Source organism: Mastigoproctus giganteus, chromosome 11 (assembly GCF_048544385.1).
Source record: "Mastigoproctus giganteus isolate SK-2022 chromosome 11, ASM4854438v1, whole genome shotgun sequence".
NCBI lineage: Eukaryota > Metazoa > Arthropoda > Arachnida > Uropygi > Thelyphonidae > Mastigoproctus > Mastigoproctus giganteus.
In genome coordinates this window covers 14,914,016-14,986,104 of record NC_143585.1, presented here as the reverse complement: position 1 = coordinate 14,986,104, position 72,089 = coordinate 14,914,016, and the positions used below count along the sequence as shown (strand labels likewise).

The window sequence follows — 72,089 nt, the reverse complement described above, 5'->3', positions numbered from 1 at the left end:
ATGTTAAGGAGTTCGCGCGGTAATCCAGTGGGTAAAATCATCGTCCTCCCAGCACCGGCTGGAAAAGACCCAAGTTCGAATTCCGTCAATGACGCGAGGCATTTTATGGGCTTTATTCATTCATTGGAAGAGTTACTTGGTTTCAGATGTGGACAGAAAATATTTACCCCTGAAAATTGGGGGTTTATTCCAGCAAAACAGGCAAATCGACAAGAGCACACATTAAATTTATAGACATAATACACATATGTGGATAAATTAGTTCTCAGGCGTCCCTAATATGCCACTCTTTTAATTCACATTTCCGCATTTTTTTTAATTTATTAAACTAGGCAGTTCCAGCTAGCTCTTCCAGCAACCTGCTTTCATTTTCTGCCAGCACCAAAGCTCTCAACAATTGTAAAGTAGTCATTAATCAGTCGAAACTAGATTTTAAACAGGATAAGAGTAGAAAACTTGCTTCTTGCCCTAGTAGCCGAGCATTCTGGACTCTTTCCAAAGCTATTTGCCGCAACTTTTGCCCATCTCAGCTCTTATCTCTGTCAAAACCAGATGGTTCTGTTGTCACTTCAGCCAATGCTGAATTGGTCAAGAAATACGTCCTTCGCTTTCTCCATCCCATTCCTCTTTATGCAGAAACTATTTGGTCATCGTCCCCTACAACACACTTCAACAAGTTTCTCAGCTTGGAATAATGGCTCCTGAAATGGTTCAACTGGTGGACTGGCAACCAGTACATTATTTCTAAGGCCCAACTCTACATCAATATGGAAGTTACACCACAGAAACAACGAATTGTGTTAGCTAACCTTCTTACACTAGCCAGCTAATCACAAGACGACTTGATGCCCCTGATATGAGTGACCTAATAAAAACTCCCCAAAATTGCTGGAAGAAGTCAACTGGACACCCCGCTCCCGCTGAATACCAGTTTCAACAACCTCAAAGGCCTGAGGCGCATGTTCCCAGGAAACACGGTTGATTTGATAAACAGTCTAACCATCGACTCGATAAATTCTGCCAGAAGCATAACTATAGACGCCAGAAGCTAATGGACACATACTTAAATCTATCGTTATGACTCACAAGGGACACCACCAGAAGGAAAATATGGACTGCCTCAACCAAGGAAATACCGTTTTTGTGCATATACTCCAGCATTTTTGGTCAAATTTTATGTTGCTTAGTTTGGCATACTACGATATTCCACAGTTTTCAAAAATGTAATTAAAGAATTCTGTAAATACTGTTCCTTTCAAGTTAAGCACACATCTGGCTCCATGTAACCCTGGACACGTGTCTCTACCTTAACCTATGAATGTAATAATCACTTCCCTAACTTACTGCTGTCCAGGCGGTGGCTCTAGAGCAGAGCAGAGCAGTAACAGAAAAATTAATAATAATAATAATACAATACAATTTTTTCATCAATAATAATATTAATAATAATAATATAAGAATTCAAAGTATATATTAAAGTTTAATATATTAAAATGTGTACATGGTTTAGTATATTAAAATAAAATAAAAAATTTCAAAATTATTTCAAAAACCAATCTGCAATGAAGAACTTCGGAAATATGCAGCCACACGCTGTTGCCTCCACCTCAGAATCTAAATTTGTTGTACTGAATACCAAATATCCTCACTGAGATGTTGGGTATTTAGTCATGCCCGGAAGGTGGAGCGGACCCCGATCGCCAGTAATTTGCAGTTGAGAGGTGGAGAATATATGATGAGCTTATAAGAATATGGCAAACAAGACGTGAAAGCTCTGATAAAGAAAGAGACATTTTCCTTCCTGCCCTCTGTCTCAGCTGTGAATTACAAATTGACAGCTGCAGTTGGGTCTGTGTGCTTAAATTCTGCTAACGGGCCATGGCTTAATGTTTGGGTTAAGTCAGTTTAACTTCGTACGATCAGACGTGTGTTTTTGCGGGACGATGGAGATTGCTCGTGCTTTGTTGTCCCATTTATGAGGACTTGCGTTCTGAACCAAAGAGGAAAACACTTGCTTTGGTTTTGGACACATCAAAAATGCTTTTTCTAAACCATGCTAATTTTAACGCATTTTCTATTTATGTTGATAAAGTATTTAAAAAACGAGGATGCTTCCACGTGGTGAGGATGGAAGACCTAGGCAATGAATAGCACTAGTGATATTTATTGCCGAAGGCTAAATGGGCAGGTCTCTTAATTTGAGTCGTTTTGTTTTTATTCACTTGAGTTAAATTGATTCATTTGAGTTTTGCTTTGTGTTGAGTTCATGTTGAACTCACTATAATAATCCATTATTTATTAAAACATTTGCCCCATAATATTTAAATGTCAAAATTTCAGATTTTGGAAATAGTGTAAATGGACTCCGGCACAGGTGATATACTAAAGATGCGATTTCTAACGTGATCCCCATCATTTCACTTTTAGGCTTATCTGAAGTCCTGGTAACATAATCTTACCACATCCTCATACTATGAAAAATATGTGCTCAGATATAAATGATAATATTGAGAATTCTGGCCAACTTTTATCTTACTGGATATCGGGAAGGTAAAAATTTTAATTTTGACGATTGCCGAGATCCAACCATTCTTTTATTAATAAAAAGAACCAAAAAGCATACAAAATGATGGCATTGCGTAGAACAATTATCATATTTCAAGGCCTCTAAAAGTAAAACTGTTACAGTAACAGCTATTAGGTACCAACGATATGAAGCAAAGACAATCGATGCTTTACTTTATAGATTTGAGGTGGTGAGAAAAGCTGCTAGTTAGGGTTGAATGTGAACATACAAGTATCTGAAATTTTTTATCGCAGATAACAGGGAATTCATGGTGGGAGCCATATCGATCCATCCCCCATGACTGAGATGGCTGTCATCGTGAGTCATTAATCATTGTCTCCGCGAGTAGCAGAGTCAGTAGAATCACGGTCCTCTCTACCCGGGTCTTTCCCGAGTGGGAAAGACCCGAGCATTGATGAGATGACTCTCCTGGTGACGCGAAAATAAGCTGGTTTTAGTTTTTTCATTATGATATCCTAATTTACAATGTTAGTTACGCATTGGTTCAAACATATCAAGTACTTATTTTCGTATTTAAAAATTAACTAATTAAACTGTGGTTAATATCATAAACTCAGTTCCAGGCTGAGCCATGTAAAATAATATATTATTTATTAAAGTAGATGCAACATTTCAGGCCTGTATCCTGAATCATACACCACCCAACCGCCGACCGGGCTAGCCGGGTGGGTAAAGTGCCTGCCTGGCAACCCAAAGGTCGCGGGTTCGCTTCCCGCCTCGGGCTTGGATCAAAATACTGCAAAAACCTCGGGAGGTGCATTATGGCCACAGAAGCCTATGCGCCAACAACTACCAAAAAAAAAAAAAAAAAAAAACCACCCAACCCTTAATATCCGGTTGGGTAGTGTATGATTTCCACCTACAAATACCCATATTTACAAAAAAAAACTAGTAAAGTGTGATGAAACCTACAGCCTCTATAGGAAGGCACCTGGGGTGGACGGGATCTATCCAGTTATATTAAAGGAGGCAGCAAAGGAAGTAAGTAAACCCTTAGACATAATTATGAGAGCTTCCTTGGACTCATGGAGGTCCCCATGGACTGAAGATTTGCAAATGTATCCCCAATTCACAAAGGGGGGGGGGATTCAAAGGGTGACACGAGTAATTACAGACCCGTTAGTTTAACTTCTGTTCTGGGTAAAATAATGGAGTCGCTGGTTAAAGATGCATTGCAGAATCATCTAGACAAGACTGCAGTAATAATTAAGAGACAGCATGGGTTTGTTAAAGGGAGGTCTTGTCTGACCAATTTTATTGGATACTATGATGTGGTCACAAAGGAACTGAATGCCAAAAATAATTTTGATATCATATACTTGGATTTCAGGAAAGCTTTTGACACTGTTGCACGTGGAAGACTGCTGTACAAATTGGAGAGGTATGGCATTACGGGTAAGTTGCTACAATGGATGGTTGACTGGGAGACGACAGAGAGTGGTAGTAGTAGTAGTAGTAGTAGTGGCATGTGATGCAAGAAAGCAACTGTATGAGCTTATGCAGCATCAGCCAAAAAAAAAAAAAAATAATAATAATAAATAAATAAATAAAATAAAAAATAATAATAAAAATAAATAAATAAAATAAAAAAATCACACCATTCCCTCCAAATGCCTGTCCAGTTCCTCATTAAATTTATTCAACTTTTCAACTTCCACAACGACAGATGGAAGTTTGTTCCAGCAATTAACCACCCTCTGGCTAAAGGCAAATTTCCGCACATCTATTCTACATCTGTCTTTTCTTAATTTGAATTTATGCCCCCTTAGGTTCGTAATCTGAACAAGTGGAAGGATCCCATCAGAATTCAGCGTGCTCAACCCATTCAAGGATATTTGAGTATTGATTATCAGTGCCACATCTCCATGTGTCTGATTGTTAGGGTTGTGTACAACACGATCTTACCGATGAATTATATAGTTCTGGAGAGAAACAGTTATATGTGGGGTCAGGTTGGTTTCCTGAAGGCAGAAAGTGATAGGATCATATTGTGTGAGATATGGTAATCAATAGACACTGCTGTTCGTGGACAAATGTTATTAGTGAAGTTCCCCAGGGATTGGTGTTGGGCCCATTGTTGTTTTGTATATTTATCAATGATATTGATGAAGGTATATCAGGTTTAATGTTCCAGTTAGCAGATGATACAAAGGTTGACAGTCTTGTTAATGACGGTAAAGACAGTATGCTACTCCAACTAGATCTAGATTAGTTGGGCAAATGGGCTGAGAAGTGGCAACTGAAGATTAACATTATTAATATTAATTATTATTAATATCTGTTTATTTCTCTTACGAGACACCCATAGACAGCACGTGGCTAGAGGGTGTGGTTACATTATAGTATTTACAAGCATGTTTACATGAACTTATTTACAAAATTTGGATATGCAAAAACACAGAATATGTGGTTAATGAATTAATTGTTAAGTTGGTTTAATTAATTGCAAATGGTTGTTAAATGCTAAATATTATTATATAAATGATTAAATTAGTCTTCTTATTATATTTATACTTGCCGATACACATTACCAAAGATTTCTGTCCTATACATTTTGTCTGTACATAGTTTCTCTGCATCTATATTTAAATTATTAAAATAATTCACAGTATTTGCTGGGAAAAATCTCCCCAGAGAGTCCAGTTGAGTCAGTTGGCACTTGAGACTTGGTTCTTCCCTCTTTATTCTCGGTCGTATCATCCGGGGGCGAGTGATCACGTTTCCCACTTTCGGCGAATCTATTCTCTCCGTTAGTAGCTTTGCCAGAGTTAAGATGTTTCTGGTTGTGATGATATACTTCCAGGGTGTGATGTCCAGATTGGCAGACAAGACCGCTCTTGAGATGGTAAACGGTTTCCCGGCAATCTTGTTTAGCCATCTCAGGAGCCAGTATTCTACTCCTAAGAAGGCCTTGATGTTGCTCTCAGGGGCTGATGACCAGATAGTCGATGCGTACAACGGAATCGGTGTAACGCATTTAAGGATGTATTGAATTATAAGATGAGGGCTTCGGAGACCGGTGAGTTCTTGTCTAGTGCTCCACAGTGCTGCGTATGTCTTTTTCCTAATGTGTTCGAAGTGAGGTATGAAGTTTAATCCTTCATCCCACTTAAGGCCAAGGTCAACATGTGCGGGGGAATTTTGGATTCTGGTATTGTTCACAAAAATCGTAATTTCATTTTTCTTCTTTTTGTTGGTGAAGGTCATTTGAGCAGTTTTCTTTTCATTAAGTTTCAGGCCAATGTAGTGCAGATATTCTTCTAGCTTCTTGATTGCCTTGTTTGCTTCCACTGATAGATGGGGTGCAGTTTCTTGTTCTTTAGATGTTACAAAAAATTTCAAATCGTCAGCATACGTAATAAATTGTTCCCAGTTTTGAGCTAAAAATGGGGCTAGTGCTATTGCAAAGAAAGTGGCGGACAATACGGCCCCTTGAGGTACACCCCTGGAGATACAGTAAGATGCTGTTTGTTTCCCGTTTATTGCGATAATTTGTCTTTCTTGAAGGGTGTTAGTCAGAATGCTTAAAGTGCTTCCTGAAATGAGGAAATACTCCTTGAGGATTACTGTTATAGCTGGGATTGAGACGTTGTCGAAGGCTGCTGCAACATCCAGAAAAACGATGTCCAACTGTTGTTTATTGTTTAAAGCTAGCTGTATTCGGAGTAGAGTCTCCATTAAATTAGTAATAGTCGACCTTCGAGGAAGCACAGAATGTAAGTATTCTGGCCTGTCCCCAAAGCAGTGCTGATTGATGGTGCTCAGGATTGCTTTTTCAAATATTTTTTGCAGAGAGCATCCGATTGCGATGGGCCTGAAATCTTTACTGGTTTTAGGATTGCTTATTTTTGGAACTGGTTTTACGTAATATCTCTTCCATTTTTCCGGGATAACCCCCTCACTTAGTATTCGCTGGAAGAGGTGGTGGAGCGGGTCGATTATGTAAGCGCTACATATTTTTATCATGAATAGCGGGAACTGGTCCGGCCCGATCGTTGCTTTATTGGGGAGCGAATTAATAGCTTCCTTTAAGTTTTCCCTGCTGATATTAATTTCACGTAATACGTTTCTAGCTCTAGTTTGGTTTGTGCCAGTGGGATCCGTCAGTTTTTCAATCATTTTCTGCATCTCGCGGATGTTTTCCTCACAATTTTTCTGCTTCTCATTCAAAGGCTTTCCGAATGTGACTTCTGTCCACTCTCTAAACAGCTGTTCCGTCATTTCTTTTTTGTTGTTTTTCTCGCTAACTATTCTCTTTCACTTTTTTAATTTTTCCTTCATAACCTCAAAGTACGCTTGTCTTTTCAGTCGAATGAACTGTGCCCTTTCGCGTTTGTACATAGTCCGATCAGTCGGGTGCCCAGTTCTTTTCCACTTTCGGTAGAGCTTTTGCTTCTTTTTAAACATAACTTTTACTTGTGGAGTGAACCAAGAGTTCGCTCTGTCGGAGATCTTTAATACTTTTGCTGCTCCTAGACGGGCGAGCTGCAAGAGTAACCTCGAAATCTCCTCTATGGCTTCGTCAGTGGACATCTTATGTAGACTTTGAAAGTTGTATCGCGCTAAGCATTGCAATATGACCTCGCATTTGATATATTTTGTGGAAAATATCAAATTTGATTCATTACTCTGATGTGTGTCGCAGTTCTGATCGGCAGTCTGTCTTCGAAGAGCAACCTCCATTGAAAGCGCAGAGTGGTCGGAGGAAAACTGTAAGGAGTTGTCTATTAAGTTAACATCTTGCGCGTTGTAATAAATTAAATCCAGGCGCTGTAATCCTCTTGTCGCAGGTGTTGTTAATTGTTTCATTCCGAGTGCTTCTACTGTGGCGTCTAGCTCTGCTTTTGCATCTTTATTCCTCGGTAATGGCATATTCAGATCTCCTAAGATGATTGTCTCAATATTTACGTCTAAGTTTGATACCAGCCAGGTAAAGAACTCATTTCTGATCTCTCTCGTATGTTCTGGTGGCATGTAGATAAGACAAAGCTGTACCTTGCTGTTCTCACCAGAGAATGTGGCGATAACAGCTTCGAAGTTATCTGAATTAGAGCTTTGTTCTTTCACAATCTGGAAGTCGGTTTTATATAGCATCATTACTCCTCCGCCCCTTTTGATTTCTCTCCCTCTACCGATGCACTTGTAGCCTAAATTGTCTGTCAGAGCGTTCAGCTGCTTATTATTTTGGAGCCACGTTTCTGTCAGACAGATAAATGAGTGTTCTGAATTGATTAGAAGGCTCTGCAAGGTGTGGAGTTTATTGGATATGCTGCGAACATTTTGTAGGAAAATGGAGACTTTTGTATCTTCTTTGAAGACTGGCGAGGTGTTCGTTAATTGCTATTGTTTTGCCAGGGTGTTCACTGCACTAGTTGTGGGCCTTGTCGATTGCTCTCTGTATCTTTTAACGAGGGTGCCACTGGGCCATATGTTTCTGTTCAGTAGTTGGGCTTCACAATTAATGGGGCAAGAGATGGTGAAGGAGGAGTAGGCAGGGTGTCTGGTTCGTACTTGACGTACCTCAACATCGATACCAATTCCCTCAACACACATTTCTCTGATGACACCAGGAGTAATATTGGGGTTGATTCGCGACACAAATATTTTCCCTCTCGTTTGAACCGAAGTGATGTTGTACTTTTCGGCAAGGCAAGGACGATATCCTGTGGGAAACCTCGGCGAGGAAACAGGGATTTTATCCATAGGATCTCCGTTTGGTCGCGTTGCATCATGTTGCTGATTGGTAGGTAGCAGGTGGCTTTCTCTTTTAGTAGAACTTTGGTCAGCCGATTTTGATGGGAAAGTAACCCTCTGTGCGTAGGTACGTTGTTTCGGTGCATATGGCTCTAAGTTGGAACAGCGATTCATATCTATGCAGGGTTGGCTTGCGGGTAACGCAGTGCTAGCGACTGTTGTCACTGCTCTGTTTTCCGTTCTGCGGTCTGGATTTCTTCTGTTCGGGAAGTAGTTTTCAGTACTTTCTACAATTTCAGAGCGTATCTGTTCTCTGCGGGGAACAGCTTCGTGCAATACTGTTTTTATTTCGCCTGGGAGGGTAGTCCTGAGACGAGTATCATGCTCTTTATTTGATTCTTTAGGATGGGTAGCAGGGCCAGCTCGTAAGTTTTCAGCTGTCTGATTATGTCGTCTGTTAATATGTTGTAGCTGTGTTAGGACGGTGTCTAGTTTCTTATCCATTACTTTTTGACTGGCAATTAGTTTAATGTTTTGCTCTCTTAGTTCGTGATTTGCATTGACAAATGCAAAGTACTGCGTACGGGTAGCAATAACCCAAGAGAAACGTATCAACTGTGTGGTATTACGCTCAGGGAAGTGGAAAGTGATAAAGACCTGGGGGTAATTGTGCAGTCAAATAAAAAGTTCACTGAGCAGTGCAGAGGGGCTGTCTTGTCAATGGAATTTTGCTAGCAGGGACAGGGAGGTGATTCTCCCATTGTACAAGGCAATGGTCAGGCCACACCTTGAGTACTGTGTACAGGTCTGGAGGCCTCATTTAAGCAGGATGTAGAGTTGCTAGAACGAATACAAAGAAGGGCAACAAGATTGGTGAGGGGGAACAAGGGGGTGCTCTTAACAAGAAAGGCTCAAGTACTGCAAATTTCAGCGCCTGAAAATTAGGTAACTGCCAGGCGATCTGATTGAGATGTATAAGTTTTCTCATGGGTTGAGCAAGCTGAATGCTGATGGGATTCTTCATATTGCTCAGACTGAGAACCTGAGGGGGCACAGATTTAAATTGAGGAAAGATAGTTGTAGAATAGATGTGCGGAAGTTTGCCTTTGTCCAGCGGGTAATTGATTGGTGAAATAGGCTTGCATCTTTTGTTGTGGAAGCTAATAGCCTAAATAAATTTAAGGCTGAGCTGGACAGGCATTTGCAACGAAAGGTGGGGTGATTTTTATTTTATTTTTATTTTTTTTTTTTTTGGCTGATGCTGCATAAGCTTGCTTTCTTGCATCGTATGCTTCTACTAATGCTAATGCTAATAACCGCTAGTCTCCATAGAACATTTGTCACAAGTTTTCTATGGACAAATTCAATGGAAAATTTCGGTGAAACTCAAGCAGTTGCTCTTCACATTACAAAGTCTTTTGATCGTGTTTGGCATAAAGTCCGTTTTAATAAGCTTCCATCTTATGGTTGGCCTGTTTTTTTTTGTAATTTCAACTTCTCGAATATCCACTACCAATTCCTTAAATACTGATCTCCGGGTAATTTTCACGTGGGGCAGGGGTAGGGTTTTTTTTTTTAGGCGCATCAGAGACTAAGGTCATGTTGCTCCGTATATACTGTCTTTAAATTCCATGTGCTCTGTGGTCGGCTTTCTGTTTGCATGACGAAAAACCCGAGTTTCTGTGAGAACAACCATGCCACGCTCGCCTGAGACGGGCTAACTGAACCACGTTGTGAAAAAGGCCCATAAAAATTGCTCACCTGATCGATGAGACTCGAACTCGGTTCTTTTCCACGCAGTGTGGGGTGGACGGTGATTTTATCAATTTTGCTATCCGTCAGGCTCAAGCTGAGCAAAGACAACTTGGTTGAATTCGATCCATCCACAACTCAGTGCTGTCTTATATCTCACAAAATTTCTGCTCCTATGCTTATCTTCGATGACACTCTGAGTTATAGGCAAGGTCATATATTTCTATTGGGAATTATCCTAGCTTTTAATCTGTCTCGGCAAACGAACATTACAAATATTATTTCCTCTGCGTCTAAAAACCATGATTTTCTATTTCGCTCTCGGCGTTACTTTTTCTTCCAAACAGCTGTTCACCCTGTACAAATCGCAAATCCGGCCTACTATGGAATATTGTTCCCACATCTCCGGCGGTATCCCCAAAACCTCTTTCTCTCAGGCTTCTTGATTCCATTCAGAAGAGAGCAGTTAGGTTAATTAATGACTCCTCTCTAACAGTCACTCTCTAGTCTCTGTCTCATAGAAGTACTGTTTCTGCTGCATGCCTTTTCTACAGATACTTCTACGGGCATTGTTCTTCTGAACTGGCTTCCATAATTCCCGCTCTCTTTTCCGAACCAGTCCGAACACATGCCGCAACTAGAGAACACTTTTATTGTCCAACTTCAAACTCACATAACGAAATTTTCTTCTTACTCATTTATTCCTTCAACTTCCGTTTTTTGGAGCAACCTCCCTTCATACGTATTTCCTGAAAATTACAATCTATAGAAATTCAAGTCTGACATCAACAAAGATTTTCTTTCATCTTCTCGACCTTCAACCACGCACTGTACTGAATATTAAGGTTCTGATATTCTTATGTTTCTCTTGCTCGAGATTCTCATTAAAAGAAAAAGTAAGAACGCGAGAAGTATGGCAAGGCGCGTTGTCATTTTGATAAAGGCCTTTCCCGATATGCTGCTACAACTAAAGAAATGCATTATTGTCCAGGATGTCTAGATATTCTAGATATTCCTCAGTATTCATGGACATTGTTTGTTTTGTCCAAAACAAACAATGATCTCAGGACAAACTATAAAAAAGAGCCCCAAACCATCACACTGGCTATGCCAAACTTCATTGTCGGGATGATACAGTTGGCCAAGTAGTTTTCTCCGAGCATCCCCACGCCTAGGCACGATCGTCAGACTGGTAGACCACGTACACAAAAGGTATACATAGTGTACTAGTACCTGCTGCTCATCATTCTGGAGCACAGCTTCCACTGGTCTATGCGCCCAGAACGAAGGTCTTACGCCAAGTTAACTGGCGTTTGGAATTAGTCGGAGTGATCAGCAGCTTTTGAACAGCTGCATGACTATGTAACCGATAACATGCAGCATCCTGCTCACTCTATTTGTGTGTCCCAGTCTTCTTACTGTTCCACACGTGTCCCAGTCTTCTTACTGTTTGTGTGCTGCGACAATTTCCATCTAAGTTCCAAGCGGATGATTTTGCAGAGCTCTCTTGTCACATTTCATCAACTTCCAAGGTTTTCATGTCGTTTTGTCACAATTTCAGCGCTACTTTTCTTCTATTTGCAGATAACTTCACCAATCGTTGACCTACCGATCCTAAGTGCCATTGAAATGGCATGTACAGACCGATTGCTTATATGGCACCCAGTTAGCATTCCGTTAACTCTGTTAACTTCGTTGATCGCTGCATCTTACATTCACAGTCGTACTATTTTTTTTTTCCTCGAAGGCCTACCCGAATATTTAAAGTTGTGTCTTGGGCAGTGCGGTGTCCTGATATTAATGGTAGCGAATGTATATTCAATAACGGTTCCGATAATGTATAATAGATTACCGGGTTTACAAACTTATCCAATTATTAGACACGAAATTTTGAATCTCTATGCGTTCTGGTATGTTGGCACGAGTTCTGTAAATAAATCAGACCCTGTTCTACTATAACGTTCACTTATTAAAAGTACACTAATGCCTAAAGTACATTAGTTCCTAATAAATGGGACTAAGACTGGAAGTTCAGTTGTCAGAAATTTAATAGTTCAGGAAACCAATCTCTTTACAAATAACAATAGATCAGGATCCGACATAGATTTTTAGTTTTTCTTATACACCATGCAGAAGAACAGGCACTTCTGAGAGCTGCATCTCATCAGGTTGTCTGCAATAACAGAAGAAATATTTATTAATTTAAAACAGTTCTAATTGTATTCTAATTGCCTAAACTTAGGTAATAGGTTTTATTAAGAACTCTGTTTTATTAAGAACCACTTTCAATTATTGAATATTTTAAATGGACCTGTTTCGTACGAAACACAAAGTGCAGCATTGTCTACACTGCAGTTAATCAAAAGCAATTATACATTTAAACTGTTAAAATAACTTGTCCTACGGGTTAAAAACGTTTAATAATGAACTTAAGTAGAGTTTACCAAAGTGAATACCAAACTTTAGCACACGATGGTTAGACATCTCAGCAACCGCAAGCATTGTCGGCTGTTCGAGGCCGCTGTAGTGAAGGTGTGATCAGAATGGTTCGAAGAGGGAGAGACAACCACCCAACGTTCTAGGAGGAGGAGGAGAACACCGCTGGTTGACAGTCGACATGAACGGCGTGTGGCACGTGCTGTCTGGGGCAACAGACGGCTCAGATCCCTCAATTAAAGGCAGATTACAACCAGGGCGCACAGAGAAACATTTACCAACACACCATGCAGCTGGGACCTCTTGCGCATAGGCCTACGCAATAGGCGACCTGTTCGGGTTAACTGACTGTCATCGACACTTATGCATGCGGTGGACACGGGACCACCGTCCTGGACAATGAACGACTGGAAAACTGCCGTGTTTTATGAATGAAGGTTCCAGTTCCATCATGCCGATGGATGGCCTTGAATGGATTGATCAAGCTCAATGCTAATGAGATTCTTCCTCTATCTCAGATTACTCACCTGAGGTGGCATAAATTCAAATTGAGGAAAGAAAATTTTAGAACAGATGTGCGGAAATTCGCCTTTAGCCAGCGGGTGGTTGATAGTTGAAACAAATTTCCATCTGTTGTAGTGGAGGTCAGCAACTGAAATAAATTCAAGGTAGAACTAGAGAAACATTTGGAGTAAATGATTGGGTGAAATGGGAAGGGGTTTTATTTTATTTATTTAATTAATTTTTTTGGCTGATGACAGATAAGCTTGCTTTCTTCCATCATATGCTTCTCATCATCATCATTCTACTCTTCCGTTTGGCACGAGTGGAGTCCCTATTTAGATATCGTCCTCCATTGTTGTCGATTTCTTGAATCCTGCATCATCATTTGTTAATAACTCTGAAAGCCTGTGTTTTCCTTTAGGCACTGGAGCCATTCTCTTTTGGGTCTTCCTGGTGGTCTCTTATCTCCAATTCTTACTGTCAGCACTACATTAGGCAGCCTGTGTTGTTTCATCTGGTTCACATGTCCAAACCACTGAAGTTGTTTTTGTAGATCTGCTCTAGTGTTCTGCGTTCAAAAATCTAGATCCCTCCTTACTTGTTCGTTAGTTTAATGTTCTCTCCAATTTGTTTTATTGATTTTCCTTAGACATCCCATTTCAAATGACATTATTTTTTGCCTTTCTTTCTTATTTATTCTCCAATTCTCTGACCCATAAGTTTCTGTGGGTATGATGACAGTTTCATATAGTTTAATTTTTAGACTATTTGAGATTTTATTGCTCTTCCATATGTTTTTGAGTTTGTTCATGTTTGTCCATCTGAAGTTCAGTCTGTGATTAATTTGGTCAATATTACTTAAGTTTCCGGTTATAAGAGAGCCCAGGTATACAAATTTTTGTACTTGTTCTATTTGTTGATTTTGGATGTTTATGTCTTTTATGTTTTTTTTTCCGATTTGCATTACTTTGATTTTATTTATATTAATATTAAATCCATAGTTGTTGCTTACTTTATCGATTTTTTTTTAATATTTCTTTTAGTTGTTCTTTGGTTTTTGTGAAAATCACGCTGCATATTTTATGTGGTTTATATTTTTTTCCATTTATTATTGTGCCTCTTTTTTTCTTCAATTGATTTCATTAGTTCTTCTAGGTAGATATTAAATAGACATGAGGATAAAGGGCATCCCTGCATGACTCCTTTCTCTATTTCAATTTCTCTGTTTTAAGGTTGTTGAATTTTACTATTGATCTTGTATTTTTGTAGAAATTGTTTACAAACATGATTATTTCACGATCAAGTGGGATTTTTTGTAGTTGCTTCATTAAATTTTCTTTGTTTTCAGAGTCAAAGGCCTGCTTGAAATCGATGAAGCACAGATAAAGAGGTTTCTTCTTATTCCAATATTTTTCTGCAATGATGCTTAGTGTGAATATTTGGTCTATTGTTGATCTGCCTTTTCTAAATCCTGCTTGTTCTTCCCCAATTTTTTCTTCATATGTTTTAATTATCCTATTTTGTAAGGTCCTTATAAATATTTTATATATATGGTTTAAAAGGGTAATGGGTGTATAATTCTGAAAATTTTCTTTATCTCCTTTTTTTGTGTATAGGTACTATTATTCCACTTTTCCAGTTCTCCGGTATATAACCTGTAAATAAAATTAGATTAAAGAATTGTGCGAGGTGTTTTAACATTGCATCGCCTCCGAATTTCCATAGTTCTGATTGGATACCATCATTTCCGGGTGCTTTGTCATTCTTCATTTGGCTAATTGCTTTCTGAACTTCTTTTGTTTCAAGGGTACTTTATCTCTTCAATTATCTAAGGCAAGAGTGTTTTTCCTTCCCCTTTGAACAGGGTTTGGTAATATTCTTTCCATATTTTTTTAATTTCTTGCGTGTTTCCTGTTTTTATTTTTCATCGTCAGTGTTTTCGGGATGTTCCTTTATAACCCGGTAAGTTGTTTTAGAGTGGTGACTTTTATTTCACTCTTCATCCTGCTTTGCTTTGTCTTCCAACCATTTCCTTTTAGCAGCTTTGCATAGGTTGTCTATTTTGTTTTTTAGGGTTTTATATTTTTCCCTTTTTTCTTGACTGGACAAATTTTCATTTGTCTTTTTTCCGTCCATACATGAAAAATTTCTGCTGTAATCCAAGGATTGTTTGGTTTTTGTTTTGTTCCAAGATTTCTAAGGCTGCCTCCTTAGTCATTTGTTTAGTTTTCTCCCATATATATTTTCCACAGATAATGAATAGTTTATGTTCATATGCCTCTACTAACGCTAACGGTGCCTATTACAACCCCTAAATCACTAAAAAGTCCATGATCTTCGGGAAAAAGTAATATTAAATTAAAGATTTCATTTTATTCCATTTAAATTTAAAACGCTGTAAATGTGCACTTATACTTGGTAAAAATTATTAAAATATCCAAATCGCATTAAATATAAAGGGGCTGAATTACAAAATATGATTATAAAGTGAGATAAATAAATAATAAGTTCAGATAAACAAACATACAAAGATTAAAAAAGAGATCCACACAGATTATTTTCATTCTTCCAAAGCATGACAGGTTTGTCCTGATTTTTTTTATTCGTTGAATAATTACTTGCTGTATTTCATATATTCGTACTAACCCTGTTATGCAGAGTGATCAGTAAATTCCTGAAATGGTTTTGCATGCTTTTCCTTCAATTAAACCCCCATTTCTTCTTAAAGTTAACTCCAGTGCACCAAAATAAAACTACAATTACCTTTCTTATTCGGCTTTGTCGACGTAAGATGTCATTTACAGTTGGACCTTGCTAAGGGTTATTCTGAATATGAAAAAAACGGCTCTCAATTCGGAAGGCTTACTGTACTGGGAACGATTCCATTTTTTATCTGTAAAATAAATGGAATCAGTGAAAAACATAAACATAGTTTTTCAACCAAATTATTTAATGTTTCTGTTTTTATTTAATTAATTAATGTTTCTGTTTTTATTTAATTAATTAATGTTTCTGTTTCTATTTAATTATTTAATGTAACATTGATAAATTTTAACAGCCTTTCAATTTGTAATTAAATGAAAAACTTACCTCATTCCAACAGATCTTGCCCTTGAAAAATCGATGTGCTTTGACTTCGTTAAATCCATAGTTCCCTAATCTTTGATTGGGATCCTGAATAAAATAAAATCCAATTTATTTTTGTCTTTGCTTCAATGCACATTTGCTCTGAAGACTAACCATAATTGTAGACAAAATATATAATTTTGACCATTCTATTGTTATTTTGTTTGGATAGGCTTTCATTTTGATAAAGTTTTGATTATCTTAATTGTTTCAAATTTATTTTATGTATATGTAGTCATAAAATTGTAAAAACTTTCTTCTTTCAAACGATTGATGCTTTTCTATCAAAGCGAGGTTTCCATTGACGATTTCCTTTAGTCGTAATAAAAATTGTGAAATGAGTACTTCGCAATATACAGGGTTGTTAAAATTAAAGTATCCCTATGTAGAGGGCTCTGGAGCGAGTTCTAAGGCTCGTACTGAAGAGAAATTTGGACAACAAGTACAATAAAGAATGAGTTCGCCATTTAGTGGGGAAAAAATAGTTACAAAATTTACCATTATATGGCGCTGTGGCAATACAAATCACTTGAACACCGCTACAATTGTTCAATGTGTCCTCCATTTAGGTCAATAACAGTTTCCATTAGAAGAACAGCATTTTCTACAGTAGAACATAACATGTCAACTGGAATAGACAGCACATGACATTTAATGCTGTCCTTCAGATCTGCCCGAGTTTGACATCCGTCCCGATACACCTGGTTCTTCAAAAAACCCCACAACGAGAAGTCACATCGGGTGAGGTCCGGTGTCGGGGTGGCCAAGATGCCTAGAAAAAACGGCTAATGACCCGTTCGTCTGTAAAGATTGCCTTAGCAATCTTTGGACACAACGGTGGATGTGGGGTTGTGCACCATCTTGCATGAATGTGGTATCCTGAATGCACCCACGTTGTTGCAGCTCTGGTATTGCGAAATTTGCCAACGTTTCATAATATTGCTGTCTTGTGACGGAACAGGTGCGGGGTCCAGTCTGTGTTACCTGTTCAAAAAATATGGCCCAATCATGAATGTAGCCGCAAATCCACACCACACTGTCACTATTGGAGAATGCAACGGGAACCTCTTGGATAACTCGAGGGTTTTCTGTTGTTGCCCAAATGCGACAGTTCTGTCCATTTAAACAGAAGTGGGCTTCGTCACTCCAAAGGATGTTTCATGGCCAAGTGATATCCATTGTCATTCGCGCCAGAAACTGTAGTGTGTATGTGAAATGAGTATCTGCATCACCAAGCTTTAGCTGCTGTAGCATGCGCATCTTGTAAAGATAATACCGCAACACCTGACGCATTACTAGCCTTACAGTGGAACACGGCTTGTCTACTTCACGAGAAACATCTGGCACAATTGCGCTACCAAATGGAGATTGACTTTATAAATCCACGACAGCCACATCTTCAACGTGAGAGGAGTCCACTCGTTTTCGACCTCTACCTGGTTGAACACCAAGATATCCTGTCGCTTCAAATTTCGCAATCATTTTGCGGACAGCACAAACAGTCATAGGTCCACGTGGGCCTTATGCGCTTCTGACGCCGGAATTCTCTGATAGCCACAGCTGCATCGTTGCTGGTCTGATAGTACAGTTTCACTCTCAATAGCGCCTTTTCCTGCAATGTTGTTGGCATTGCTTCTGTAGTGCAGGTAAATATCTACTGTATGATTTTAAAGCGACTGCTTTGCTCTTATACAGTGTAGTAGAGCTGAGTAGTGGCGCTACTCAGCTCTAGTGTAAGATAGTTACGCGCCATATAGTGACAAATTTTGCAACTAATTTTTTTTTCCAATAAATGGCGGCGCATTCTTTATTGTACCTGTTGTCCAAATTTCTCTTCAATAGGAGCCTTAGAACTTGCTCCAGAGCCCTCTCCATAGGGATACTTAAATTTTAACAACCCTGTAGTTGAATTACATCTGTCGGATCCACTGAAATAATTTTGCTTAAAACTGAATACGCACCTAAGAAATTATTTTGTCTTTCGGGGAGCAATCCCAATAAGGTCATCTGATGCTCGGTAAACTGATGTCTGCTATTCTGGCCATTAGAGTCTTTCTGAATTCTTCTACCTGAGTGCAGGGTATTGAACCAAGAATGAGAGCATCACATCTCTCAAAGGGAGTTAATTATATTCATGTTTGCAAGCGTTGCTCTTCCAGCTAGCACATTAAGTATAATAATTGTTTTCCCTACCAGCATGAACAGAAGGAACTTTTGTTCATTTTTTCACCCGGTGTTCGAGTTACTGTAGGTAGGGAGAAAAGCAGGAGTCTCAAGGTCATTCTGTAGGCTTTCCACAGCATTAGTACAGGGCGGAGGTCAAGTGTTTCTTTTCTTCCTTCTAGTGTTTACATAAGTAAAGAAACCTTTGCTGTCGATTTTGCGTCCTTTGAAAAGGACTTCTCATAATCTGCCTTAGCTTTCCTAACCTGCTTTGTGACTTCATTGCAGACTAGTTTATATCTACCATAGGCTTCTTCATTACCTGATAATTTATATGCATTCGAAGCATTTTTTTTTTTCCTATCCACGAGTCGCATTGATTCAACTGACATCCATCTAGAACTAAGCCTTGAACAGTATATCTTAGTTAGTATGAAAAGTCTAGTAACTTCTATGACTATTTTCGACAATGATTCCCATTTGAAATTGCTGTTGGTAATGTCATCAATTGGTCGCACTGTACGTAATTTAAAAACTGTCTGAAACCAGTGTGGTCACCTTTACAAAAGCAACAGCCCTGCCCTTTGTTATTGATCGTTAATAAATCCCACATCAATACACTGTGATCGCTGCTACCTAGTGGTGGTTTTTATCTGCGGATGTTTAATGCATATAGCATCACTGCTGATAATCAGATCAATACCAACAGTAATTCTCTCTCTTGTTTCTCTAGCATGCTTCTGTAGAAAACAATCATCCAATAAAACCATAAAAGTCTTTCTAGGGTATGTTACCTACCCACAAATTCCTGTCAATATTTGGGAAATTAAAATCCCCTATTATAAGACAATCTGATTTAATAGCCGTTGTTCGCTGTACTCATCAGAGCCATTTGGCCTATAAGACACTTCTCCTACTGTCATTTTTGCTCGACTCAACCAAACTGACTCAACATTGCACTGTCCACCCATGTCAACTGGATTCACTGCCTTAGATTTTGTGTTTCATAACTAACAGCGTAATCCCTCCTCCCTTCCTATCCTGTCTGTCATTTCTCCACACATTGTACTCTCCAAATTCAAATTCTGCATTCCTTACATTTGTGTGACACCACGTCTCTGATATCCCAACAATATCCGCCTTTGATGTCTTCACCAGCACACTTCAAATTCATCCAATTTATTTTCTATACTCCAAGAATTGGTGTACATACAAGTATATTCTTACTATTCTTACTATTAGTTACCCTAACGCAACTCGTGTATTTACTTGTTTCATGGTGACTCCCAGCAGTTCTTGAAATCCCAGCACTTTGCTTTTAAGGCTGCTGTTCGTTCCAATAGAAGGAATCCAAAATCACCTGCACCTCTGCCTATGGCTATTGTTAATCTACGAGTAGTCTGTACATCTCCCTAAGCTAATAACAGTTGTCCGATCCCACTTAAAACTGCCTCGATAGCATCAGCAAATATTCTTGCACCGTTTCTAATTAAGTGTATCCCGTCCCTGAGTGGCAGCCTCTCCTGTTAATAAGCACAAATCACATTGAAAAAAGTCTACCCAATGAGCTTACAGTCTCTCTAGGGCCGAACTGATTTGAGAAGGCTGTGATCACATACTCCCTCTTATCGTTTCTAGTCAGAATTGTCGATACTTTCAAATTTTAAGCTAACTCCTGACTTTGTGTTAAGAAATACCTTAGTAGTAGAGTTTTAAGAGCATCAGCGACTAAGGTCTAATTGCTCTGCGTATTCTGTCTGTAAATTTCATGTGTTCTGAAGCCGATCTTTTGTTTATTGGACAAAAACAGTTTCCGGGAGAAAAAACTATGCCACCCTCGCCTGAGACTGTAAAGTCCTCAGATCTCCTACTCTTAATGTCATTAGTACCGATGTCAACGTGTACACCGTTTCTATCTACTTTCCCTTTCCTTATCCCCCCCCCCCCCCGTTTTATTTTCTGGCGTTTATTCTTGCGCTAGAGGCGGGATTTGGACGGTGCCAGGGTTTGGATTCTTAGCGTACGGGATTGCTGAAATCAACTGGTCTTGCACTGTACCAATGCATGCGAATATTTTTTATTCATTTTTTATTGTTTTTGTTATTTTTTTATTTGTATTATCTATTTATTTATACATATATTTTTTTTAAATGATTAAAAACTCGCTTGGGATCATTTAGTACGAAATATCAAGGTCCACCACGGTGCATGTTTAATTGTGGGCCACCTTCTCGTTTTGTAGATGAGCACTGTCGCGGCTTTCCAGGTGGTAGCGTTTCTCATGGCAATGTGGTCATAAACAATTAATCAACGCACGAATTGAACAAATACACACCTTCCGGCCTTCTGTGATGTTCTATAATTATCACAGTGTACCGTGGCGGGGTTAAACTAACGTTCTGGAGCCACCATTTGTAAGATACTATACACATCTACAAGTTCATATCGCCTTTTGTGCCCTTAAAGGATTATATGTGCTCTACAACGTGATGAACTTTTATCCCTGGCAGACATTCCCTGCTCCTGTACCTATCCTTTTTGCACAATATTTGAAGTTTTCAAGATTTGATTTGAAGATTTTAAAATGTTATATTGAAATTGATTATAGTGATTTGAAGATTTCACAGATTTTAGGATTGAGCAACGTTTTGTTGTATGCTGTGGTGTCCGATGTGATATGAGAGCTACAGAGACTATGGGAGTAATGTCAGAGATTTATGTAGAGAAGCGATTGACGAAAACTGAAATTTTCAGGTGACACAAGCGTATTAAAGGAAACCCAGAAGCTCAAAAATTTCGTAACGACCACTTTCAGAGACTTATCAAGAAATGGACTGCTTCTAAGAGTGGGTTCATTGATGCTGCAAGTGATACACTTGAAAGATTACTTTGCTAAGAAGAGAACATCAGGAGACCTCAGAGATGAAAATTATCTAAATGTAGTTCAATTTCGGGAATTAAATTATCAATTTATTTATTATAGCGTTGGAGATAGAAGAACCAAAATAAAGATTGGCGTTAGTGTCAAAATGGTGACTGACTGACTGTAGATCCGATCGATCTCCTAACTTTCTAGCTTTGGAGGATCTATCCAAACTTACAGGGAACACACATCTCTATGATTAGTCTATGATCTCAAGCACCGGAAAAGACTCCTCTATTTGGCTCTGTACACTCAACTGGTCAGCTTCACGTATTATAATACATGTCAAGTATTAATTTCAAGTAATCAAGTGAAATGGAACTGTATGCTTAGTTCAAATACTGATTTATTCATTATTAAATTCAAATTTTAACAACTTACAGGTTGTAGTAACTCCTCAATAAACTCCTTTTCTTCATCATTAGCCATCTGGGGAAATTCAAATATTCCTACCTTGATAACTGCAAAAATTAAGACGAAATTTAGCTGGAATATTAGTGTGTGGTAATTATAGCATCCTCAGGATGTCGTGTTATTCATATGATTGAGGTTATTTTATATTAGGACAGAAATTAATTAACTTAGTTGATTTCAATCCTTCAAAAATCCAATCCTGTGTTATATAGCGCAGAAAGGATTATTCTGCTCCTACGCTTATCTTCGATGACATTCCGATTTCTAGACAAGATCACATACCTGTATTAGGGATTACCCTGACTTCTAATATCTCTCGGTATACGAAAATCGCAAATATTGCTTCCTGTGCATATAAAAAACTGGGTTTTCCCTTTCACACTCGGGATTACTTTCCTTGTAAACACGCTATTCATTCTATACAAATCTCAAATCCACCCTACCATGAAAATTGTTCCTAATAGATCTGGAGCAGTGCTCATATAAACTCTCTCAAGCTTCTAGATTCCATTCAAAAGAAAACAGTGAGGACAATTAATTACCCATCTCTCACAAAGTCTCTCCACTCTGTCTAATAGACATTCTGTTTATGCTGAATGCCTTTTCTATCGGATACTTCCATGAGCACTGCTCTTCTGAATTGGATTCTGTAATTCCAGCTCTTTCTTTTCCAAAGCACACTGCTCGACAAAATTAACAGAACACGTAGAAAACGTGGTGTAACTCGCGAAGCTTGCGATGAAGCGGAAAAAATTTGGTATGGTGATGTACCACAGAATAACGATGAAATCAGAAGACAAGAAAAATTTGGACAGGTGTAGGAATATTTACAGGGGTTGTACAGGAATTAGCAAAAAAGTCACATTACAGAAGTCGATACAAGGTGCTCAAAAATATGGTCATTGACTTCAGTACGGAGTATGATCCCCTCATACGGCCAAACCGGCCTGGCAGTGGTGAATTATGCTCGATATAAGGGTGCCTATAAGATTCATTGACCCAACATATTTATTGGGTCAATAAACTGATTTAATAATAATAAAATAATTCTGTGGCAACAAATCCCATTCTTTCACTAGCGCAGACGTTAGCTCACCAAATGACCGAGGAGTTGGCTGTTGGCGTGCAATGCGATGCCCAAGGGCACCCCACATATGTTCAATCGGATTTAATTCTCTTGATCGTGCTGGTCATGGCAGTCGTTAGATATCTTCAGCTCCACCATTTGAACTTTATGTGCAGTGGTGTTGTCATGAATGAAAAGAAAACCTGGTCCAACCATACCCCTAAAACGTCGCACATAGTGTTCGAGAATCTATCCTCGGTACTTCTGCGAGATTACGGTGCCCCTGTCCAAAACATGAAGATGCGTGCGGCCGTTGCTCATTATTTCGCCCCACACGAGAACAAAGCCTCCACCATAAGTGTCCCTTTTTCTGAGGTTGGAGAGATGGTACCCCATTCCTCGTTTCCAGATGAAATAACACCTAGAACCTGTTTGCAGGCTGAAAATGGAAGACTCATCAAAGAACAGAATTGTACCCGATTTGTTAGGGCTCCAGGTCACATGTTCATGGCACTAGTTTCGACGAGCTCTGCAGTGGTTTGGGGTTAATGAGATATAAACCACCGGCCTCCTTGCGTATAGTTCACTTGAATTGAGCCTTCTTAATACAGTGTGGTTGGAAATGTTTTCACCTGTGTCCTCAGCGACCTCAAGAGACAGTTGATCAAGAGGGACCACAAGCGATAGTGTTTCGTATTGTTGTTTGAGACAGATATCGGTCTGTTCTGCTAGACATAGCCCTCGAGCGACCTTGGCCAGTTCTTGTAATGGTTCCTCTCTCCTGAAACTGCTTCAAGTCGTCCAATGGACTGCCACCTCAAAGAATCATCTAAACGACGATGAATTGCCATCCAGGGTACTGGAGATGTAGCTATCCCACTGAGCAAGCGAAAAACGCGAATGAATTGATGTGGTAACAGCCCGTGTTTTCATAGGCATGAATAATTTGCATAATGTGCTGCTCTGTAAGGTAGTAGATCTATTTCTCTTGGATACTCTTAATTTGCATGATAGGATGCCTATTACATAAAATTTTCGCCTTCGGCGAGACTATTCACACTAAAATATTAATGAAACCATTTTGTTCTGTTAATTTTGTCGAGCAGTATAGTCCGAGCACGTTCCGAAACCAGTCAGCATCTTTTTACTGTCGGACTTCAAATTCACAGAATCAACTTTTCGGCTTCCTCATTTATTCCTTCAACTTAGTTTTCTTTGGAACAACCTTCCTTCACTCGTATTTCCTGAAAATTGCAATCTACAGAAATTCAAGTCTAATGTCAACAAGTATCTTCTTTCATCTTCTCAACCTTCCACCTACGCATGGTACTAAGTACTATACAGGGTGTTTCAGTTAAACGTTTCAGAACTTCTAAGAGGGGTAGGGTACATCCTGACAACTCGAAATCATATAGCAATGTGGGGTCGGAAATGCTTTCCTGAAGCGGTGTTGTACACAGACGTCGTCGTGCGACGTCGTGCAGCACAGATTCGATTTTCGGTCAATGTATGGGCCGGTATTATGGGAGATCACCTCATCGGACCTTACCTGTTACCGTGTCGTCTAACCGGACCTATCTACTTGATCTTTCTGCAGCAAGTATTGCCACAACTTTTGAGAGATGAACAGATTTCTGCATCGATGCAGAGACAATGTGGTTCCAACACGATGGAGCCCCTGCCCATTATAGCGGAGATGTTCGTAACTACCTGGATGTCACATTTGGATAACAGTGGATTGGACGTGGTGGTCCCGTGCGTTGGCCTGCTCGGGCACCCGACCTATCATGTCTTGATTTTTATTTCTGGGGTCATATGAAATCGCTAGTTTATGACACCCCTGTTGACAATGCTGAGGAGCTGGTTGCAAGAATCGCAGTAGCTGCCGAAGAAATTCGAAATTCGCCTGGAGTATTCCAGAATGTTCGGATGTCCATGCGTCGGAGGTGTGAGGCGTGCATTGTAGCCCGTGGAAGAAACTTCGAACACTTACTTTAATCCATGTACCTTTTGCTTCTTTTCATGTATTATTAAAACGATTTCTCACTTACGTCTTTATGGTGCTTCTGTGTACAACACCGCTTCAGGAAAGCATTTCCGACCCTACATTGCTATATGATTTCGAGTTGTCAGGATGTACCCTACCCCTCTTAGAAGTTCTGAAACGTTTAACTGAAACACCCTGTAGATGCGAATACCTTTGTGTTTGGAGTTTTTATTTAAAAAAAAGAAAAATTAACAACAAGGCAACTCATGTCACGAGTCGCCTGCTTACCTGTTTTTTTTTTTTTTGTTCCTCTAGTTTCGTGAAATGTCACTCACTTCGACAAGATTGGATTTTAATCTCTTCGGAGACTGGAATTATTCTTAAACTTTCTTCAATTGGTATTGAAATTAGACAATCTCGAAAAGACAGGGCAGAGATTTCCTTTAGTTAGCTAGGGCAGTTGTATATTTTAAACCCGAAAAACTCAACTCAAGAAATTCTGAGTAGAAAAGGCCAGAGTTCGAATCCTGTTAATGATACAATGAATTTTATATATTATTATTATTTTAGGGTTGCCCGTAATTAAATACATTAACCCGTATTTGGGTCTGTAAATTGCGTATGTTCTATGGTCGATTTGCCTGTTTTGCTGGACGAAAAAACCCCCGTTACTGGGGAGAAAAACCTTGCTATCTACGCTTGAGACCGACTAACTCAGCCACGGAGTGAAAAAAGCCCATTAAAGTTCCTCGCGTCATCGACGGGATTCGAACCCAGGCCTTTTCCACCCGGTCTGGGATATACAATGAATTGTTATATTCGTTGTGTCATTAACAGGATTCGAACTCTGGCCTTTTCCACCCGGTTTTCCTTGAGTTATTTAATATTGTTTCGCCCGCACAGAATGCAAACTGCATCTGAACAAACCCTTCTACAGATATAAGACAAAAATACTTTTGAAGAAAGAATAAGTGGAGAAAATAAGGACCGGCGTCTTCTGATCTGAGTAATTGATCTCATGGAGAAAGCAAGCCTAAGATTGTTTACTGGATTCAAAATTCGAAAAATCCCGCTTTAGGTTACCAAAATCAGTCCATCTTCAAATTGTTTAGTGAATTCCTCTTATCATCGATGGGTGGAAAACTCGGACCATTGTTGGAGTGCGTTTGGTAGGAGCTTCATTCACTAAGCCTGCTGAACTCGCCAGTGTTTCACGAAGAGCAGTTTCGGAGGTCATGTCTTCATGGGAACCTAAAGAGAAGACCATCTGCAAAAGACAATGGGCAAATCCGCATACACCAGAATCGGGACTTTCAAGCATAAGTGGAATGTGCAAATCGAAACCGATGAGCAAATACTCATCAGTTGTGTACGGATTTCAACTCAGGACGCGAGAGACCAGTCAAAAACATCACCTCGAGAACTCTATAGAGCTGGATATCACGATCGAGTTACACTTCACAAGCCACTCATCACACCTGACAACGCCCGTTGTCGTGTGCAGCGGTGCAAAGAACGCAAGCAGTGGAGGATTTTGATAATGTCCGACGAATTCTCCTACACTTGGTTAACGGCAACTGGACCAGTGCACGTGTGGCGACAACGGAAAGAAGCTTTCAACTTTGATTGCTTGTTTTCTACTGTTAAGGGTTCTGGCGGTACTGCAATAGTGTGGAGTGTTTTCTCGTGGCATGGTTTGGGTGTACTCATTCAGAGGAGAAAGCAGGGTTGATGCCAATCGCTATTTACCAGTCCTGAGTGACCATCTTCATCCAATGATCAAGCATTTCTTTCATGAAGAGAGCTGTCGTTCGGGATGATCATGCTCCAATCCACAGAGCACAGGTGGTCACCCAGTGGTCTGAGAAGCATGAGAGTGAACTCTTTCATGTACCATGGCCATCACAATCCCTAGATCTAAACTCGATATAAAATATTTGGGAACTTCTGAAACTTCTGAACGATGTCTTAAGCAGCGTTTCCAACTCCACCGAACAAGAAAAATTGATCACATTTTTTTTGTGAACGAATGGTGTCATATTCCTTCTGCTCACTTTCCGACACTGCTATACTCTATGCCAGGGGTGGCCAACTTAATTTGTGATGTGATCTACTTTTTTTTTCAAAATGTGCCGCGATCTACCATCTTAAGAATTTCATTGCACATAGTTAAAAAAAGTTAATCAACACATATTGAAAAATGTTGTTTATAAATTTTAAAATTTAATATAATTCAAAATTCTTATTTTAAATTCATACGTATTTCAATTTTTAAATTACCTTGCAAATTTGCAAAATGATCGAATTCTTTTTCTTTTAGATCCTTAGCCATTGCCAAAAATAATTGATATTTATATGCAGAAATACTATTAATCCTGTCACCCACATTTTTATTTTTTCCTCGTAATTCCAAATTCAGACTACTTAATTTACTGGTAAAATCTGCCAAAAAAAAAAAAAAAAAACAGATTACACAACCACTCCCTATCTTCCAGCTGCTGATAATCACCTCCCCTTTGATCAACAAATTTTTTATTTTCATTCAGCAAATTTCGAAATCTCTGTAGAACCTTACTCCGACTCAGCCACCTCATATCTGTGTGTAATATCAGATCTGGTTCATTTTCATCGAGTTGCATTTTGAAAAGTCTCCTTTGAAGAGATTGTCCTCTGATGGAATTCGCGATAATTAAAGCTGTGTCCATAACACTTTTAGTATTTAATCTTTTGCTGGCTAACACTTGTTGGTGAATGATACAGTGGTAACTCAAAATATCTGGGAATTCATCATCTTTTTTGCACAATGCGATGAATCCGTTAAGTTGGCCCGTCATTGTTTTAACTCCATCTGTTGTTATTGATATATAATAATAATAATTGTTATTGATACGAGCTTAAATAGTGGTAATTTAATTTTTTTTTTCAAAAAACGTTTTAATGCGTTAAATATATCAAGACCTCTAGTTCTTTCTTTTAACGAAATCCATACGAATAAAAACGAGCAATTGAGCTGTATCACTGACGTCTGTAGATTGATCCAGTTGGAATATGAACCATTAGGAATATGAGCACGCAATTATTCGCTCATATTTTCATTCATTTTTTCAATGCGCCGCGAATCTTGAAGAGCACTTCTAATTTCATTTTTGTTCTTAAAATTTTCATAAAGAGAATCTTTTATTTCTAAAATTGCGTCTTTGATGAATTGACCATCAGAAAATGGTTTGCATTTTTTGCAATATGACTCATTTTAAATGATGCTACAGTTACTGCTTTCGATTGTAAATTAGGTGTCATGAAGAAATTTTGTTGCGCGAATAATCTGGATTTAAGTTCTTTTGATTTATTTTTTCTGAGGTCACTATTAGCAGAAAATCCGATTGGCATTTACCATGGAGTGCGTTGAAGTGCCTTTCTAAATTTCCTTTTTTTTTGGTATAGCCACGAAAGCACTGGAAATCAAACAACATTTTTCTTTTATCATTACAAAAAAGTATTCTAGTTCTCACTCTTGATGAAAATGATAAGTTTTACTCTTTTTTGTAGTATTCATTTAAAATCAAATCAAATTAATGTATAAGTACTGTCCAGTTATTAATATTAAGTAAACTAAATAAGAATTCGACACACACACACAACTTTTTTCTTTTTGTCCTCGCTTTTTCCCATTATATATGGGGCAGCGTTTTTATTGTTTTGGCATGCAATTTTTACGGCTGGATGCCCTTCCTGACGCCAACCCTCGCCTTTATCCGGGCTGGGAATATGCGGTGGTCATTCCCTGACCTTCTGAATCCTCCGTATTTGGTGGTTACAGGCTCGAACCCCGGTCTAATCAAGAAGCGTGTGCTATGCACTACTGCTCCTGCCCACCTGGCTGCGGAGGGGCCACATACACGCACAACGAATTGTGTGAATTTTCACTAGACAAGCTTAGCGGCTGCGCGACGACAAGAGTAGTCAAGTGGTTCAACGGATTTGTAATAATCGTAATTGTAATAATAATAAAACATTTCGATTTTAAATAATCTATTTATTATTATTATTATTATTATTAGCCATATGGTGCAAGGAAGCCTGAGGCTTCTGGTGCAACAGGCAAAAAAAGAAAAATTCTGAATTATCCTGAGAGAGAAAACAAGAGTCACAAGTAGAAGGGAATCACCAAGAAAGAGAAGAATGATAATATCCAGCTCAGGATCCTGGGTGCGTCAAGCCCATACTCACTAGATATGAGTCCCTGGAGATCTTTTTTAAATATATTTAAAATTCAAATTCGTCGTGATCGACCGAAATTAAAGCCGTGATCGACTCATTGGCCATCCCTGCTCTATGCCATGACGTATGAAGGCTGAACCGGACTCACGTGGCGGTCCAACACCTTATTAATGATTTTACATTACTATTTCCATTTTTTCCCCTTTTAAGTTTATTACTTGTATATCGATGCCTCATGAACTTAGATGCTCCTATTTTGCAAGAACCAAACTCAATTCTACTGTCCCCGATGTGCCCGTAATTTTTCAAATTACTCCATAGGCCATAAATTTGACATGCATTCTGCCCAACTTTGTTAGCGATGAAATTTTGTTCTCAAACATGGTAAAGCAACTGGCTACATTAAAATGCCAATTTGATAAAATATACGTTATCTTTTATATCATACCAAAGCAGATATTTTATCAGAATCTAGATATTTAATGAACATTCTTAACTCAGAAAATAAAAGTCGAATTACCTCTTCTCCTTGTAAACTTGCCGGTAACTCTAGTGGATTTCCATTTGTTAGGGCGACCTAAAGGCTTGGCGTATAGAATACAGTAAGACACAACTCCTACCGCCCACCAGTCGACAACTTTATCTGAAAATACAAGGATTTTACATAAAAAGAGCGAATATTCGAGTTCAAAGACTTTATTCAAAATTATTCAAGGTAACAATGTCAGTGAAGGAATAATTCTAATATCGTCATAATATGCGATAGCTATGATAAATTTAAGATCATTCACCTGTATTACATATATTTTGTTTCTATAGAAGCTCCATTACTCTATAATCAACATAAAGAAAAAGGAAAGCGAGAAATTTGTGTAGTAGTGGACAAAAAACTCATCGTTTTATAATATACCATTTCATAAGTGTCCATTTTCAATCTGGACTTAAGAGCGACTTTCTAATCTTTCCACAACGTGTTAAGAAGGACTGAATTCGAATATTGAATATTATCTCTAGAGGAGAACCAGTCATGGGGTTTTTTGCACCCTGGCCAATTTAGTCGACGTTGGTCGGCTTTTCTGTTCTACTCGAGGTGAGAGGAAGATGGTTCAACCATTGGTGGTTGTAACCACCTTCCTGTATTCACGAGGCCTTATTATAAAAATTAAATAACTTGCAATACATTAAACAAAGAGTTATTTACCATATAATTTTAGTACTAATGGTAATTGCGTACTTTAAAAATTCATAAAATGGTTTTAACATACTTTTCTAAACATGAACATTGTGTTCTGCACACGTGTATATTTAATTATATCTATACAAGAGGGCAACTTACTGTAACGATTACTGGTCAACATCTCGGGAGCTTGATAACCCAATGTTCCTAGAAATTCGTGCGAACGTTTTGATGCCTGCGAGTAAACAATAATGAAAGAATCCTGTGAGAATTCCTCGTGATGGAATATAATTCTACATATAAATCCGAGCCCCTGCAGTAATACAACCTGTCAGCATTATAAAAGATTGGCGTTTGCAATGACAGTAATATCCAGTAACAGATAGAGCTACAGCCACATTGGACAATGCGAAGTGCAGCAACTAGATACTCCATACTTAATAATGGTAAACATAATTCAAATCATTCGCATTATGTTTGCCTGGAACCAATAGTACAATGGAGAGTGTTTTCGATAGTAAATAAGCTGTGGACGTCAACAAAAACACAGCTGACTGTAGAAACGCTGAAAGCAATATTACATGTTAAGTGCCATTTTGCTAATTCTTGTGAAAAATTTTATGAAGAATAGCAAATAATGAAGAGTTATTACGAAAAATTCACTCAGCGGAAATATATATTTAAATATATTATTTAATTTCTCTTGTTTTTATTGTTAAAAGAAGTATGTATTTTTATTATTCTTTCACATAAAAAAAAACATAACCTTTTTTTCACTAAACAAAAATGAAGATCGATTAAAACATCACCCCTCTAATAAATATGTTTTTCCTTCTAATTACAATTATTTTTCTCAGTTCACGTCCTTCCCGCAACCTTCTGTTCGTTACATAGCATAACAAGAAGAGCACCGTATTCGGAATTTCAGCCTATTTAATTCAATAGTTATAGCATAAAATGGTACCAATCATAACAAATTAAAATTCAAAAACAGAATTGGCAGTGAATATCTACAAAATACAAATATTAAATTAAAAATCTAAAAAAAAAAACCAAAAATACCAAAAAATACCGAAAATACAAAATTTAGCATTAGCATTAGCATTAGTAGAGGCATTTGATGCAAGAAAGCAAGCTTATGCAGCATCAGCCAAAAAAAAAAAAAAAAAAAAAAAAAAAGTAACATAAATAAATAAAAATAACCACTTCCACTTCACCCCTCTGTTCGTTCGAAATACCTGTCCAGCTGAGCCTTAAACTTATTTAGGCTATCAACTTCCACGACAAGGGATGGAAGTCTGTTCCACCCACCAACCACCCGCTGGCTAAAGGCAAATTTCCGCACATCTATCCTACATCTGTCTTTCCTCAATTTGAATTTATGCCCTCTCAGGTGATTTTTCTGAGCTAGAGGAAGAATCCCATCAGCATTGAGCATGCTCAAACCATTCAAGGCTTTGTACACCTCTATCAGATCACCCCGCTGGTGCCTAGTTTCCAGACACTGTAATTTGCAAAACTTAAGCCTTTCTTCGTAAGAGAACCCCTTTGTCCCATTCACCAATCTAGTTGCCCTTCTCTGTACTCGTTCCAGCAGCTCTACATCCTTCCTGAAATGAGGCCTCCAGGCCTGTATACAGTACTCTAGGTGTGGCCTGACCATTGCCTTATACAAGGGAATAATCACCTCCTTATCCCTGCTAGAAAAATTCCTATATATCATTGACAATACACCATGAGCTACTCTTGCAGCTCGTCTGCACTGCTCAGAGAACTTCATATCTGCCTGCACCACCACCCCCAGGTCCCTTTCATTCTCTACCACTGTCAGTGTAGTACCACAGAGTTGATACGTTGCTCTGGGGTTGCTGTTTCCCATATGTAGTACTTTACATTTGTCAATGTTAAACTTCATTTGCCACCTCGAAGCCCATCTGCTCAACCTTTCCAAATCCTGTTGCAGCAGCATAGTGTCAGTAGTGTCCTTGACAACCCTGCCAACCTTCGTATCGTCTGCAAACTTGGACATTAAGCCTGATATACCATCATCAATATCATTTATAAATACAGAAAACAATAAAGGCCCCAATACTGAACCCTGAGGGACTCCACTAATAACATTAGTCCACGATGAGCAGTGTCCATTGATTACCACTCTCTGTCTTCTCCCCCTCAACCACCCCTTTATCCATAGCAGCAACTTGCCTCCAATGCCACACTGCTCCAATTTGTGCAGCAGTCTTCCATGTGCAACAGTATCAAAAGCCTTTCTAAGATCCAAGTATATAATATCAAAGTTATTCCCTGCATCCAGTTCTTTTGTGACTGCATCATAGTATCCAATCAAATTGGTCAGGCAAGACTTCCCCTTAACAAAACCATGCTGTGTCCTAGCTATAACTGAAGTCTTGTCTAGATGATCCTGCAGTGCTTCTTTCACCAGTGCCTCCATTAATTTTCCGGGAACAGAAGTTAAACTCACAGGTCTATAATTACTTGTGTCAGCCTTTGATCCCCCTTTGTGAATTGGGGTCACATTTGCACATCTCCAGTCAATGGGTACCTCCCCTGAGTCCAAGGAAGCTCTCATAATTATGGCTAAGGGTTTGCTTACCTCCTTTGCTGCCTCCTTTAATATAACTGGATAGATCCCATCCACCCCAGGTGCCTTTCTTGTGTTTATCTTCAACAATTTCTCCTCCACTTTGCTCTCAGTTATTACAAGATTCTCTAGCTTACTGCTAGAGTTGAATACACCTCTGGCATTCCCCTCGCTGAATAACTCCTCATGTGTGAATGTCGATGCAAAATATTCATTTAGTTTGTTAGCTACCCGAGCAGGGTCATCAACAGTTGACCCATCGATCTCAAGTGGACCAATCTGATTCATCCCCTTCCTTCTAGAGTTTACATAAGTAAAGAACTCTTTGCTGTTTTTCTTCGCATCCCTTGCCAAGGATCTCTCGTAATCTGCCTTCGCCTGCCTAACCTCCTTTGTAACTTGGTTACAGATCAACTTGTATCTATCATAGGCGTCCGTGTCACGTGTTAATTTGTATGTATCCCATGCATTTTTCTTCTCTGCCATATGCCTCATTAGTTCATCTGACAACCATTTAGGCCTAAACCTTGAACAATATTTCTTAGTTGGTATGTAAAGCCTAGTAGCTTCCACGATAAGTTCTTTGAATGCTTCCCATTTTGAATTTGCTGTTGGCAATATCATCAGTTGATCCCACTGTATAGAATTTAAATACTGTCTCAGTCCATTGTAGTCGCCTTTACGAAAGCAATACCCCTTCCCTTTACCCCTAATGGTAGTTACCTCTTTGAGTAACTCCCACTTCAGCACACTGTGATCACTGCCACCAAGTGGTTCATTTATCTGCAGATTCTTAATGCATGAAGAATCACTACTGATAATCAAATCAAGAGTATTACTCCCTCTAGTTGCCTCCCGAACATGCTGATGTAGAAAACAATCATCCAATAAATCCACAAAAGCCTTGCTACTGTGTGAGTGACCAGCCCCCAAATTCCAGTCAATATCTGGGAAATTAAAATCCCCCATTATAAGACTCTCTGATTTACTGGCCCACTCTATTTCTCCGAACAGTTTCTTATTATACTCATCAGAGTCATTAGGCCTATAGCACACTCCTACTCTCAATTTTGATCTCCCAATGCTTATGTCACACCAAACTGACTCGACACTGCACTGTCCAGCGATGTCGACTGGCTTCACTTCCTTGGATTTTATGTGTTTTTTAACTAATAGCATAACCCCTCCTTTTATTTTATCAGTTATTATTGAATACATAATGTTCGTTTAATGATTCTCATAAGTACATGCTTCTTTACACAAAGAATTACCAGGAACCCTACTAAGGTACGGGACTTTACACCCCCGGTAATTTTCCGAAGTACTTTGCATTCTTTTTCTTTGTCTTATCTGTATACTATATAACTCTAATATATTATGCCTCAAAATCTATTAGAGTATTCGAGGGAGATTGAGGTTTGTTTTCTATCCTTGCAGCCTATTCCTTTCGCCTTAATGCTGGTTTATACCATTTCTTATATTAACTTATATCAACTTAAATTCAACTTAGCTTAAACCTATGATTCATACTATATTTACTATATCATAAAAATGGTTAAGCTGGCATATAACTGGCAGTAACAGATAGTTTTGGTTGTTATTGATGGCATATATTAAGAGTCGCTAGCACTACGAAGACGTGAGTTTCAATATAAGCCTTATTGATTTGATTTAGAATTAAAAGTCTGTTTTTCAACTATATGCGTGGTTCGCATCATTTTCGTACAAGCAAATATGAAAGCTCAAAAGCTTATTGAAATTCGGGTCGTACCCATAGCACATTTGCGTTTAATAATTATAGGCGCTTTTTTCTTCTACAATGCAGAAATATGGCCTTGTTGATTCATGTTTATTTAATTAACAGTGCACATTGTCATTTCTCCACCATCTAGCCAACTAGCCAAAGAAGTAGTAGACTCAAAACAGCCATGTTATATACGTTGCACGGCCTTGTTATAAGAGTTTGAACCGACATTTTCCACGTGATCACTAAACACGGCTAATCATAATATTCATTGTCAAAGAGCTTGGTATAAAACCGCTACGATCTCTGTTCAGACTGAAGCAAAAGCATATTTGTGAACATCTGCGACATATCTTCTTTTACATGCTTGCATCCACCTGCATCGCTGACCTAATTATTGAGAAGGTAGACATCTAAATTATGAATTTAGTTTAAAATAATCCTTATGGGGATTAGATCATCTCAAACAAGCTGAAATTAAGACATAAGCGGAATCCATCTAGGAGAAAGCGGTTTAGAGTGTCCAGGGATCGGTCCATATAACATATCCTGATGAACACACTTCGTGTCAAAGTATGCCATCGATTCTTCTACCAATGCCGGCTTTAGACGCTTCGATCTTTTTTGAGGCTAATAATGTACTTGACAATATCATTAAAGGCAACTATTACTTAGGTAGAGGTTCTTCTTTTCTTTTACAGAATTTCGTACACATCACCTTACATCAGCAGGCATTTACTTACTACAAACTCACGCACAAAAGCATATTTGTTACTTCCGTTTTCTCATGCAGGACAGAGTTCCCCTTTTCTTTCTCTCAAGGTTTCTCAATAAAATAATTTTTCTTTTCACAGATTACCATATTACCTAGCATTTTATCTGTTAACACATTATCTAGAAAATTACATATGTTATCACGTTCTCTCTACTACACCTATGATTAATATTATTATTAATTCCCTTATTTCTTTCTTTCTCTTTTATCCTTTTACATCATTTCATGTCGTCAAATTAATCTATATTAATCCAACTTAACTTATTGGTACATTGCGAATAAATTTCCTTTGAAAGAAAATATCAACCAATATCTCACACAACAGTACAACTTATAAGTCGATAAGTTCGGGGTTCAATAAATTGGAACACACTTACGTTCTGAAGCGGACCGTCCCTTCCAATTCCTTTTTAACTCTTTTTATTGGGCTCTTATTTCAGCTTTGGCTCTTATTCCGTGGCAGAGAGGCTTTCCACATCCGTTTCCAATTTTTCTGGCCGTCTATCTCTTCTTCTGGTGCTCTTCAACTGGACACTATCTTTCCACGTTGATTTCTTGATTCACACACCTGCGTACCTAGCTCATTCTAGGCGGGAACGGATCTAGACACGTGCAGCTTCCTACACGAATTAACCTTCAGTAATGTAGCCTGCGATTCCGATCTAGACACAGGTGCAGTTCAGTTTCCTGCACACATTATTCTTGAGAAATACATAATGCGATTTAACTGTCTAGATTGCCGATCAACCGACTGAGAGCGATCTCCACTTTTACTTTAAACTTTACACCCACATATCTCCCTACTCGTCCGCACTTCCCAAACAAAGAGCAAACTCTCCACGTGTTCACCTCCTCGCGTTTCTCTCCACTCCTTTACCCCTACTCATCCATTTCGCTCTTTTTTCTTTCTTTTCTGGCGTCCCCTCTTTCTGCCGACGATTTCCGAACTCAAACCCCTTCACTCCGAACCCGAACTGTTATTTTCCTCAGGAGTTCCCAACCACTCTCATTGCTATACTTAATTTCTCACTTCTACCAGTTTGCTAGACACCCAGCACTGCCGCCTCCTTCTCCTTATGCAACAAACCACCCTCTCTTGTAATTTCTTGTTTTCTTGTTTACTTCGCACTCCAGCATTACAACTCTTTCATGTATTCCGAGCGCCTCATTAAAGTAACTATTTTTGTGCTTACACTGTACCGCTAACATGCACCCTTACCTATTTTCACGTCTGACGCAGTTTTCTGACGTGAATGCCCGACTGTCCCGACGAACTTCCTGTTTTTCCGTCCAGCTTCGAGACTTGTTTCAAAAGCCCTTCGTAGTTCTATTTCCCGGTCCTATTGTCCCCCGCTCTTAGGGCACCCTTTTTTGCTTGTTCGCAAATAACTACTCCTTCCATAGTATGGGCCACAGTCTTGTTTTCTCTCAGTACCCACTCTTTGTACTACGTGTTACTTCTTATCTCCATTTAATCGCTACTTAATTCACACACTTATAACCTCGTTATTTCTAATCCAGTATTTTCAAACCTTAATAATAAATCCCAATTTTGTCTGCCTTTCATGAATTTATTTCTGATAAATAAATATTTTCATTTTATTTGTAAGGGTGTACTCCTACGCTTCTTCTTGTTGCCTCTCTAACATGCTGCTGTAGAAAACAGTCACCTAAGGAATCCACAAAAGTCTTGCTAGCGTGTAGTTCGCCAATCCACAAATTCCAGTGAACATCTAGAAAGTTAAAATCCCCATTATCAGACATTCCGATTTTCTTGCCCACTTTATTTCCCTGTATAGCTGTTTGGTATACCCATCACAATCATTTGTCTATAACACACTCCCACTCTCAGTTTTGTTTTCCCAATGCTTATATCAACACCAAACTGACTCAACATTGCACTCTTCCCCCAACTCAACTGGATGCATTGCCTTAAATTCAATATTCTTTTTAACTAACAACATAGCTCCTCCACCTCTCCTGTCCTTCCCGTATACATTGTATTTCTCCTCATATTCAAATTCAGCATCACTTATGTCTGAGTGACATCAAGTCTCTGCTATTCCTACAATGTTACACACTGCTGTGTCAGCAATGTCACACACTGCTGTGTCAGCAATGTCACACACTGCTGCATGTACCAATAATAGCAATTCAAGAATCACTTTCATCCCTTCTATTCAAGCGTATCCCCTCCATGTAAAAACAGTCTCTCCTGTTAACAAGCACAGACCACGCTGAGCCTTGCACGTAATCCAGTCCGTTTGATTATACTACAGAAATTCAGTTAACTTATGGAAAACATGATGCGCAACACTTACTGTGGAGTAGCCAAAATCAGCAATTTTTAAACACTTCGAATATCTGTCCAAAACGAGGTTTGTCAGCTTTATATCTCGATGCATGATGCCTGAAAATATAAAGTTTATTAATCCATTAAGAAAAAAGCTTTAACAGGATTCAATCAAAATATAAAATTTAATTATTATGCTAGTACTAGAGCATCGGCGATTCTGAGTGATACATAGCCATGCAGTGTGCGCTATCGATAACTTTACACGAATGTAGCTGATATTAAGTGGTTGATTGAAGCTGTTTACTGTAGTCTAATATCTCTAACATAGCCCTTTTTTCACCTGTTCTTTTACCGACTGGGCCAATTTAAATATAACAACTGAAGCTAAACTCTTATATAGAAGGCAGACAACATTATATAGAGTCCAGTTGCAAGGTAGCTAAGGCTACGAGCTATGAGTTATACAATATATATTTGTAACTTGCGTCTATCCTACTATCGACGACAGTTTGGCCGAATAGCATGGTAGTTATAATCTTCGTCCTCCCCACATGAGGTGGAAAAGGTTGGGATTCGAATCCCATCAATGAGGCAAAGAACATTTATATGCGTTTGTCATTCCGTGACTGAGTTTGTTGGTTTCAAATGTGGATGGCAATTTTTGTCTATCGGAAACTCCGGTTTTTCATCCAGCAAAACAGGCAAACTTCCACAAAACACGCTCAATTTATGGACACAAATTGCGATAGACGAGATCGATCTCTGGTGGTCCTAATATGACATTTTTTATCCTACGAGTTGCAATCATATCCTATCCATATGCTGTTTGATAGATCTGAAAACCAAGTTTCCTCGTGAAAAATATCCAATCCTCGCTATACACTGACCAACTTGACCATGGCAAAAATTCCCCTAACTCAACTGGAGCTTGTTTCGGAATAGGATTTCATGGATTTTTTTTATCCAAAACAAAGAATCATTCATATATATATACACAGGGTGTTTATAAATGGTGGAAACACTTTTAATAATTTATTGCACATGGAGTATGAGAGATACCTTTACTTATTTATACCATGTGAAAGAGAAAACGTGAAAGTTTCCCAGTTACTGCCAAGGCGTGTAGTTACATCATTCACCGCCAGTTGACGTTACCTGTCGTACCTCTACCACTGTAACTGGACAATCCTACCTCGATATGCTGCAGCAATGGTTGATGCCTCAAGTATAGGAAGATAGTGATGACTTTATTTACCAGCAAAACACGTTAAGAGTTAAGTTCTTATGGTTGTGAACAGTTCAGAATTACTTTATGGATTATCGATCTGTCTTACTGTAATTGTGACCTTTTAAAGTATGTTGAAACTCCAAAGGAGCTCATCCTTCCAACTTGGTAATGAGTTTAATGAACAGAATGTTAAGCAATTAGAAATCCACAGTTTAAAACTGTTTCCGATAGGCACAGTAAAATATTTATAAATTCTTAAATAGTACTTGAAAAGCATTTTTAACTTATGTATGTGTATCTTTTCATTTTTATTTGGGTCGTTAATATTTCATAACCTTAGGACATTTTCCCTTCTAAGAAGTTTTACCGCGTAAGAAGTTATAAACCTCCAGGCCCTTGAAAAACTTTTTATCCAGGTTCTACTGTGTATATATATATATACACACTTAAATGATCACTGAATTATGACCACCTACCTTCGTAGGTCCTCCTTTTGCCTTCAGTATAGCAGCTATCCGACATGGCATTGATTCAGCGAGATATCGGAAGCGTTAGTGAGGTAGGGCCAACCAAGCTGTGTGTAATGCGGTCAGCAATGCATGTATGGAGGTGATTGGTGTATCAAGACGCCTGATATCCCTTTCCATAGTGTTCCACAAGTGCTCTATGGGATTGATATGGAGTTCGGAGGCCAATCGATAAGCTGGAAGTCAGAACTGTGTTCCTCAAACCATTCCTGCAAAATTGCCTGATGGCTTGGCGCATTCTCATTTTGGAAGACCATCGCTATTCGGGAAGACGTATAACATAGCGGGATGCACACAGTCAGCAAGCAGTTGACGATAGCGAAGACCACTGATACGTTGTTACACATGAACCAGGGGTCCAAGTTCCTGCCAATGAAACATGCCCAGACCATACAGTTGCCTCCACCGGCCTGCACTTTTGATACCATGCATGATGGATGAAGAACCTCATGTTGTTGACGCCAAATCCGTACACGACCATCCGCAGTGTGGATTAAATAACGTGACTCATCCGACCAGCACACCTTCTTCCAGTCTTCTAACGTCCAACTTGCAAGCTCTTTGCACTAGGCGAGTCTTTTACTCCGATGAACCTTGATTAGGAGAGGATGCCGTAGGGGTCGTCTGCTGGTATAGCCCATACGTGCGAGCGTGCAACGTATGGTCATGCCAGATATTGTTCCAGGTTGGCCCATATTGTATCGGGTAGTCGACTCTTCAACAGTGCTGCGCCTGTTCGCCTGTATGAGACGTCTGACCCGGCGCTCACCTCTAACATCAACCTTTCGCTGACCTTTGCAGTTTTGCCGTCGGGTCGTTGTTTGACCATTTTGACGCCAGTCCTGGTACACTTTAACTACGGCGGCTCTCGAACACCCCACCTGTTCAGCCGTTTGGGGAATTGAGGCACCAGCTCGTCGAGTACCCACAATCTGTCCTTTATTAAAGTACGATTAATCCTTTCTTTTATTCATCACGCTCGGAATTTTGCTACCTGATGAACCACTGACACCTTATCTATGCTACGTAGGCCAACTAATTCCTCACTCTCGTACCTCACATGGTCAACGGGTCGCATTCAGTTTTCATAGGTATGAGGTATGAGGTATATTGAGGGTCTAGCGGCTCCTGGGATTTCTCCCATCTCCGCGAATGTTCTATGTATCGGTGACAGTACCTTGTCAAAGCCAGAGATTTAGAAGTGTGTGGGTCATGAGTAGTGTTATATGTTGTGCCCATTGTTTATCGGGCTTATTGGCCGCCAGGCCCCTAATGGGACCCGACGTTGCCCATACCTCGCCACGTGGAGGCTAGCCGGGTGTTACCATTGAGTCAATTGTACTCTGGCAGGTCCTGCCACTTACTTTCCTGGGATTTTAGTGGCTAGGACCTAAAATAAAATTGGAACGACCGAGGTTGATTTTAATTCACTTACATTAAAGCGCTACTATGGGGTTTGACGCTGAAGGACTGTTTCTGAAGTGCCTAAAAGGTTGGGCGAAATTTTTTTGGTGTATTTTAAATTTGGACGTGTAGGGCTATACACTGTGCAAAAGAAAGTGCTGGGAGGGGAGAGTGAAGGCTGGGGAGTGAAATAGGAAGAAGAGGGTCGATAGGGTAGGTGACCCCCAATTATTCAGTGAGGCATGCCCATAGGGGTGGTCATAATTCATAGGGGTTTTCATAGGGGTGGTCATAATTCAGTGATCACTCAGTATATATCGACTTCTCACGGCTTTCGTTTCCTCTGTAAATTCCAACCAACCGGCCCTCGCCATTAGCAGATCACCGTCCTTCCACGTGCGGAAAAACGACTGGGTTTGAATCCCTTCGAAATGAAAGTAATGTTAGACATTAGTATATTTTTATCTGTATGCCATAACAGCATTCTAGAAAAGACAAGACAAAAACATAAATAAAAATAGAATTTCACTTGAGTTGTTCCTCCATCCGAGAGTTATCAATTCCTATTTCTTAATTTCGAATATTCTGTTCAAATCTAATTCCTATTTTCAGAAAGACATAAATGCGGTTATTAGAAGAGTTGTAATATATATCGATGAAGGATATTGCAATTATTTATAGAACTCAGCAGTCACGATGCATTTCAACTCATATTATCACATGCTTACAGGGAAGCCAGAAATACGAGGGTAGCAAGGAAGCCCTCGTACTTTAAAACAGAACTCGTAGAGAAGCGGGCAGGGAGGAGACACTCACCAAACAGTTTTCCGTCACAATCGATTATTGGTGGAATTTGTGTTCAGATAAATTGCATCCAGGCGTATTGAGGTATTTTTGTTTCAAACACTAAGTAAATGAAATCATTCATAATTTTGTAATCACCTTTCTCGTGCAGGAATCCAATAGCCATGCAAAGTTGGGCCAACCAGATCCTGGCTAAATCTTTAGGAACTGGTCCGTGCTGCGACACGTAGTGAAATATGTCTCGACCGTCCACGAATTCCTCAATTATAATCAAGCTACAAAAAACAAGAAATGTGAATTTTAATTCAAAGAATAACAATAACAAATTATTACCAGGCATAGTGATGAAACACTGTTGCCACAAAACAGCAGAGCGTACAAAGTAAACTTAATTATTTTTGAACTGTATAACTGTCTTATTAGGACCACCCAATTCCTAATTTATAAGCCCATGTGTATAATGTCAATAAATTGCGTGTATTCTTTGGTCGATTTGCCCGTTATGTTGGGCGAAAACCCCGATTTTCTGGGGGGGGGGAGAGTCCTTGCTGTCCACGAATTAGACTGACTAACTCAGCCAAGAAGTGAAAGAGGCCCATAAAATTTCCTCGCTTCATTGCAGAGATTCGAACCTGGGCATTTTCCACCCGGTTTAAAAAGGGCTGTGATCATAACCACTGTGCTAACGTGTACTGTTTGAACTGTATAAAGGTTGAGGTTCTCATGAGAGCTTAAGTTCTCAATTCTCAAGAGTGCTACATATATTTTTACAGATTTATGCATATACTGTATATATATTTCGGCACTATCAGTTGAAATTACCAGTAGTTGCCACTAGAAATTATCCCAAAAACAGCATTTTCTTCTTAGCAACTATTCCCAAATGACGAAGAACTACTGAGAGTAGTCGATACTGAGATTAATCATTGACTGGGCAAATACAATTGAGCGTCAAAGGACATTGTCTCACTGATATATCGATGAAGGATATTACACTCATCGTGGGTGAGCAACAAGTAGTCAGGGTTAAATCAGTCAGAGATTTCGAAAACATCTTCTTGTGAGGTCCTTGCCAACTACACTGTAAATCTTTGTCATCTACTTAGAGAACTGATTTTGATATTCATGCGTGTGTCCTTTAAGCGCCAAAGTAACTAAGGCTATAAGACGTCAGTATATTGTGTCTCTAATAGCGTGTATTCTTCAGTCGGTTTGTTGGATGAAAAACTCGAATTCCAGGTAGGAGATTTGAAGGATTTAAACTGATTTGAAAGCCTTGTTGTACACTTAGAGTTCATTATTTTTCTGAAATTAAGACTTACCTATTGTCTACCTCTACGGATGCTACCAACTGCACAAACAAAGGATTTCCATAAATCACTTGCAGCGTTTTATTCTCATTAGTTATGAGATCTACGTCCTGGTAGATTAAAAAATATATAGTTATTTACAAATATAAATAAATAAAATGTAATTATAATCACAGTTACTGAATCATAAATTATGCGCTGCTAAAAATGCGTGCTTAATCTAATTACTTGTAAATAAATAATAAAAAAAGAAAACTTTTAATATTAATCAAAATTTTAATTAAAATTAATATTAAATTATAATTAAAGCTTTTAATTTTACTTTTCGTATTGAAAGGAACGAAGTTAGTATTAACATTTATATGATCAATAAAATTTAAATAAACTAGCCCTTTAATAATTTTAGATAATTATACAAATATAAGACTCTATACACTATGCAGAGTGTTATATTTGGATAATTATTATTAGAGGGCAGTTATTTAAATGGATTTATTCTGACTGAACAGTGTCCAGTCAGAATAAAAGTAACACCAATAAATCTTCACATGGGTTTCATTTTTTACATAATTAAAAGGATTAATACAAATCGACATATGAGTATTTTAATATTTGGTTAAATTCCCTTTTTGGAAAGAAATTATCTGAAACCTTCTGGAATTGCATCTGTTCATTTTCTAGGTCATCAGGTATACTTCATCATTTAATGATGTCAAATTTGTTTTTTTTTTTTTTTTTTTTTTTTTTTGTATGGATTAGTGACGAATCACACTGGCTAGCGAGCTCTTTCTTCGCACATTGATGTCAATGGAAATGCGACTGATGATTGCAGCTTTAATATTCGCATTTTCAATAATCTTAATAATATTTTGCACGGCCCAAAGAGTATCAATGAATTACACGCAATTTTCACTTGCTCACGCCATATCAATTAAATACCACACACAGTTATTGGAAAGGTAAGTTGAGGTTAATTTTTTCGAAGCATTCAACACCCATTTACAAAATCGTTAATTACCCTCACTTCTAACATGACCGCAGAAATTACATCGTTCTAAACTGTGCTGCCACTTTATTAGGTATGCCCCTGATGTGCACACAAATGGTTTGTCCCACAACGTTGCAAGTCACATGACTACAGTTGTGGATATAAATGCAGCAGAACAACCTTTCTAGTATCAGTTAAGCGCACAAGAATGGGGAAAAGGAGTGATCTAACGGACTTCGAACGTGGCATGGTAGTAGGTGCAAGACGTGATGGACAAAGCATCTCTGAAGCGGCAGTTCTCCTGAACTTTTCACGCGCCACTGATTAAACGGTGTAACGAGAATGGTGCAGCCAACAGAAACGAAGTTCCTGGTGCATCATGTTGATGGAAGGCTCAGAATTTGGCGCAAACAACATGAATCCATGGACCCGTCATGTCTGGCTACTACTGTGCATGGTGTTGGGGGCAGTGTTATGGTGTGGGGAGTGTTTTCTTGGCACACGTTGGGTCCATTGATACCCATAGATTCACTTCTGAATGCCACATCGTACCTAAACGTCGTTGCTAACCAAGTGCATCCGTTCATGTTGACAGTTTATTCTCAGTCAGATGGTTGCTTCCAGCAGGATAATGCGCAGGTACACAAATCCCGAATCGCTATGGAGTGGTTTCAGGAACATGACAATGACTTTACACTGAAAACACTGACAACGCTGAAAACATCAAGTAAAAACACTTCGTCCCGGGTTTTGTCTACGTTGTTTAGATACGCGTATTTATTTCACAAGTTGTAATATGGTGCTGTTGAGTTCTTGGCATTGTTAATTTGAGTTTCTGCTAGTTAAACTCAAATACACTAATTCAGATATATGGCGTAATAGTTCGCAAGATTTTGTTAATGTGCCTGAGAGGTCCAATTACGCCTAGCTCAAATTTAGAGTGGTCAAATGTCAAGATAATAAGAAAGAGCGACGCTACGACAGTACTTCCGCAAAGTTCTACTGGGCGAACTAGCATTGTGCTTCGTGTAGGAGTTGTAGTTGTTGTTGTTATAGAGTGATGGGCACATGAGCGACTTATGTAATATTGCGTCATATAAATCATATGTCTATAAATTTCGTATTTTTCTGGTTGATTTGTCTGTTTACCTGACGAAAGAGCTGAGTTTCCGGAGAAAATTAACAGAACAAAATGTTTTTCATGAATGTTTCATTGAGAACAGTGTCGCCAAAGGCGAATATTTGATATAATAGGCATCCTGGTATGCAAATTCCGAGTGTCCAATACAAATCGATCCACCATCTTACAGAGGCTGCACATTATGCAAATTATTCATGTCTATAAAAACAGTGGTTGCGACCACATCACTTCATTCCCGTTTTTTGGCTTGCTCAGTGGGACAGTCACATCTCTAATACTCAGGATGGCCAGTCATCGTTCTTTAGATGCTTCTTTGCGATGGCAGGCTGTTGGACCACTTGAAGCTGGGCGTTCCCAGACGGAGGTGGCACATTGGATATATGTGTGTGTGTCACGCAGTATCGTCTCGAGCACAATGGAAGCAGTTTTTTAGGCCTTTATACAGAGTGTATGTTATACAATAATACTAGGTGGATTTGGACGAGAGCCTTGGAACCACCATTGAACAGAAATACAGATGAGATGAAATGAATGGAAGCAGCATGTCTGCGCGGGTAACACAAATTGTATCATTACCCTCCTTCACCGGGTGAAAAAGGCCCCGGTTCGAATCCCGTAGATGACGTGAGGAACTTTAATGGGCTTTTTTCACTCCGTGGCTGAGTTAGTCAGTCTCAGGCATAGATAGTAAGGGGTTTTTTTTTTTTTTTTCCAGAAACTGGGATTTTTTCGTCTAGCAAAACAGCAAATCGACCAGAGAACACACGCATTTTACAGACACAAATGCGAGTTTATGTATTGACGGTATAATAATAATTTATGGAAGCAGTTTCAGGAGACAGAAACCATTAGAAGAAGAGCTGGTCAAAGTCAAGCTCTAATAGCAATACAAAACACTACGATGTCCTGTCATCAACTGTCACTTGAGGTTGCTGCAGCCACAGGTGAAAACATATCCAACCGGACTGTGTTAAGAAGGCTCAGTTCAAGTGGACTCCACGCAAGGAAGCCAGTGATTCGTATCCCATTAACTCCAAACTACCGCACAGCTCGTCGAAACTGGTGCCATGAACATGTGACTTGGAGCCCTGACAAATGAGATACAGTTGTGTTCTCTGCTGAATCCCGTTTTAGCCTACAAACAGATTCTAGATATTATTACATTTGGAGACAATGACGATTGCAGTACCGTCCCTCCAACATCAGAGAAAGGGATACTTACGGTGGAGGCGTTGTTCTCGTTTGGGGGAGGAATAATGATCAACGACTGCACCCCTCGTCATGTTTTTGATAGGGGTACCATAACTGCACAGAGGTACCAAGAACATATCCTCAAACCCTATGTGAAACTTTTTAAGGGTGCGGTTGGCCCAGATTTTCTTTTCATGAACGACAATAGCACTCAACAGAGAGCTCAAGGGGTGGAAGAATATCTTGAAACCGAAGATATACAATTACTGCCGTGGCGAGCACAATTACTAGACTTAAATCCGATCGAACACGTGTGGGATGCCTTTGGGCGTCGCATTGCACGCCGACAGCGAACTCCTCGGTCACTTGGTAAGCTAAAGTGTGCGCTGGTGGAAGACTGGGATTTATCGAAACAGAATCTTATAGACACTCTTATACTGAACTAGGGTTCACCTCTGTCCAGTCTGATTAGCCGTTGGAGGGATCATACGCCGTACTGATTTCTTGTGACAATCTATTCGTGCATTTTGTATTGACTTCTGTAATGTGACTTTTTTTTTTGTAATTCTTTTATTACCCACAGAAATGTCCCTTATGCCTATCCGAAGTTTCTCGCTGTCTCCTCATTTCATCGTTATTCTGAGGTACACCACCATATTAATTTTGTCCGGCTTCATCGCAAGCTTCACGAGTTGCACCACATTTTCTACGTGTTCTGTTAATTTGGTCGAACACTGTACTTGTGGTTCATTCCTTTGCTGCCTTACTTGAGTAATGGCTATTCTAAGTTGTCCTGGCGAATTATAACCGTAGTCTTTTTTGCACCATTCAAACTTACATCATATCAAATCCATTCTAAATTTCATCCTCTAGGAAATCAAAGTGATACGATTTATTTAGATGAACCATTCATTTTATTGTAGTTATTTTATTCAGTTTTTATAATAATTTTCTATTTTACACTTTATTTAATTAGTTAATATATTTTTAAATACAATACACAACCCCGGCCTTGAGGCCATGAAAGGCAAATCCGCAATGTATGGTGTATCTATTCATATTGTTCTTAATCCCAAAAATATTTCTATTTTTGATTCCCAATACTAGGATACAGTGATGACAATATGTTGTCGCATACTGTGTAGCTAGATGGTATTGTACTGCCCTATAAAGATTATTTATTTATTTTATATTAAACACTAGTAGATAGTACAAAGCTACCTGGGCTGATAATTGGGGATGTTGCCGGGCATCTCAAAAAAGCTAAGTAAGAAGGTTGCATTTACAGGAGAAACTGTCAAAGACAAATTTAAATTTCTTATGATTTCCAAGATATTCACTTTGAAATTAAAAATGCTCTTAATATCGGAAACAGTGTTTTTTAAATGAAACTAAGTTTCATTTTATGATGTTGATGCCACGTGAAGATTCTCACCTGTTCATTTGTCTTCGTTTTATAATAAATTTTCAGAAGAAGTTTCTCTTCGGTTATATAATTCTTCGCAATGAGTATAGCCCGATCACCACAATTCTTCAGACATCCAAGAACTATTAAATCGAGTAACTTAAAATCTACCAGCCTCGTTGTGACTCCCTAAATAAAATAGAATGCCAGCTATGTATTTCGTAACTTAATATTCACATGAATTGAAATATTTGTTATTTTCTGGGACACCCAGTTAATCATATTAAAGAGGAAATACCTTTATAACAGTTATTGTCTCAGGTTTTTAAGTATTCAGTTAGAACCACCATCACGGTTGTTTTCACTAGTCGAATGTTTAATTTCTATTTTACTTCGATAATAACTTTTGTATCAGAAAGTACAACTACGGTAATCTGTTCTCAGCCCTTTTGATGAGACCGAGACACGCATCTTGCTATGCTACCATGGATAATAAAAATGCACACTACTGTGTATCGGGTAAAGGACATTACCTGAAGAGAGTTAAGATATCGATATTTAGTTAAGACCAAATGTCTTAATGAAAAACATGTCACGTAAAATTTAAAGTTTTTGATATTGTTTTTAAAGTTTAAGATATTGATGAATCGCAATGTTCTCGGCACCACTGCAAGCAGGTTTTTCTGTTTTTTCTCTGAAACAAGTAGTTTCTGAATAGGCAGGCGACTACCAATACTCAATTTCTTCAATTCCTTGTGCACAGTACAAGGGCTTGGTTGAATTCAGATGTTATCTGCTGTACACTGTATGTTCTATTCTTCTGCACAGTCTTCCTTGGACTACGACGGCTTCCCCCTTGAAGTACTGTTTTTCTTCAATATTTACTCCTTTGAGATGTGAAAAACCGCTTGCTTTCCGGTCATTAAAAACTTTCGAAATGGATGCATTTGAGAAACCAATTGTGTCTTTTGTTTAGGAAACCACTGATGGCGCGAGATCCTAAATGCTATGCCACTATACTATGTGTCTTTCGTATCTTGAATGGCTCCTGCTGAACGTGTACCCACAATAAGATCTTTTTCAAACTGTGCTAGATAAGGCGTTTTCTCTATTCTGGCTTCACATTACTGCAGTCGAAAAGCAATAATCTGAAGCCAGTGCAGTAGACTCAACGAGACACTCCATCACCCCACGAATCACAGTTTTCTTTGCATTTATTTGTGTTTCTTCTGTCTGTTACTGTCTTAAAAGGTTCGTAATTTTTTGGCCAGTGTGTGTATACTGCTTTATGGACTAGACAAGAACATGTAATAATTAGGGACCCGTGCCTAGCGACCCAATACATTTTAAAATGTGTCCTTCCTATTTCTATGTGTGCCTTGCAAATTTGTTCCTCTATTCCTTAGTCGCATTGCAAGTTCATCCTCGAGGTTGAATATTAGCTCATGAGATCGTTTAACAGAGTGTCTGGCCATTCCTTCACTATCTCAAGTGCCGTTCTCTACTGAAACCTTAATATTACACTCCGTATGCAGGGCATAATCATTAGGAATATGCACACTATATCAAAAATGATAACTTATGACTGAATCTTTTATATTATGGCTTTCAGATATGGTTATACAAGTTAATGCGTTTCAAGTATTGAAATAGTTCTTCAAAATTTGCATTATTCCCAAGAATGTTTAATAAAGTCAGAGGTTCCTGCAAATTGGACAGCGAATAAAAACTGGATTTCCGAATACTTGAATATTGACGGCATTCTATTAGGATATGTTTAATTGTTAGTTGGGTCTGACAGAAGGAACATTGAGGAGGATTGTTTCCCAGAAGAAAGAACTGATGAGTTGTATATGAATGACCAATTCGGATGTTTTGCCAAAATAACTTCTTCTCGCCTGCTTTTCCTGAAACTAGAAGTGCGCAGCTGAGGTTCTTTTTTAATCTGGAATAATTTATTATTGACTTTAGTTTGCCACAATTTTGACCATTGAATCCTACATGCTCTTTTAACAATGGATTTATAATCAGTGTATGGCACTTTCAGATGGAAGAATGATCCACTGTCAGGATGTTTAGCAGCACGATCCGCACATTCATTACCTGGGATGCCGACATGACCAGGGATCCAGCAGAAAGTGACCATCTGGGCGGTTGTTTGATGTTGATGTAATTGAGATCGGATCTGTTTCAGAATGAGATGGTGGGGAGAAGTACCAGACTGAATGGCGGCGACTGCTCTTAAGGAGTCTCTATATATCAGAGCTTGCTTGTAATGCTGGTGGCTTATATTATCTAGGACTAGTTTTATTGAAGAATTTTGCGGTATAGATACTGCATTCCGTAGGAAGAGACGCAGTCATTGAGAAGGCAGAAGAAATTGCTACAGCACCTACAGCTTCATCTGTTTTGGAGCCATCAGTATAAATTATGTGGTTTCTCTGAGTTTTCTAAGGTGTGGGCTTTATGTAGCTGCTGAAAGTTGTTGTTTGGCAAAGAGCCTTTTCTCCATATCAAAAACAAATTATCATAAAGAGGTGAGGATTGAATCTAGGAATGTTCAGGAGGAGCAATGTCTTCGAGGATATGCTGGAAGTTAATATTCCATCTGAGCAAGAGCTCGTGCAATCGAAAACTCGCATGGTGGTTTCCATTAGGTTTATTACAGTATAGAATTACATATTGCATGTCAAATAGGTATTCCCAACTGGGATGGGGTGGAATACTTTTAACTTTTGCAGCATAGTTACATAATAAGGTTTTTCGTTTGAGGTGCAGCGGGGGTTCATTTTCCTCAATATACAGAGTGTGGACTGGAGATGTTCTGAGGGCTCCCGTGACCATCATTGGGGCACTATGTTGAATAGTATTTAGACGTAACAAGGAACTGTTCCTTGCAGACCCATTAACAGGTGATCCATAATCTAAGCGGGACCGAATTAAAGTTTTATAAAGATGGGAGCAGGCGTGTCTACAGCATCCTAGGAGTTAGTGGTGACAGCCCTTAAGATGTTAAATTTCTTTAGACAGAACAAAAATTGAACAAGCATGTAAGACCTTACACCCTTCAATCTACAAATGTTTATGTAAATATAAGAAAAGCTATGAGATGCCACGCTGTGTCCGAGACTACCTTGAAGAGCATACTACAAATAGATGTGGACTATGAGAATATACCAAAATGAATTGAGATAGAATAAAAATGTCAATTATCAAGTGATTCAAATATCATTAACTCAAAGTTCCTCCTTTAAAAAAAAATAATGTTAGGTAAGCTATGGATCGATAATTATGCATTCATTAACATTTTGTAAATATATATTATTCTTAATATTTGTGATAATTAACAAATTACTGCTCCAATTACTTTGCCAAAATCAGGTACTTCCTAGAAGACGCGGAACTTCATATACCAGTACCAAAAGATCCAACTTGTAGTATTCGAGAGAAGGCAACGCAGAAACTCAAAGAACCGGTAGACAACAAAAACATAGATGAAGACTTTCACAAAACACTCAACCCTTATAATTCCGAGCCGCTATATACATTTTCAAACATTTTTTTTTTTAAAGTACATGCATAAATGGGGAATTACAGCCAGAGTTAGGAAGAGTTCCTCATCGTGTTACGGTTTGGTCCCTCAATGATACAGTTTGGTCTCTCATGCTCAGGTTTTAGAATTTCTCCCAAATACAAAAATCCAAGCCCGAAGACGGATTTCAGTATTGAAATCCGAAACAAAGCCAATTTTATGTAATTAGTGGGATTGTTTTGAGTAAATTGTATTCGTTGTCCTTTGTACACCAAATTTAAAAACAGCTAAAGGAATGTGTCCTTATTGAATCCTTCATAATTAAGATTTTTTCATTTATTTTAGGATTGTTAGTTTCGCGAATATCTATAAAGGGTTAAGTTGCTAGAATGAGGGTCATAAGAGAGAAGGTATTGGTGTATGGTCTCTTTAAATTTCATGTATGCTAAATCATTGATCTGTTTCGCGGAATGAAAAACCAAATATTTCGAGAGAAAATTTCATAAATATTCGGTGGGAATCGAATCCACGCACGCAATGTGAAAGAAGGGCAACACAATTCATTTTCAACCCCATAGGGCACAGTCATAGACAAAACTGGTTATTATAGGATTTTAGGTGCATCAGCCACTTATACCAAATTGCGCCGTTGTCTGTTCAGAGTATGTTCACGATCTGTTTCGAATGTTATGCGAGCTGAAATCCCTACTTCCTCCTTCTGAGATCGGTTAACTAAAGCCCCGATTGAAGAAGCCTCATTAGAAATTCTTCCGGTCTACGACAGTACTATAAACCAGACCTCTCCAAACGAGTGACAAGTAGTGAACATGATAGAGAATAACAAAACCGGTATGCTTATATAGTTTTTAATTGTTTGCACTAATATTTATGTGATTATGCTTATAGCTATTCGTATCGATATTTACTGAAACGTTGCTTACAGAAATCTTCTTGCTTATATTCTTATCCTCTTCAGCAGGTACCACTAGGCATTGCTGTATCCATCTGCACGGTTTCAAGCAGACTAAATGAGGTGGTGCATATCGTTTAATGATTGTTTGATAATTTATTGGATCAAAAGTAGACCATTTCCTGAGGTTTACCTTAGGTGGTGTGGGCAACATCTCTTCCAGCCATTCCGGAATACATTTAAAGTCTATCGATTCTCTCTATTAAAAAATGAACTTATTAATATTGACCCATTAGTATATAATCTAAAAAAATCAAATCATCCTTTATGAATATTATTGGCCATACATCTGTTAGTCAAATGTAAACATCATTTCTGATGACTGAAGATCAATAACACGTCATCATTGGTTCATAATCAAAATAGGGTAGGTGGCACTGCCCTGTATGCGCAAAGTAGGATGTGCCTGCAGCAGAATGGCGTTTGTGTTGATAGTTCTGAACCGAAGATTGGCCAAGAAGCCAAATTGAAATAAAAAATTAATGTTTGATTAACACGTTGGCGTCATTTATTCTAAATTTAGAAAAACATTTCATAGGACCTGTTTAGTTGCACCACATATTTTCTGGGCCAATTAGAAACTATCAATGATTTTTTCATCTTTTGTTTTTAATTTTATTTTTACTTTTTATCCAACAATTTTGTTTTGAAACAGAAACGATTGTCCAGCAGTAAACTTCTGTGTTCATTTTTTACGATTCCTTCTAGCGGGCACATCTTTTTATACATTTGTGTCCATATATAAATAAATTTTCTTAGCAATAGTAGTACTGTACTGGTAAATGACGCAAGGAACCAGACTTATACAGCATCAGTCAAAAAAATAAAACACTACTCACCTTATCTATCCATCATACCCACATTGGCCAAAAAAACACGAAACTTTGTATTACGACAGAAGAAATGCAAATAAATGTGAATAAATAACAGTATATGCCAATAAAACTGCGGCGTGGGTAATGCTGTTTCCCCATGTTCAATATAAAGACAACGAAAGTCATAACTGGTTTTTCGAAATCACCCATCTCAAAGGATTTTAATGACTGGAAAGCAAGCGGTTCTTCCGCATTTCAAAGGCGTAAACAATACTTCAAAAGCGAAGCCGTCGTACTCTAAGGAGGACTGTACAGAAAAATAGCTGTCCAGTTTGTAGCAATTAACATTTGAATTCGACCAAACCCAAAACTGCCCTATTTCTATCAGTACCATGAACAGGAATTCAAGAAACTGAGTATTGGCAGTCTCCTACCAGTTTTTTTTCTTGTGCAGTCGACTGAACAGAGAAAACAGAAAATCCGCTTGCTTCGTTGGCGCTGAGAACGTCGTCATTAGATAGTGGAATAATGGAAGAAAGTCAGACGAATCACGATGCACTCTGTTTTGCACTCATAGTAGGCAGAGATTGTGTCGGGAACTTCACAAAGCAATGGACCCTGCTTGTTGACACATTGGCATATGGAACTTGTAGGTGGCACCATGGCATAGGGAATGTTTTCTTGCCATAGACTGCATCTGTTGATACCGCTGGAAGGCCGAATGTCATCCAGGGAGTATCTGAATTTTGTGTCAGATCTACTGCACCCTGAATGTTACACTTTTATCCCGAAGGTGATGGCGACTTTATGGATGACAACGCACCGCGCCAGAAACGTGCACGAATACTTCGGAGAACAGGATATGGATTTCCACTGTGGGCGCCCGTTTATACAGGGTCCTCGAAAAAAGTGTCCGTGATTTCCCTTTTAGTTATCTTCGGAAATATTTGATCGTATCAGCAAACAGTGTGGTAACTCATTATGTTTTATTTGACACCTCAACAGTGACCTTGGTTGCGTCGTGAGTGTGCGCACAATGGCTCCTCCGGCCACCGCCTCAGTCAGTGTCAGTAAGTTGGCCGTACAACAGAAAGCGCAGTATGTGTTGTGGTACGCTGAATTTCGATACCGACATACGTCAATACCGACGTACGTCGGTATTGACGTTGCACTGTTATGACAGATTTCGATCCAGCGCACCACAACACATTCTAGAACGTTACCACACTGTTTGCTGCTACAATCTAGTATTAGTATTAGTATTAGTAACGGCCGCATGGTGCAAGAAAGCCTATGGCTTATGCTGCACCAGCCAAAAAAATAATAATAATAAAAAAATAAATAAATAAAAAATAAATAAATAACTAAATAATAATAATTAATAAAAAAAAAGGAAATTAAACCTATCATCCTATGCGCTTCCCTTACCCGAAAGTACTGTCCAGATGACCTTTGAATTTCCCCAAACTGTCGGCCTCTACCACCCATGAAAGCAACTTATTCCAGTAATTTATAACTCGCTGGATAAAATAAAACTTCCTGCGTCCAATCTAAACATTTCCCCCCGTAACTTGAATTTATGTCCCCTAGTTCTAGCATCATTTATAATCTTGAAAATTTTGTCCTCATTCATTTTACTGACGCCTCTCAGAGCCTTAAACACCTCAATCAAATCTCCTCTAAGGTGTCTACTTTCCAAACTCTGCAACCCACATATTCGAAGTCTTTCTTCATAAGGACGCCCTTTTGCCGATCTCACCAGGCGAGTTACCCTTCTTTCACCCTTTCAAGAAGCTCGATGTCTTTCTTTAGGTGCGGTCTCCATACTTGAACACAGTATTCCAAGTGTGGTCTAACATAAGCCTTATATAATGGGATTATCACGTCCCTATCTCTACTTGCAAAAGTTCGATAGATCATCGATAGAACACCATGGGCCTTCCTTGCAACCTGTTTACAATGCTCAGAGAATTTCATGTCTGACCGTATCGTAACACCCAAGTCCCTTTCCTCCAGTACTGGGTTTAGTTGAACTCCACCAAGTGAATAAGTTATTTTGGGATTACTGTTTCCCAGTGGAAATACCTTACGCTTTGTTGAATTAAAGCAGAGCTGCCATTTTTCTGACCATTCTTGAAGTCTATCTAGGTCTCTCTGAAGAAGCTCAGCTTGACAGTGATCATTAACTACTCTACCAATTTTAACATCATCTGCAAATTTAGACATCACGCCCTCTATCCCTTCATCAATGTCGTTTATGAAAATTAAAAACAACAGTGGTCCTAATACTGATCCTTGGGGAACCCCACTTCTTACATCAACCCAATCTGAGGAATAGCCATTTATCACAACCCTCTGCCTCCTGCCCTGAAGCCATCCTTCTATCCATCTAAGGATTTTTCCACTGATTCCAACCTGTTCCAGCTTATAAAGCAACCGCTCATGTGGGACTGAGTCAAAAGCTTTGCTAAAATCTAAATAAACAATGTCGAAATTATTCCCTAAATCCAGCTCGTGAGTGACCCTTTAGAAATAGCGAACCAGATTTGTTAAACATGATTTTCCCCTTTACAAAACCATGCTGAGTATCCTTGAGAATTTCAATTCGATCCAAATGATCCTGAATTCCACCCTTGATCATTGCCTCCATGATTTTCCCTACTACTGAAGTCAGACTGACAGGTCGATAATTTCCAACTTCACTTTTAGAGCCACCCTTATGTATGGGAGATACATTTGCACTTTTCCAATCCAAGGGAATCTCCCCAGAGTCTAGTGATGCTCGCATAATTAGCCTCAATGGTTCAATGCACTGGCTTGCCGCCTCCCTTAAGATTATAGAGTATATTCCATTAACTCCAGGAGCCTTACTGGTCTGTAGACTCGAAAGTTTTTTCATTAAATAATCTTGCGAAATTTCAATATCATTAATTACATATTTTTTAACTTCGCTCCCACAATTTCCCATTGCCACAAAAGGCTTTTCATTTGTAAATATCGATGCAAAATAACTGTTGAGTTCATCTGCAACGCCAGCTGGTGTATTTATTACTATCCCCTTTCCCTTACTTAAAGGTCCAAAATCTGGTTTGTCCTGCTCTTCTTGGCATTTATATATGTGAAGAATTCTTTATCCCCCCTCTTTGCTCTGTTTGCTAGTGATTCCTCATGAACTGCCTTTGCCTGTCGAACCTTTTCTGTGGCTCTATTACACATCACCTTGTAGCTGTTATAGGCTTCAGTACTTTTTATTGCTCTGTATCCTTTCCATGCCACCTTTTTCTGCTCAAGTAATGTGGCAATTTCACTATTCATCCAACTTGGAACCCTTCTCGTGGAGTATTTTTTTAATGGTATATACGCATTCAAGGCATCTGTGATTCAGCGATCACAGCAATCGATCAAATATTTCAGAAGATAATTAAAAGGGAAATCACGGAGACCTTTTCCGATGACCCTGTATTTTATTTATTCTTATTGACATTCGTTTTCTTTAGTGGGCTATATGTCAATTGTTGTACCATCCCGGGTTAGATATAGCCAACTGTAGTCCTTCAGCCGCGTATATTTTATTTATTTATTTATTATTCTTTAAAATAATTGACTTCCACCCTACTGAAGTCCCGGACGGACACATCCCTTCTTTCCTTTTCTCCTTTTATCTTATTGGTAATCTCTGTTACTAATCAAAAATTTCCAAATTTGGAAATTTTGGAAACTTTAGGAAGCGCTACTTACTACAGATTCATTCACGAGATCTTTGTTACTTCCCTTTTCTGATACAGACCAGGGTTCTATTTTCTCTCAAGGTTTCCCAATAGAATATTTTTTTTTCTTTGTACACATTAACTTATTACCTCGAATTTTATTCGTTATAATATTATCTGTTAACACATTATCTAGAAGAGTAATATATGCTATCACGTTCTCCTTCTACTATGTCTCTGATTAATGTCATTATTTTTTTCTCTCCTTTACCCTTTAAGAAATGCTACATCATTTCATGATCTTTAACGTAATCTATACGCTCAACTTAACAACTTAACAGTACGTTACAATCAAATTTCCGTTGAAAGAAAATATCAACCAATATCTCACAGGGTTCAGCTTATATATCTATAAATTCAGGTTCAATAAATTGGAACACACTTACGTTCCGAACCGCAACTGTACTTTACACAAGCACTTGTAGGAGCGAAATATTCAAAAAATGAAATTATCCAAGAATATTTATTTACTTATTTATATACACACATTTCTCACACACAGGGCGGACAGACCCTAAATAAAGGTGAGAACGCTAGAGTTACAGAAAATACAAAACTAGAATTAAAATATATACAAAATTAACATTAAGATTACAAAGTAAGGAGCAAATTCTTATAGATAGATGTATTAAGAGTAAAATCAATATTGTAATTATTCAATACCTGAAGGAAAGAAACAGAGGACTCTCAAGCAAGTGATGAGTACTAAGAACAGGCAGTGAGAAATTAATTTTATAACGAGAATTCAAATGGGGTATAGCGAAAGGTATTTGTTCAAGAAGAGATGGAGAATCGATAACAGAATGTATGATATTGTAGACAAAGAGAGATCCGTGGAGTTGTCGACTGGAGGGAAGAGGAACGATTCTAAAGCGACCAAAAAGAACTCCATAATTTCGACGGTGAAAGGCAATGCGATTTCTATAGCGTAAGAATTTAATGAATTTAATTTGAGTTCTCTCAATCTGTGCGGACCAAATAATATCACAATAATCAAAAATGGGAAGTATAAGCTGCTTGTAGAGAAGAATTATAACTTTGTCACTCTTGAAAATAGAGGAAGAACGCTTGATTAATCCACCTCTCGTGTTTGGGGTTCACATAAAAAAAAATTAAAAAAAAGAAATTTAGAAGTCTGAGATATTACGTGATCAACGTGAGAAGAAGGATAAAGTCAGATCGAAATTGGACACCTAGATCCTGAAACGTATCAGTATTTGCAATTAAAGAGTTTCCAATATAATAATCAGTAAGGATGGAGGGTCTAACTACACGATTCGAGCGAAAGCGACATAATTTACATTTTAACTGGTTTAGAAACAAGTTATTTTTTATTGAGCCAGAGTGAGAGGGAATCAAGACAGGACTGGAGTTCATCTTTGTCAGTTGAAGAACGAATAACTTTGTAAAGTTTAATATCATCTGCATAGAGTTGCCACTTAACCTTAACAGGCCGAAATAACGTTGGCAGATCATTGGTATAAACAATAAAGAAGAGCGGACCCAATGGTGAGCCTTGAGGGACACCTTGCGAAACAGTAAACAGAGTTGATGAAGTACCATCAATTATTACGGATAGTGTACGATTTCTAAGCAGTGAATCAAGCAAATCTAGTAATGAGGATGGTAGACCATAAGATGACATCTTGAACAGCAAAAGATCGATGTGGACAGAGTCAAATTCATGTGAAATATCAAGGAAAGCGAACCAATTTGATTTCCTTTGTCCAAATTAGTTTGTAGGAAATGTGAAAACAAGGTAAGATTTGAAATAGTTGATTTCCTGGGAAGAAAAGCATACTGATGATTATTGGTATAAGGGTGAAAATAGAAACTGAAACATTTATAATGTAAAGTATTTTCATTTGATTTTATTTTTGCAATGTGTGTAAATAGTCAATTGATGTAAAAAAAGTTTTTATACACAGTTTGGCCAGTGAATGACAGAATTTTTATATAACGTAATCTACAGAGTACAAAAACCCCATTTCTCGAGCTGGAATTTCAGCATACTGTTAGTAGAAGCCAGCATGAAGTCTGGGACGAATTCTATGATATCTATCTCCAACAGCGAATCCACGCATTCGTTATATATCTACCAAAACGTTTTAAGGAAGCTGGAAGCAACGCTTCGATATCCTTAAGGAGAATCGCCCTAGACTTTGTCACATAAAAATCTATCCGCTATTTTAGCTATACGAATGAGCAAGCTTTGTAAATCTGTTGGAAAAGTCGCTCAAGAAGCAATAGTTACTGCTCCTGTGCAAAATGCTCAAAAGGCGTACATTTCATCCCTGTCCATAGTTCAAGACTTGAATTTTCTGAGTGGCTATTGTCAAAGCAGGTACAGAACTCTACTAATATTTCAGACATCCGTTTCAATGACGAAGTATGCTTCCTTTTGAGTGCAACTACGAACAAATATTAATACCGGTACTGGAGTGATGAGAATCTTATTGGGTGGAAACCTTCTCAACGATTACAGTGTGTACAGCCACTCATGGACAAACAATTATAAGTCCTTCCTTTTTTATGAATCTGTCAAACGGTGACTTGTGGCTGATAAAAAATTTGCAAAGCACTTTGGGAAACTTACATAAAATTACTTTAACAGTTTACTTTAACAGCTTTTAATTCCAATACTAGAATGGTAAGAGAACACTCTGAATGAAAATAGGTAGGATGACTTAGGATCGCATATTTCAGTGGCTACCAAACAGCGCCGAATTCTTACTTCAAGAGAGATCAATACGCCTGAAGGGACCTGTATTTTTATGCTTGCCTCTTCTACAAAAAAGGAGATCTAAGTACTTATGAAAGTTACAACCTGCATTAAAGAATAACACAATATTGTCAAGTGTCACGCTCTTAGCTAAGTACACTGAAAGGACAGAATTCATGGAATACCTGGTTCCTGGGCAACAGGACACTGTCACCCCTCTCGCTTGCGGATTAACCCACTGCTTGGTAGGTATATAAGTACACTGCATTCGCGTAGACGGTAATTCGATGTCATTACGGATAAACGTCGTGAGTTAACCCACTTTGAAAGAGGGATGATAGCAGGTGCACGACGCATAGGTCACTCTATCTCGGAGGTGGTACAGAAATTGCACTATCCCCGTTCGACAGTATCAAGAGTGTATCGGGAACATGCCATTTTAGGAATAAGAACTCATCGCGGGCAGCACTGTGGGCAGAGAAAAGTGGTGGATGAACGTGGTCGTCGACGTCTGTCTCGCATTGTTTCAGTCAACCAGACAAGCGATAGTGGCACAAATCACTGCCAACTTCAACGAGGGAGGTGCCAGAAACGTCTCCATCAAGAACATCAGGCGATCATTAGCCGCAATAGGTTATGGAAGCTGTCGACTCACCAAAGTCCCACTGCTATCACCACGACACAGGACTCTACGCCTCAACTGGGCGAAAGAACATCGGCACCGAACCTTGGATGATTGCAGACGGGTCTCCTGGTCCGTTGAGTCCCGTTTCCAGGATTTCGAGCGGACGGCAGGGTGCATATCTGGCCGAAACCAGACAAAGCTATGCACTTGTCATGTCAACAAGGACCTGTTCAGGCAGGTTGACAATCGGTAATCGTCTGGAGCGTGTTCAGTTGGTACACGTTTGGACCTCTGTTACGTCTAGACGCATCTCTGAACGGTCCAGGTTACGGCATTGTCTTACTGGAAGAGTCTATTGCGTCCACAGGGCAATGGACCCTTCCAGCAAGACAATGCCTCACAGATCCTTGGCGACAAGAACATGATTCTAAGAGCATTCCGCAGATTTTACCAACATGGAATGACCTATCCGTTCACCGGATATGAATCCTGTGGGGAATCTTTGGAATGCTGTGGAAAGGTCCGTTCGAACTTGGGATCCTTCATCCAGGAATACGAAGGAATTATGGACAGCGGTGCAGCAAGCATGGATGGAAAAACCTGTGGAATGCTTTCGTGAGCTAGTGGATTCAATGCCTCTCCGTGTAACTGCCCTTATCCGGGAGAAAGGTGGGCCTACCCGTTACTAGGTATGTATCCCATGATTTCTGTCCACTCAGTGTATATTATGGATATCTATCAATACAGCTGACTTCCTTTTAAAACTGTAAAGCATACCGTTTCGTAAACAATGGAGTGAGGCTTCCCGATTCACTTGCTTTCTTTTGTTTTCAGTACACTGTACAAAAGATGAATAGTACCAAAGACAATAATTTTATTCAAGGTAACGTAAGTTTCATCAACTTTTCGTGTACGGGGTTAGCAAGTTAATAAGAATTTGGCTTACCTGAAATCGCTCCCGAAATTCTCCAAAGGACATCTGATGTAAATCTCTTCTTTCTATTCCACTTCTCCGGAGAGTACAGTCCGGCATTACGGGACCCGTAGTTTCAATTACCAGTGGGGCATTGTTTTCTGTACTCAACTTCTTGATAGAAGTTCTGGGTCTCACGGAATCTCGCCTCATCGTTACAGTAATTTCGTTTAAATCATCCTTTGTCACCGGATTCTTTTTTATGACGTTTTCTGAGTCCATCTCTTTGGATTCTATTTCAGTTATCCTAGGCGTATGACGAATTTAGAGACTCTGAGGTTGGTTACTTTCGTTTCAATAACGAATCCCTTTTGTGTTGCTATCACTTCAGGTTCCTATTGAAAGACATGACAAAATTCGTAGCATTCATATAATTCATACTTAAAGAGCACATATGATGGTTTTCGTGAAATCAAAAAGACTAAAGGTAACGCACATAAGTCTATAACAGACAATGGATTCCCTAAACTGAACACGGTTAGCCAAAATTATACGACGGTCGTTCACATAATTCATATTTTAAACCCTAAGAATCTCAGGCAATGAACTTAAATTTCATGGGCAATCAAAGTACGGTGTGGGCCATTTGTCAATTTATCGAGAGAAAATTTGCACAGCTTGCTATTAATAGTGATACAATGATGTAAGGAAGCAAGCTTATACATCAACAGCCATATAAAAGGTCTGATAATTTGATAAATCCTTTAAATTTATTCAAAGTACCCACTTCCACAACACCAGTTGGAAATTTGTTCTAGCAATCGATTTCTCACTGGTAGAATCATATTTTCTCACATCTATCATGCATGTATCACTTTCTAATTTAATTTTATATCCACCATGTATGTTGACAGACAGAGATTAATAATGCGATGCAACCAGAATTTAATTTAAAAAATCGATTTAAAGCCTGAAAACCTTCAATCAGATTTCCTCGAAGGTGTCTAGTTTCCAAACTCAGTAATTAGCAGAGGCATATGATGCAAAAAATCAGTCTTGTACATCATCAGCCAAAAAGAAATTTAAGCTATCATATTTCACAACGACAGATGGAAGGTTGTTCCAGCGTCAACTACCCGCTGGCTAAAGGCAAATTTCCTCGCCTTTATTCTACAACTATCTTTCCTTAATTTGCGTTTATGACCCTTCAGGATCGTAATCTCAGCAAGAGGAAACATTGATCAGCATTAACAGCATTGATCCTGCTCATATCATTCAAGGCCTTATACACTTCATTGATATCACCTCACAGGTTCCCAATCTCCAGGCGTTGCAATTCGAAGAACTTAAGCCTTTCCCGGTAAGGGCACCCCCTTTAATACCCTCACATGTCTTGTTACCCTTCTCTGTACTCGTTCTACCTGTATGCAGTACTCAAGGTGTGGCTTGACCGTTGCCTTATACAAAATGATAATGGCCCCTTATCCCTGCTAGAAAAAATTTCTGTATATCATTGACAAGACCCCATGATCAGCTCTGGCTGCCTGTTTGCACTGCTCAGAAAACTTCGTAACTGACTGCACAATTACCCCCAGGTCTTATTCATTCTCCACTACCCGAGTGTAGTACCAAACAGCTGGTACGTTAATCTGGGGTTACTGCTTCTCATATGCAGTACTTTTCATCTGTCAATGTTAAACTTTAGTTACCACTTCTCAGCCCATCTGCCTAACGTTTCTAGATCTTGTTTAACTGTCCATTGATTATCACTCTCTGTCTTCTCCCACTCAACCACTCTTTTATCCATTGTAGCAACTTGCCCTTAATGCCATTCTGCTCCAATTTGTACAGAAGTCTCACATGTGCAATAATATGAAAAGCATTCCTGAAATCGAAGTATATGACATCAAAATTATTTTTTTGCGTCCAGTTCCTTTGTGAGTGAATCATAGTATCCAATCAAATTGGTCATACAAGACTTCCCCTTAACAAACCCATGCTATATCTGAGAATTATTACTACAGTCATATCTGTCTGATCCTGTAATGCTTCTTTAACCAATGACCCGATTATTTTCCCCGAACAGAAGTTAAACTAACAGGTGTGCAATTAATTACTGGTGTCACCCTTTGATCTCCGTTAGTGAACTGGTGATATGTTTGCACATCTGCAGTCCGTGGGTGACCCCCCCCCCTCAGTCCAAGGATGCTCTCATAATTATGATTAAGGGTTTGCTTATTTCTTTTCCGCCTCCTTTAATGTAACTGGATAGATCCCACCACCCCAGGTGCTTTTCTTATGTTTAACTTCAACAATTTCTCCTTCACTTTGCTCTCAGTTTTACAAAATCATTCAGCTTCCTGTTCAAGTTTAATAAGCTTCTGTCCTCCACTTCCCTATAAAATTCCTCATGTGTGAATAGATCCAAAATACTCATTTAGTTTGTCAGCTATGTGAGCAGGATCATCAACAATTGAACCATCGATATCAAGTGGTCCAATTTGATTCATCCCCTTCCTTCTAGTGTTTTTATAAATAACGAAGTCTTTGCTGTTTTTCTTTGCATCCTTTGCCAAAGATTTCTCTTAATCTACATTCGCCTGCCTAACCTCCTTTGTGACTTGATTACAGACTAGCTTATATGTGGTGGTTTCTGTGTCGCTTAATAATTTATATGCATCCATGTATTTTTTTCCTCTGCCTAATTTCCAGCTCCGACGTCATTCTAGGTAACACTAGCCTTTTTTCTTCCTTACTCCTTTTGTGGCTTTTCTCTTCACCCATTCCAACAGATCTACATGTTTCTTAAAATGAGTGTGTATGGGTTTCTCAAGATGCAGCCTAACCAATGCCTTATACAACGGAACAATCACCTCCTTGTACCTGCTGGAAAAATTCTGTATATCACTGAGAGAATTCCATGAGCTTTTTTTAGCAGGCTATCTACATGCTCAGAGAATTAAGTGTCATATCTTACAATTATCCCTTGTTCTCTCTCGTTCCCCGCCACCCTAATTAAATTTATATGCTACCATATGCATTTACCGTGCGTTTATCAATGTTAAACTTCAGCCTTTTCAGCCAATCTGCTAATTCCTTCAGGCCTTATTAGTGTTGCATATCATGATTATTATCATGAACTGCTATGCTCATCTTTGTACCATCATAAAACTTATTAAACTTGATATAACCACATAATCATATCAATATCGTTGGTAAATACTAAAAACAGTAAGGGGATCCAACACAAAATCCTGAGATAGTACAGTAATAACATCATTCCAAGGAGAGACGTGGCCATTAATAACCACTCTGTTTTCTACCAATAACCATTCCTTTATCCACAGCAGTCATTTGCATCTAATGACACATTGTTCGCCCTCGTGGGTAGCACAGTTGGTACGATCGCCGTCCTCCCCACATCGGCAGGAAAAGACCCGAGTTCGAGTTCAGTCGATGACAGGAGGAATTTGTATGGGCCTTTTTCCCAACCTAGCTGAGGTAGTCGGTCTCAAGCGAGGGTAGCATGGTTTTTCCTCCGGAAACTCGGATTTTTCGTCCAGCAAATAGAAAATCGCCCTCAGAACACACGCAATTTACAGATAATAGACACGGAGCAATATTCCCTTAGTCGCTGATTCTCCTAGAATCCTATAACAACAACCACACTGTTCCAATTTGCACAACAGCCGTTCATGAGGAACACTGTCAAAAGCTTTAAAATATAATATTGAAAAGACTTTTTGCATCCAGTTTCTTTGTTACTACTTCATAATAGCTAATCAGTTACATGAGATCTGTCCTTCAGAAATCTAACTGTGATTTCTGTATAACTGCACCCATGTCAAGATGATCCTGCAATAATTCTTTAACTATTGCATTTTTTCCCCTGGAAGTGAAGACATGCTCACGGGTTTGTAATTAACTCATTTCGTCCTTCGATCACCCTCTCTGAATAGGAGAAATATTTGCACATCTCTAGTCTATAAAGGCCTCTCCAGAATCGTAAGATGCCCTCATAATTATGGCCAAGATTTTGCTCCCCTTTGTACCTTCGCGGGTAGCACAGTTGATGTAATCACCGTATTTTCCACACTGTGTGGAAAACGCCCTGTCAATGACGGGAAAACGTTTTAATGGGTTTCTCACAACGTGACTGAATTAGTCAGTCTCAGGCGAGAGTGCCATGGTTTTTGTCCCTCAAAGGGAAAATCGACCGCACAATACATGCAATTCACAGATACAATATACTGACTCCTCATAGCCTTAATTTTTTGGGACTATCATACTCACTCACTCACGCCTCTTCTGATGCTATTTCAAACCTTTAATTCCATGCCCGTACTACTTCGTTAATATTGACATTATATTTACATATTCTTTATATACTTCAAATGAAAGTCTTTTACTTTATACTGTTTGCGGTAATTTTCTCCTTGGCAAACTGACATATAGTCCACCCTATAGTCCTTTATTAGGATTACGTACTATGTTTTATCGATTTATAGTTGATGAATTTGCATGTGCTCATTTGGGAACATCCTCTTGTTGGCATTATAAAGTTTCCTTTATAAAAGAAGCACATTAAGAAAATCATAAAATCTTGTAAAATAGTCTAAACATATAATCTGCATATAAAATTTGTACTCAGTATTTTAGTATTTTAAATGCGAAATAAATTTTGAATGACACCCTATAATATTATACTGATTGTTTACTGTGGTGTCTCACAGAATCAGCGACAGGTCATATCAAGAACCGAATTGAGAGAGACATCTGTGGAAGAGAGGGAGGAGGGGAGAAGTATATTAGTGTTCTCGGCTATCTGTTTCAGTATACCCACTGACCTGTATATATGCCTCGTGGGAGCTTAATAATTCAATATGCCTTCTGAGAGTCACCAGCACAATCTCTCGACCTCAGTTTATTAAAAAGTAGCAATACGTCTTGGAAGACGAATTGTTAAGACGTCTTGCACTATAAGACGTATTCACCATATAATGAAAGAAAGCCACAGGTTTTTACTGCACTGGCAGAAAAAAAAAAGTAGATAAGAAAACAAATTATATGCTTCCCTCCTCACACAGGTTGACATTTAAATTTATTCAAACTGGCAGCCTCAACCACCTGCAAGGGCAACTTGTTCCAGCTATTAACGACTCGCTGACTAAAGGAAAACTCCTTACAATCCAATATAAACCTCATCCCTTTCATGGAATTCTAAACAGTGAGAATTCCACCTTCATTCATTTTACCAATTCCTCTCAGAGCCTTATAAGCCCCCAATCAGGTCACCTCTGAGGTGCCTAGTTGCCAAGCTTTCCTCATACGGTCGTCCTTCTGCCAATCTAACCATTCGAGTTTCCCGTCTTTGGACCCTTTCAAGAAACTCTAAGTCTTTTTTTTTTAGATGAAGTCTCCATATTTGAACACAGTATTCAAAATGTGGTCTTACTATTGCCTTATACAGTGGGATTATGACCACCCTATCTCAACAGGATAACGTTCGATCAATCATCGATCGTCCACCATGGGCGTTCCTGGATTCCTCTTTACACTGTTCAGAAAACTTCATATCTGTCCGTATTGTAATTCCCAGATCCCTTTCCTTCTCCGCTGTTTCTAATTCAACCTCACTAAGCGTATAATTTATTTGTGGGTTGCTATCCTCCAGTCCTTCATGTGACTGAAATGCACCCTAACAATATTTCTAAGGTATGAAAGATCAAGCAGATTTGATTATGGATCCTCAGTCCACTAATAATTTTAAAAGGGGATGATTATTAAGAGCACGTTTATGCAGGGTATGTTGTCAGTATTTCCTATCTTTTACGAATTTATGGAATTCGACGTTAAGTATCTATCTCGGGGAAGGGGACGATCTGAAAGGATAAAATCTTTTGGGTTAAATCGTTACTGTAGTACTGATCTTAAGCCAGATTGAAAGATTCTCCGAAAACCTAACACCACATAAGGAATCAAGGAATATTGGTTAAAGGCGCGGTTTAATAGTAATTAATTAATTAAGCTTCTGTATTATAAAACCACAATTAGGTTAGCAAAAATAATTGGACTTCTAACCATAGTTTCTAAACATTTTAACTTCAAATTTTGATTCCTAACATTCAGAAATACATCTATAATTGGTTAAAATTTACTTTAAGGCTCTTACCCATGGATCTTTGAGAAATGGAGCTTAGATAAGCTTAGCTCCTCCTACTGGAAGATATTGGAAGATATATTCCTTCGCGTAATTTTGTTTCCGGGTTTAAAACTAGCGGTAAGAGGGGGAAATCCGTAACAATTCATTGGGAAACGAGTTCCCCACTCTATGGCGCTGTTTTGAAATCAGGAAACAATCCCTTCCCTCCCTGCTTACCGCTAATTTTATATCTGGAAACAAAATAGAAGTGCCACTTCGACAAATCCATGCGCTCATGAATAGGTTATTGCGTGCTAGAAGATGTAATTTCTCGATATCAAAAACTAGCATTCTTGAAAACTTAGATTATACCGCTTTTCACTAAACGTCTTAAGACATACAAAATTAGAATCAAATGGTAGACAAGCGAAATGACACAGTAGATAGACAGATAAGCAGCTGATGGAAGTTTTTATTTGAACTTTAAGGAGGAATGAATACTTCCAAATAATTTGCTCTTCGAACCTCGGACCAATAACTTAAAACTATTAAGAAAATAGCGCAAGAATAATTATATACATTTTATTTGTGGATTAAGCATGTAAGACCCAACCTTCGGTATGTGTTGCCAGTTATAAAATCTTGGCCATTGTTATCTTATCAAATGTAATACTGATTATGGTCGATTCTCCTCAATAACAAGAATAACGAATGCTGTCAGTACTCACCACACTGATGTTTGATATGATACGACACAGAGAAATCAACTAAACAGTCAGTACTCCCCACACTGATGTTTGGTAGTTTGATATCATGATATGACACATCAAAATCAACTAAACATACTTAAACTTGACAATGGCTAGACAGGTTTTAAACCACAGTCTATTGGATGATAGTTATTCTAATGCACTGATAACAAATCATTTTAAAAAGCATTGTTGTGAATACATTTCTAAACAATTGGGGATTTAGAATTATTTATACTTTATCTATTCTACCATCTTTAGCAGATTGTGTATCAATGTTTTTACTTGTAATTTTATGCAATTTAGTGTAGGAGTATGGTCAGTGAAATAATTGCCCTTTATTTGAATTTTTTCTCAGCTATTTTGTGCATTTATTCAATAAATGTACAACACAATTTGACCATCAGCCTAGTCCATAAAACATACCCGTTGAAATAATATATAACACATAAAACAAATTTTATTGAAATACTGGCCAAAAAATTATAAATCTTTATTCAGCATCGAATAGAATTGCCCGTACACTTCGTAGCTTGAATTCAACTAGGTTTCTCGGGAAACCTAGCTCCAAATTTAACCATTCTTCCATCAAGGTACTCAAGGTTGTCGGTAGATAGACAACCTTGAGTCAGCACTGTATGGTGGTGGGTAGACAACTGCGAAGCCGAACTTTCCTTGCCAGCATATCCCAGACATTCTCAATTGGATTCGGATCTGGAGAATTAAGTGGGTAGAGTACATGTTGAAAATCTTGGGAATGTTCGTCGAACCATTCAGATACATTTTTTTCCAGGGTAGGTTTTCGTCTTGAAATAATCTTTCGCAATCGAGCTGAAATATAGCATTGTAGTTTGAAGTTGGTCCGATACGACAGAAAAATATTCATTGGAGATCATACGACCTTCAAACAGTAAGAGCTTACCCGCTCTATACTAACATAACATACCCCATTCCTTGATATAGCCACTTGAGTAGTGAGCATGAGACAATCTGGATGCATAGCTTCATGAGATTCTCACCATATTTCCAGCCTACCATTGGTGCAAAAAAGTAAATCGAGACTCGTCAGACCACATGATTTGTTCCTTTGTTCTACAGTCCAGTCTTGGTGTTAGCGGCACCACTTCCTATCGAATCTTTCGTTTTTTTTTTCTTTTTGTTTTTTTTTACAGAAAGAAAGTGGCTTCCATATAGTCACATGAATACCAAATTCCAGATTCTCCAACTTCTGCGGCATAGATCGGTTGATAAAGGAGTCTTCCTTTGCCTAAATTGAATTTTTAAGTAATTTCCTACACACCGGATAGTCTATCCTTATGCACAATCTGCTTTCAATTCTTGTGGTCTCGTTCTCAAATTACCGACTTTCTGTCCCATCTCTTCTTTTTTGAGCTGCATTCACCTTTGGTTTTCCACTCATTTTATACTTCTAGATGGTTGCTTTCTACAAACCAGAGATTTCCCTTTTTTCTCTCTATTGTGGCACTTGAAAAATGTGCTTCAACAATACGATCTTTCTGAAAATCGGAAAGATCATCTCTCTTTCCTATGAGCGGATCGACTAAGAACCTCCAGTTAAGAGTACATTATTCATCTAATACTAAGGAACTTGTGATCATCATATGTGACAACTTATATATGCATACTGCAAGCTTAATTATCTGTTGAGCCAATTTCAAAAAGTTTCTAAATTTTTGGCCAGTGAGTGTATAGTCTTGACTCTTGGAGTCAATTTGCTTAGCAGGAGTTGCTAATTAGAGATTGTTGTTGTTGTTGTTGTTGTTGTTGTTGTTGTAATCGGGTTTTAGGAACATCAGAAACTAAGGCCGTATTGCTCCGTGTATATTGTCTGTAAATTGCGTGTGTTCTGAGATTGATTTTTTGTTTGCTGAACGAAAAAATCCGTTTCAGGGAGAGAAAACCATGCTACCCTTGCCTGAGATCGAATAACTCAGCCATGTTGTCAAAAAGACACAAACGCAATAAACACACAACGTATAAATTATGTGTACCCTCATTTCCTGAGCTAATCATTTAAGTCGCCCCTTTTCGTTAATGAAGAAGAGAATATAATGTCAGCTCAAAATACTCGGTGTGTACGACTGTAGTTTCTCCATTAAATCTCCAAAAATTCCTTGTTGTCAAAATAATCATATGTCAAATAGCTGTAATGAGTATGATGAACACCTATACAGACAAACAGTGGGCAGTAGGTAAGAAAGGCTTAAAATGAAAGATTTAATTTTTCCAGATATTGATTGGAACTTGTGGGTTGGTCATTTACACAGCAGCAGAACTTTTGTGGATAACTGTTTTCTACATCAGTATGTTAGAGAGGCAACAGGAGAAAGCAATATTCTAATCTGATAATAACTGACCAGATACCAGTTACTTCAAATGAGGTATGTAATTTGAACTGAAAAAGGATGGTTGTAGGTTTAATGTGTAAAAACTTGCTTTCAGCCTGTGCGTTAAACCAGATGAAACTTTGTTCCAACAAAGTTTCATTTGGTGTTATGCAGGTGGATAGTTTGAATAAACTTAATGAAGACTTAAACCAATTATTGGAGGGAATGGACAGATGAGGTGGGTGGTGTTTTTGCTTGTTTTGGCTGATGCTATATACATGTAACTTTGCCTACTTGCATCCTTTGCCATTGCTAATACTGTACGAGATATATCCAATTTTTGAAACTTAGTCATAATACTATGCATTCGTTATTTTGGAACCAATGATTTGTAAAAAAATGCAATTTATTATTCGATGGCTATCTTACTCGCTGTTCGCAATACTGAATTATGTAAATTGACTTAACAAATTTTCGGAAAGAACGATCACGTAAAATTCGTGCATCTTTTAAATTGTGGCAAATGTCGGCTAGGCACCAATCTGTGTTCTGACAACATTATTACCGATGATTCTGCGCATAACTCCTCACTTAAGATGCAGTCAGTGTCACAGTCATTCATCTCAGTTTCAATCGTTCTATGTAACGAACATATCCAATTCTCTCCCCTCCACAAGAACTATTTAATTCCTCCCAAGGCGAAGGATCTAATACCAAATTTGATGTGATACTATGCATTGTACTCCCCTGAATTGATTAGGATTAGGACTTACCTTTGTTTATTAGGGATGGTAACATCAAAAGGCTGTTCACAAAGTGCATTAGAAAAGGTGTGATGCCTAAGCAGTGGAATAATGCAATCATAGTTTTGCTGCATAAGAAAGGAGATAAATCAGAAATTGGAAATTATAGACCAATTAGCTTGTTATCCCATATCTACAAGTTGTTCACAAGGGTCATTACTAACAGATTAGAAAGAATACTTGATGAGAATCAAACGAAAGAGCAAGCTGGCTTTAGGACAGGATTCTCAACTATGGATCACCTTCACGTAATATCACAGCTAATGGAGAAAGCAAATGAATATAAAACACCATTATGCCTGGCATTTGTGGATTATGAAAAGGCATTTGACTCCATACAGCATAAGGCAATGTTTCGGGCACTGGAAAGACAAGGCATAGATACTCCATATATTATGATTTTGAAGAAAATATATGAGAGTGCTACATCCTTTATTAGACTAGACAAAGACAGTAGCAAATTTAAAATCGAGAAAGGAGTTCGACAAGGAGACACAATATCTCCGAAGCTGTTTACTGCTGCCCTTGAGGAAGCTTTCAGAAGATTAGACTGGTCGCAGAAAGGAGTCAATGTGAACGGAGAGTACCTAAACCATTTACGATTTGCAGCTGACATTGTGGTCATAAGCCACGATCCCAAAGAATTAGAGGAAAATCGTAATCAGTTATGCACAATTAGTAAGGATTTTGGACTAAAGATGAATATGGCTAAAACAAAAGTAATGATGAACAAGTATACCACAGAAAGGGAAATAATGATTGAAGGAGCAGTAATTGAAAAGGTGGAGTCATATACTTATCTGGGACAAGTTATTAGCTGTAATAATGATAAATGGCTGGAAGTCAAGAGAAGAATAAATTTTGGATGGATAGCATTCAGGAAATATAGTCACATACTGAAGAGCAATATCCCAGTTTGTCTGAAACGTAAAATAATGAACCAATGTATACTCCCCACCATGACTTATGGAAGTGAAACTTGGGCACTCACCAAAAGAATGGAAGAGAAGCTAAGAACTACACAGCGAAGAATGGAACGAATTATATTGGGAATTAGAATGTTAGATAAGAAGAGAAACACATGGATTAGGCAGCAAACTCAAGTAAAGGACATTCTTATCAAAATTAAAGAACTAAAATGGTCTTGGGCAGGACACATAGCTCGAAGACATGATGACAGATGGACTAAGAAAATAACAGAATGGTACCCAAGAGGAGCTAGAAGAAAACCTGGAAGACAA

The 72,089-nt window shown here is 38.5% G+C and overlaps 1 protein-coding gene across 1 annotated transcript; it reads right to left on the bottom strand.

The window, feature by feature from the left end:
- Positions 1 to 15,821: 15,821 nt before the first annotated feature.
- On the bottom strand, positions 15,822 to 61,088 carry LOC150077735 (uncharacterized). The gene is made up of 9 exons (XM_090385232.1): positions 60,840 to 61,088; positions 42,750 to 42,847; positions 41,566 to 41,702; positions 37,490 to 37,578; positions 30,207 to 30,282; positions 29,391 to 29,513; positions 21,567 to 21,646; positions 16,064 to 16,147; positions 15,822 to 15,866 (listed from the first exon to the last, which is right to left on the bottom strand). Exons 1-9 carry the CDS (start codon positions 61,086 to 61,088, stop codon positions 15,822 to 15,824), a joined length of 981 nt encoding a protein of 326 aa, XP_090241358.1.
- Positions 61,089 to 72,089: the final 11,001 nt, after the last annotated feature.

Bases quoted from the DNA above. Each gene is read 5' to 3' on its own strand.
- LOC150077735 (XM_090385232.1), bottom strand. From the start codon at position 61,088: ATGGACTCAGAAAACGTCATAAAAAAGAATCCGGTGACAAAGGATGAT. The intron at 41,703-42,749 runs GTAAGTCTTAAT...TGTTTTTTGTAG, and splicing joins TCCGTAGAGGTAGACAATAG to CTTGATTATAATTGAGGAAT. The intron at 29,514-30,206 runs GTAAGTTGCCCT...TTGTATTTTCAG, and splicing joins GTTGACCAGTAATCGTTACA to ATAAAGTTGTCGACTGGTGG.